The sequence below is a fragment of the Symphalangus syndactylus genome, chromosome 13 (genome assembly GCF_028878055.3).
Source record: "Symphalangus syndactylus isolate Jambi chromosome 13, NHGRI_mSymSyn1-v2.1_pri, whole genome shotgun sequence".
Taxonomy (NCBI): domain Eukaryota; kingdom Metazoa; phylum Chordata; class Mammalia; order Primates; family Hylobatidae; genus Symphalangus; species Symphalangus syndactylus.
The window spans coordinates 117,034,315-117,106,403 of NC_072435.2; the positions used below are offsets into that span (position 1 = coordinate 117,034,315).

General features: G+C 44.0%; 1 protein-coding gene across 3 annotated transcripts; it reads right to left on the reverse strand.

Moving 5' to 3' along the window:
* Positions 1 to 7,296: 7,296 nt before the first annotated feature.
* Positions 7,297 to 53,265, reverse strand: ANAPC5 (anaphase promoting complex subunit 5). 3 transcript variants are annotated; one of them, XM_055237754.2, is made up of 17 exons: positions 52,901 to 53,265; positions 47,904 to 47,983; positions 46,999 to 47,108; positions 45,938 to 46,130; positions 42,160 to 42,226; positions 36,130 to 36,231; positions 34,377 to 34,567; positions 30,217 to 30,298; positions 29,422 to 29,511; positions 27,164 to 27,306; positions 25,935 to 26,070; positions 19,521 to 19,595; positions 18,836 to 18,957; positions 17,673 to 17,780; positions 17,449 to 17,596; positions 8,648 to 8,810; positions 7,297 to 7,631 (listed from the first exon to the last, which is right to left on the reverse strand). In XM_055237754.2, the coding sequence occupies exons 1-17, from the start codon at positions 53,105 to 53,107 to the stop codon at positions 7,420 to 7,422; spliced, it is 2,229 nt and encodes a 742-aa protein (XP_055093729.1). In that variant the 5' UTR covers positions 53,108 to 53,265; the 3' UTR covers positions 7,297 to 7,419. The 3 variants fall into 3 exon arrangements, with proteins under 3 accessions (XP_055093729.1, XP_055093728.1, XP_055093732.1); XM_055237753.2 differs by having other exon boundaries at positions 27,164 to 27,345; XM_055237757.2 differs by lacking the exon at positions 7,297 to 7,631 and adding an exon at positions 10,617 to 10,714 and having other exon boundaries at positions 8,764 to 8,810; positions 27,164 to 27,345; positions 52,901 to 53,205.
* Between the last annotated feature and the right edge of the window lie 18,824 nt (positions 53,266 to 72,089).

Below are 72,089 nucleotides of genomic sequence, written 5' to 3' on the forward strand. Positions count from 1 at the left end.
ACTCTTGTGTTTTGACTTGCCAGTAGACCTATATCTTCCTGGCGTCTAGGCAGGTACCACATCTGAAACCTTTGTATACTCTCCGCATTGTGGGTGACAGCAATGACCCTGAAGCCAGATAGATTTTGTTCACATCCCAGTTTCACTAGTTACCAGCTCTGTGGCCTCGGGCAAATGACTTGATCTCTCCCAATTTGGTTTCGTCAGCTGTCAAATGGGGATAATAATAGTAACTAGCTCACAGGTTTCCCATGAGGTTTAAATCTAACGATGTATATATGTAAAGATGCTAGCTCTGTGCTTGGTACATAAGTCTTCAATGATGCTAACTAATTAAAATTAGCACAGAGCTAAAACTCCCATCAATGTATGTGCCTTCCTTATGAAAGTGAATTAGAACAAGACAGAAACATCACAGTTGCAATTCTTCTTTTTTTTTTTTTTTTTTTGAGACGGAGTTTTGCTCTTGTTGCCTGGTCTCACAGTTGCGATTCTTCTAAGAATCATCCCACTGCCAGGCGCAGTGGCTCACACCTGTAATCCCAGCACTTTGGGAGACTGAGGTGGGTGGATCACCTGAGGTCAGGAGTTTGAGACCAGCCTGACCAACATGGAGAAACCCCGTCTCTCCTAAAAATACAAAATTAGCCAGGCATGGTGGCGCATGCCTGTAATCCCAGCTACTTGGGAGGCTGAGGCAGGAGAATCGCTTGAACCTAGGAGGCAGGGGTTGCAGTGAGCCGAGATCACGTCATTGCACTCCAGCCTGGGCGACAAGAGCTAAACTCCGTCTCAAAAAAAAAAAAAAAAATCCCACTTAAGGAAACCATTTTCTTCTTAGAAATATGAAAATAAGAATTTGCTTTGTTTTTTGGATTTTTCTCCTCCAAGAACACCAGAAAATTCTATTCTAGGCAAACAGATCTTGTTGTCCTGACAACAGATTGCCAAGAAAATAAGTAAACAAAGCATCTGAATCATATTTTTACAGAAAACTTGAAGAGTACAGGGGAGGGGCTGGAAGCAAGAGTGTAAAATTACCTCACCCCCCAGGACAGCACTGTAATTTCCTGCGGGGGTTTCATCCTTCCTTTCTGAACCGTGTGCCACTCATGTTGCTCACTGGAATGTTCCACCTCCCAAACCTTGAACATCCAGATGCAGACAGCAGGATTCATCACACCAATGTACTGGGAAAGGAAAAGAAATCTGGGGACCCCAAACTCACTAAGCCAAAGGGAAAAGTCAAGCTGGGAATTGGGTCATGCAAACCATTTTGGTTCCTAAATAAGGTGGCTACAAAGATGAAAAGCGACACACCTCCCTCACATTTTGCCCACAAGGAAATTCCTGGTGGTCCCCAAGATCTTTACCCTAAAGCAGTTCTGTTGAAGTTCTCCAAGGCAATGCAAATGGATAGCTTATCTTCACAGGTGCGGGGGACATAGGACAGAACTCAAAGTCATCCCTCTACTCACCTGAGACAAATGCATATCTGATTGCTTCCTCCGCCCTATCTTCTGTGTTATCTTATATAAAAATTCAGATTCACCAAGCCAGGCAAAGGGATGAATGACTATTTTTCCCCTACCCACTCTCACATGAAAATTGTGTATTTCTCAATATCCTGCCCTTTCCCCTTTAAATACTGAAGCCCTCAAAATCATTTTCGGAGAAAGGCATACACCTATCTCCCAGGCAGTTCCTTAACTTTGGCAAGTAAGCCTCCTAAAATGATTGAGACTTGCCTCGGTCATTTTCTTTGATTTACAGCACTTGTTGAACTTTTTTTTCCCATTCACCAGGACAGTAGAAAAACATTGTCACTAGCTAGGCGTGGTGGCGGGCACCTGTAATCCCAGCTACTTAGGAGGCTGAGTCAGGAGAATCACTTGAACCCAGGAGGCGTAGGTTGCAATGAGCTGAGATCGCGCCACTGCATTCTAGCCTGAGGGACAGAGCCAGATTCTGTCTCAAAAAAAAGAAAGAAAAATGCTGTGGGGCTGGGCACAGTGGCTCATGCCTGTAATCCCAGCACTTTGGGAGGCCAAGGCAGGGGATCACTTGAGGTCAGGAGTCCGAGACCAGCCTGGCCAACATGGTGAAACCTTGTCTCTGCTAAAAAATTCAAAAATTAGCCAGGTATGTTAGTGCGTGCCTGTTATCCCAGCTACTCAGAAGCCGAGGCACAAGAATCGCTTGGACCCCGGAGGAGGAGGTTGCAGTGAGCCGAGATCGCGCCACTGCACTCCAGCCTGGGCCACAGAGCGAGACTCCGTCTCAGAAAAAAAAAAAAAAGAAAAGAAAAAGAAAAGGAGAAAAATGCTGTCAAGTCAGGCTCAGAGGCACGGGCATGCAGTCCCAGCTACTTGGGAGGCTGAGGTGAGAGGATCACTTGAGCCTCAGATTTCAAGGCCAACCTGGGCAACATTGCGAAACTATCTCTAAAACGAAAAGAAAAATGCTGTCAGAAAGAAGAAGAAGATCTTGAGAAGTTTCCCTTCAACAGGCAGTGAGATTACTAGTCCCAAACATAAACAACATCACAGAAGGAGAAGTGATGGGGGCACAGGTGAGGAAGCTTTTCATTTGTCTCAGCATACATCTTCAAGGAAAAAAAAAATGGCCGGGCATGGTGGCTCACACCTGTAATCCCAGCACTTTGGGAGGCCAACACGGGCGGATCACCTGAGGTCAGGAGTTCTAGACCAGCCTGACCAACATGGAAAAACCCCGTCTCTACTAAAAATGCAAAATTAGCCAGGCGTGGTGGCACATGCCTGTAATCCTAGGCTGAGGCAGGAGAATCACTTGAACCTGGGAGGCGGAGGTTGCAGTGAACCAAGATCACGCCATGGCACTCCAGCCTGGGCAACAAGAGCAAAACTCAGTCTCAAAAAAAAAAAAAAGAAACAGGAAAAAAAAAAAGCCAGTGTAACCACCCAAAAATATTAGGACCAAATTTAAAACACTTTGAACAAGTAGAAATATTCAGAGTATGGAGGTGAATACGAAGGCAGCCTGGTGATGAGAGAAAGAGCCTGGGCTGTGGAGCCCGTCACACCTGGGGCTGAATCCTGATTCTGGTCCTCACCAAGGTAGGGGCTGGGTCAGGCTCAACCTCCAGGGCCCGCTTTCCTGCCTGTAAAAAAGGGGTGATGTTTAGCTCACAAGTATTAGAGATGGTATGTGTGAAAGTATGTAGCAGTGTCTGGCCCATATTGGGCACTACATAAATAACAACTAATATTATTGTTTATGTGTTCAACAAACTGAAAAACAATGTTCACAAAAACAGGACAGTACTTTTCAAAATTCTAAGGGTAGGCCCAGCTCTGGAACCTATCAGCTGTGTGGCCTTGAGCAAGTGACTTAACCCCCTTATGCCTCCATCCTACCCTGTTCAATGGAATTCATGCTATTGCTAACTCTTGGAATTACTGTGAAGATTAAATGTGTTAATATAGCTAAGAACTTAAAACAGGGCATTCGGCTGCTGGGTAGAGTTCCCACCGTGCCACCAAGTCAGAACACCTTTTTCCTTCTCTCCCTTAGAGGATATATCCTGAAGATCTCTGGTATAGACCTGAATGCTGCTGCTTAAAAAGCTTCAATTCCGGCCAGGTGCGGTGGCTCATGCCTGTAATCCCAGCACTTTGGGAGGCCGAGGTGGGTAGATCATGAGGTCAGGAGTTCAAGACCAGCCTGGCCAATATGGTGAAACCCTATCTCTACTAAAAATACAAAAATTAGCCAGGCATGGTGGCAGGTGCCTGTAGTCCCATCTACTCGGGAGGCCGAGGCAGGAGAATCGCTTAAACCTGGGAGGCAGAGGTTGAAGTAAGCCAAGATTGTGCCATTGCACTCCAGCCTGGGCAATAGAGTGAGACTCCATGTCAAGAAAAAGAAAAAAAAGAAAAAGTTTCAATTCCCTCTTCATTTAACCCTTTCCCCATTTAACCAGATGATCAATTCTTATACCCTTAAACCACTGATCATCACATCATTATGAAATTATTGATTCCTTTTTTTCCCCCCACCAAATGCTCTATCAGGAGAAAAGCCAGTTAGCTGTCACCCCAACAGTTCTGAGTTTTGGGATCACAAATGTCTCTACTTTTCATTCAACCCACTCTTCCATCAGGGAGGAGACAAGCCCCTCAGTCAATAAATCTAAGTCACAGATAGCAGGAGACCCCAGATCCCTTCTATTAGCTTTGGATTTAGGCCCTGTCTCCCTGCTAGGGTGAAGTTGCCATCAGCTGAGAGCCACTCTGGGCAGGCTGACTTTTCAGGTGTGCAAACTGTGTAGGGCTGTAGGCTCAGAAGGGCCCTATATTTGTTTAAGGCTCTGCCGTTGCCGTTTTGAAATTATTTTATGTATTTTTAATTTTTTTATTTTGTTTTTTTTTGAGACGAAGTCTTGTCCTGTCGCCCAGGCTGGAGTGCAGTGGTGCAATCTCACTCACTGCAACCTCCACCTCCTGGGTTCAAGCGATTCTCCTGCCCCAGCCTCCCGAGTAGTTGGGATTACAGGTGCGTACCTCCATGCCCAGATAATTTTTGCATTTTTATTAGAGACGGGGTTTCACCATGTTGGTCAGGCTGGTCTCGAACTTCTGACCTCGTGATCCACCCACCTCAGCCTCCCAAAGTGCTGGGATTACAGGCATGAGCCACCACGCCCAGCCTGTATTTATTTTTTTTGAGACAGGATCTCACTCTATCGCCCCAGGCTGGAGTGCAGTGGTGCAATCTCAGCTCACTGCAACCTCTGCCTCCTGGGTTCAAGCGATTCTCCTGCCTCAGCCTCCCAAGTAGCTGGGATTACAGGTGCCCACCACCATGCCCAGCTAATTTTTGTGTTTTTAGTAGAGATGGGATTTCACCATGTTGCAAAGGCTGGTCTTGAAACCCTAACCTCAGGAGATCTGCCCACCTCAGCCTCCCAAAGTGCTGGGATTACAGGTGTGACACACACTCGGCCTTTGAAATTTTTACTTTTTAATAGAGGCCTCACATTTTTAGTTTGCACTGGATTCCATGAGTTGCATAGCTGGTCCTGGTCAGGCGTGATGACATCAAGCTTTTATGTTGGTATCTGTGGGGTCACCTGACCCCATTTCTTCAACCTTCTGCTGAGGCAGAGTAGCTAAGGCCACTTCTTAAATTGAAAGGCTCTTACTTTAAATACATTAATCAAAAATGACATCAGATGAAAAAATATACTTGAAAGAATAAAAAAGGAACTGATAATAGTTATCTCCTAAGAGGAAGTAGTACTTTTTTTCTTTTTCTTGAGATGGAGTTAAGCTCTCGTCACCCAGGCTGGAGTGCAATGGCGTGATCTCGGCTTACTGCAAACTCTGCATCCTAGGTTCAAGTGATTCTCCTGCCCCAGCCTCCTGAGTAGTTGGGACTACAGGCGCCCGCCACCACACCCAGCTAATTTTTTTATTTTTAGTAGAGACGGGTTTCACCACATTAGACAGGCTGGTCTCAAACTCCTAACCTCAGGTGATCCACCCGTCTTGGCCTCCCAAAGCGCTGGGATTACAGGTGGAAGAATTACTTTTTACTACATAGCCTTTAATATTACTCAATGTTTACCATCTCTATATATAACCTTTCAAATGAATTTAAGGAAAGATTTTCAACCAACATACCAATTAGTCTCTATCTCTCCGCCAAGTCTCTTGTTTCCAGAGCAGCTGTCTTTGGCCAGCAAATGTACCGTAATGGATACAACTGTTTTACACTGCTTCAAAGAGCCCTGAAGAGAAATTACAGAAAGTTTTTCTGATGGGAAATTTAACAGAGAAAGAACCAATAACAGGAGCTGCAAAATTTAGTTGGTTCCCTGTTGCTTTATTAAGACTATTTGGGACGGGCACGGTGGCTCAGGCCTGTAATTCCAGCACTTTGGGAGGCCGAGGCAGGTGAATCACCTGAGGTCAGGAGTTTGAGACCAACTTGGTCAACATGGTGAAACCCCATCTCTACTAAAAATACAAAAATTAGCCAGGCGTGGTGGTGCATGCCTGTAGTCTCAGCTACTCGGGAGGCTGAGGCAGGAGACTCCCTTGACCCAGGTGGATGTTGCAGTGAGTGAAGATCACGCCACTGCACTCCAGCCTGGGCAACAGAGCAAGTCTCCATCTAAAAAAAAAAAAAACAAAAAACAAAAAAACAACTATTTGGATATAGCTGCTGCTTTGGACTTGAAACAATGGCATTTTACTGTGAACACTCAAGAATAAGAAATTCATGAACAGAAAAAGCAATTAACTGGCTCCTGCTTACTTGCAGGGTTAAGAAATGTAAACTATAATACATTGTATATTTGGTGATAGCATCTCACACCTCTGAGCTTTGGACCCTTTCTTATTTTTTTTATTTTTTTTTTTATTTGAGACAGTCTTGCTCTGTCGCCAGGCTGGAGTGCAGTGGCGTGATCTCGGCTCACTGCAACTTCCACCTCCCAGGTTCAAGTGATGCTCCTGCCCCAGCCTCCCGAGTAGCTGGGATTACAGGCATGCACCACTGTGCCCAGCTAATTTTTGTATTTTTTTTTTTAGTAGAGACAGGGTTTCACCATGTTGGCCACGCTGGTCTCCATCTCCTGACCTCGTGATCTGCCCGCCTCGGCCTCCCAAACTGCTGGAATTATAGGAGTGAGCCACCGCAGCCGGCCCCCTTAATTTATAATCACCTTACTCATGATGAATTACTGGACTTAATTTATCATCATCCCTCATTTATAGAGTTAAATATAGAAAAAAACAAAAACAAAAAAACAAAAAAAAAAAAGTGCCCGTGCAGAATATGTAAGAAAGCCAACACCTAGAAAGGGACTGAAAAATGCTCCTGGTCATTGGTCCAAAAACCATGAAAAAATCTTTTCCTTCTTAATCTCCAGCCGGGGGCCAAAAAGTACTCGTGAGCAGCCATGGGAACCACAAGCGCTGGTTCAGTCCAACAAGGCAGGGAGGCCTCAGAAGAAAGTCCAAGCCTCATCCAGACCTGCACTGGCCACCCTGGAGAGATCCACCAATTCCAGGAAGAGCTCTTGTCTGAGAATAGGAGCTAAATGAATTTACATAATGATGGAGTGTGTACAATTTCTAATCAAGATATTGGCAATTTTGCCCAGAGAGAACATAATCTGAGATGCCTGCACTAACTTGTTAGGAAAATACCCACTTATTAACAAAAAGTTGGTGTCCTTTGCTACCAAAAGGGAAGAAAAGGGGAATAAAACAAATACGTAGTTACTAGCAACAAAATAAGACAAACTAATCAGAATGCTGTTTATTGACAAGATAGGGTGTCACAAATACATCATTTATAGGGAGAGAGGGGACATGAACAAGTCCAAAATCTTATACTCTGCACAGCAGCCCAGCAGGGATGTCCTCTCTAGAGATGGTTTATCAAGGGTACCCCGTGAGAGGGCAGCTCCTGATGCAGCTGCCGGAAGAGCATCGCACACCGGTTCCTCTCCTGGGTCTTCCCCAGGGTATGGTAGAGTCTGGCCTGGAAGTAAACGACGTCCCTGATTCGCTCTTTGCAGTCAACCTTTGCAAAATAGTTCTTGGCTTCATTGAGGTTCTCAATGGCGGCCTCCAGAGCTGATGGAAAGGGGAAAATAACACACACATTTAACTCAACACTTCACATATAGTTTTCAAAACTTGGTATTTAGTTTTATTTGTTCAACAAGTACCAGAAGATTCTTTTATATTCTCCATTCTTTGAGAGAAAAAAAACAAACCACTAGGGTGAGGTTTTCAAAAAGGTCTTTAAGACTGGGTGCAGTGGCTCATGCCTGTAAACCCAGCACTTTGGGAGGCCGAGGCGGGTGGATCACCTGAGGTCAGGAGTTCGACACCAGCCTGGCCAACATGGTGAAACCTCATCTCTACTAAAAATACAAAAATTAGCCAGGTGTGGTGGTGGGCACCTGTAATCCCAGCTACTTGGGAGGCTGAGGCAGGAGAGTCACTTGAACCCGGGAGGCAGAGGTTGCGGTGAGCCGAGATTATGCCACTGCACTCCAGCCTGGGCGACAGAGTGAGACGCTATCTCAAAAAAAAAAAAAAAAAAAAGGCCGGGCGCAGTGGCTCACACCTATAATCCCAGCACTTTGGGAGGCTGAGGTGGGCAGATCACAAGGTCAGGAGTTCAAGATCAGCCTGACCAACATGGAGAAAGCCCTACTAAAAATACAAAAATTAGCCAGTCATGGTGGTGTGCACCTGTATATATTCAGGAGGCTGAGGCAGGAGAATTGCTTGAACCCGGAAGGAGAAGGTTGCAGTAAGCCGAGATCGCGCCACCGCACTCCAGCCTGAGCTACAGAGTGACATTTTGTCTCAAAAAAAAAAAAAAAAAAGGTCTTTAACTGCCGACTTCTAGCCTGGTACTTGGCTCTATAAGGTTAAAATAACCATTCACTTGTCCTCAATCTTTCTGCCAAGCATGCATGTGAAAGCACTTTAAATGCTGCATGAAATTTTAATATATATTTGTGAACACTCAGAACTTAAATGCTGTCCCAAATTTAATGTCTTTTCTTCTTCTGGGTCCTAAACTTTCAGTGCTTTCTGGAATAGCATTGCCTAACAGTCTTTGTACAGCTTCCTACCTTCTGCTTTCTTCGGCTGATCATAGGAGGCTGCTGAAGCCACCTGGCACTTGGCCACTAAGAACATGGCACGACCTTTGTCCAGGATAGCCCCATCAGCCAAGATGGGCTCGATGGCCATGTGGAGAAGACTTAAGGCCTGTTCTGGGATTCCAAGAATGAGCTGAAAAAGAAACATCATGGCATTGTACATACCCAAACCCACTGCCCTTCACCAGGAAGGGTTTCGTTTCTGGCAGTTCTCTCCTGAATGGCTATCTCTGGCTTACCTTTTACCTGACATGTACTACATTAAAACAGGAACCACATTCCTAGAAAACACATGTGACAATCTGATTTCAGACTATGACAAATATAGCAGGGGGTGGTTATTCACACTATGGAAAGGTTCCTGTCTTTACAAAAAGATCCAGCATTAATATCCTTTAGCTTGGTGATTCTGAGGGGTTGAACTAGGTGGGAGAAAGGTAACAATTCAGAAAATAACTCAAAAGAATAGAGCAAAAGAAACAAGAGATTCCGGTTGGTGTTAGTATGTTAAAAAAAAAAAAAGAGAGAGAGAGAATTAAAATGGTACACTAGAGCTGGGCACAGTGGCTCATGCCTATAATCCCAACACTTTGGGAGCATGAGGCAGGAAGATCACTTGAGGCCATGAGTTCAAGACCAGCCTGGGCAACACAGCAAGACCCTGTCTCAAAAAACAAATTTAAAACAATTAGCTGGGCATGGTTGCACGTGCCTGTAGTCCCAGTTACTCAGGAGGCTGAGACAGGAGAATCACTTGAGCCCAGGAGGTCAAGGTTGCAGTGAGCCACAATCATGCCACTGCACTCCAGCCTGGGCAACAGAGCAAGACCTTGTCTCAAAATAAAATAAAACTAGGAAACATCTACTTAACACACAAGAAAGCAGTAATGGAGGAACTGAGGGACAAAAAAGATATGACATATAGGAAACAAGGCAGGCGCAGTGGCTCATGTCTGTAATCCCAGCACTTTGGGAGGTGCAGGCAGGCAGATCACTTGAGATCAGGGGTTCGAGACCAGCCTGGCCAACGTGGTGAAACCCTGTCTTTACTAAAAATATGAAAATTAGCCAGGCATAGTGGCATGCACCTGTAATCTCAGCTACTTGGATGGCTGAGACAGGAGGTAATGGATGCAGTGAGCAGAGATCACACCACTGCACTCCAGCCTGGGTGACAGAGACAGACTCCGTCTCAAAAAAAAAAAAAAATCAAATTAGAAGTAATGACATTAAATGTAAATGAGTTAAACTCTCTAATTAAAAGGCAGAAATTGTCAGAATAAACTTTTTAAAAAAGTGTCCACTGTATGCTGTCTATAAGAGACTCACTTTAGATTAAAAGACACAAATCGTATTTTAAAAATTAGTCAGGCATGATGGTGCTCTCCTGTAGTCCGAGCTACTTGGGAGACTGAGGTGGGAGGATCCCATCAGCCCAGGAGTTCAAGGTTACAGTGAGCTATGATTGCAGCACTGCACTCCAGCCTGGACGACTGAGACTCTGTCTCTAAAAAAATAAAATAAAGACACAAATAAGCTGAAAGTAAAAGGATAGAAAAATACTCCATGCAAACAATAACCAAAAGAAAGCTGGAGTGCCTATATGAGCATCATACAATATAGAGTTTAAGTTAAAAACCGTTACAAGAGACAAGGAAAAAGGAGGACATTATATACTCATGAAACAGTCGATTCATCAAGATACAACAATTATAAACAAACCAAACAACAGTGCTCCAAAGCATATGAAGCAAAAACTGACAGAATTGAAGGGAGAAATAGACAATTCAACAATAATAGGCCAGGCACAGTATCTCACGCCTGTAATCCCTGCACTTTGGGAAGCTGAGGCAGGTGGATCTCTTGAGACCAGGAGTTTGGGACCGGCCTGGGTAACATGGCAAAATACAAAAAATCAGCTGGTTATGGTAAGGCACACCTGTAATCCCAGATGCTCAGAAGAGTGAGGTGGGAGGATCACTTGAGTTCGGGCAGTTGAGGGTGCAGTAAGCCATGACTGTGCCATGGTATTCTAGCCTGGGCAACAGAGTGAGACTCAGTCTCAAACAAAATAAAACAAAAACCACAATAATAGTTGGGGAGCTCAATATCCCACCTTTCAATCACGGATAGCAAAATTAGAAGATCAGCAAGGAAAGAGAAGACTTGAATGACACTACAAATGAACTGGCCCTAACATATATATATAAAGCATGCCACCCAATGATACATCAGAATACAAATTATTCTCAAGTGCATATGGAACATTTTCCAGGACAGACTGTGTTGGGCCACAAAATAACACTCAATAATTTTAAGAAGAATGAAATCATACAAAGAATCTCCTCTGATCACATGAAATCAAAAATCAGTAACAGAAGGAAACTAGAAAATTCACAAATATGTGGAAATTAACATACTCTTAAATAACCAATGTGTCAAAGAATAAATCACAAGAGAAATTAGAAATGCAATGAGGTGTATAAAAATACCACAGACTGGCTGGGCGCGGTGGCTCATGCCTGTAATCCTAGCACTCTGGGAGGCCAAGGCGGGTGGATCACCTGAGGGCAGGAGTTCGAGACCAGCCTGGCCAACATGATGAAAGCCCATCTCTACTAAAAATACAAATATTACCCGGGTAGCCAGCCAGAGCGGCTCACACCTGTAATCCCAGCACTTTGGGAGGCCGAGGCAGGCGGATCACGAGGTCAGGAGATTGAGACCATCCTAACACGATGAAACCCCATCTCTACTAAAAATACAAAAAAAAAAAAAAAAATTAGCCCGGTGTGGTGGCACATGCCTGTAGTTCCAGCTACTCAGGAGGCTGAGGCAGAAGAATTGCTTGAGCCCAGGAGGCAGAGGATGCAGTGAGCTGAGATCGCGCCACCGCACTCCAGCCTAGGCGACAGAGCGAGACTCCGTCTCAAAAAAAATTACCCTAGTGTGGTGGTGTGCGTCTGTAATCCCAGCTACTTGGGAGGCTGAGGCAGGAGAATTGCTTGAACTCAGGAGGCGGAGGTTGCAGTGAGCCAAGATTGTGCCACTGCACTCCAACGTGGGTGACAGAGTAAGCCTCTGTCTCAAAAAAAAAGAAAAAAAAAATACACAGACTCTCGTTTATGAAATTTGTGGGATAAAGTACAAATTTATGAAATATAGTTCTCAAGGAAATTTATAACTATAAAGGCCTACATTACAAAAGAAGGAAGATCTCAAATCAATAAGCAAATCTTCCACCTTAAGAAACTAGAAAAAGAGGCTGGGCGTGGTGGTTCACGCCTGTAATCCTAGCACTTTGGGAGGCTGAGGCGGGTGAATCACCTGAGGTCAGGAGTTCGAGGCCAGCCTGGCCAACATGGCGAAACCCCATCTCTATTAAAATTACAAAAATCAGCCAGGCATGGTAGCATGCGCCTGCAATCCCAGCTACAAGGGAGGCTGAGGTAGAATTGCTTGAACCTGGGAGGCGGAGGTTGCAGAGAGCTAAGATTGCACCATTGCACTCCAGTCTCGGTGACAAGAGCTAAACTCCATTTCAAAAAAAAAAAAAAAGAAAGAAACTAGAAAATGAAAAGGAAACTAGACCTAAAGCTAACTAATAGAACCAAGGAAAAAATAAGGATTAAAGTGGAGATAAACAAAATGGAGACTAAGAGAACAACACAGAGAATCAATAAAACCAAAAGTTGATTCTTTGAAGAGATCAATAAAATTGATAAACTGTTAGACTGACCAAGAAAAAAAAGAGAGAAGACTCAAATGACTGAAGTCAGGGATGACAGTGGGGACTTTACTAACAACCTTACAAAAGTAAAATGGATTATACAAGAATACCATGAACAATTCTATGCAAGAAATTAGATAAACTACGTAAAGTGAACAAATTCCTAGAAAGACCAAACTACTAAAATTGACTCAAGAAACAGGAAATCTGAATAGACCTGTAACAACTAAAGAGACTGAATTAGTAACCAAAAAAACTTCCAACAAAGAAAAGCCCAGGGCCAGACTGCTTCACTGGTGAATTTTACCAAACTTTTAAAGAATTAACACCAATCCTTCTCAAATTCTTCCCAAAAAAAGGAGAGGAGAGAATACTTTCTAACTCATTTTGTGAGGCCACTATTACCCTAATACTAAAGCCAAAGAAAGATATCACAAGAAAACTACAGATCAACATCCTTTATGAATACAGATGCAAAAATTCTCAACAAAATACTTGCAAACCAAATCCAACAGCACGTTAAAAGGCACGTACACTATGACCATGTGAAATTTATTCCAGGAATGCAAGGTAGTTCAATACACAAATATATAAATAAAATGAAAGAAAAAATCGGGGCTGGGCGCAGTGGCTCACGCCTGTAATCCCAGTACCTTGCGAGGCAGAGGTGGGTGGATCACGAGGCCAGGAGTTCGAGACCAGCCTGGCCAACATGGCAAAATCCTGTCTCTACTAAAATACAAAAATTAGCCGGGTGTGGTGGTGCACACCTGTGATCCCAGCTACTTGGGAGGCTGAGGCACAAGAACTGCTTGAATCTGGGAGACAGAAGTTGCAGTGAGCCAAGACTGCACCACTGTACTCCAGCCTGGGCAACAGTGACACCCTGTCTCAAAAACAAACAAACAAAAACCCATATGATCAAATCAATCAATGCAGAAAAAATATTTGACAAAATCCAATAACTTTTCATGAAAAAAAACACTAAATAAACTAGGAACAGAGGGAACTTCCTCAACCTCTATAAAAAACCCACAGTTAGCATGATATTTGATGATGAAAGACTGAAAGCTTTCCCCCTACAGGAACAAAATAAGGACATACACTTTTTTTTTTTTTTTTTGAGAGGGAGTCTCGCTGTTGCCCAACCGGTAGTGCAGTGGCATGATCTCGGTTCACTGCAACCTCCACCTCCTGGGTTCAAGTGATTCTCAGTCCTCAGCCTACCTAGTAGCTGGGATTACAGGTATGAACCACCACTACCCTCAGCTAATTTTTCTATTTTTAGTAGAGACGGGGTTTCACCATGTTGTCCAGGCTGGTCTCGAACTCCTGGCCTTAAGTAATCTGCCTCGGCCTCAAAAAGTGCTGGGATTACAGGTGTGAGATACCGAGCCAAGACACACACTTTTGCCACATTTATTCATCATGTATTGGAAGTTTTACTCAAAGCATTTAAGCAAGAAAAAGAAATGCAGGGCATCTAAGTGGGAATGGATAAGGCAAAACTGTCTCTATTTGCAGATGACATGATCTTATACATACAAAACCATAAAAAAATCCCCAAAACCTGTTACAGGTAATAAGTTTGGCAAAGTTACAGGATATAAGATCAATAAAAGCTAGCAATGAGCAATCCAAAAATAAATGTTTAAAAAAATTTCATTTAAATTACCATCAAAAAGAATAAAATACTTAGGAATAAATTTAACCAAGGAAGTGAAAGACTTATATACAGAAAGCTACAAAACATTGTTGAAGTAAGTTAAAGATCCAAATAAAAGGAAAGACATCCTGTGTTCATGGGTTGGAAGAGAATAGCATTAAGATGGCAATGTTCTCCAAACTGACCTACAGATTCAAATACAAGCCCTATCAAAATTACAACTACCGCCGGGCACGGTGGCTCACGCTTGTAATCCCAGCACTTTGGGAGGCCAAGGCGGGCGGATCACGAGGTCAGATCGAGACCACGGTGAAACTCCGTCTCTACTAAAAGTACAAAAAAATTAGCCGGGCGTGGTGGCGGGCGCCTGTAGTCCCAGCTACGTGGAGAGGCTGAGGCAGGAGAATGGTGTGAACCCGGGAGGCGGAGCTTGCAGCGAGCCGAGATCGCGCCACTGCACTCCAGCCTGGATGAGAGAATGAGACTCCGTCTCAAAAAAAAAAAAAAATCAAAATTACAACTACCGTTTTTGCAGAAATGAAATAGCTAATTCTAAAATCAACATATAATTGCAAGGGATGCTGAATAGCCAAAACAATCCTGAAAAAGAACAAAGAAGACTCCCACTTCCTGATTTCAAAACTTACTACAAAGCTATAGTAATCAAAACAATGTGGTACTGGCATAAGCGTAACATATAGATCAAGGGCATAGAATTGAGAGTCCAAAAATAAACCTACATATCTACGATCAATTGTTTTCTTTTTTTCTTTGATCAACTGGTTTTTAACAGGGGTGCCAAAACCATTAAAAGGGGAAAGAGGAGTCTTCAACAAATGGTGCTAGAATAACCTATATCTGCATGCAGAAGAATAAGAGTGGAGGCCTATCTCATAGTATATACAAAAATTAACTCAAAATTATTCAGACTTAAACATAAGCATTAAAACTATAATACTGTGAGAAGAAAACATAGAAGAAAATCATCATGACATTAGATTTGTCAATATCTTAGATACGATACCAAAAACACAAGCAACAAAAGAAAAATAAATTGGACTTCATAAAAAGTTTAAACTTTTATATATCAAAAGACACTATCAAGAAAGTGAAAAGACCAAACACAGAAGAGGAGAAAATATTTGTAAATTATATATCTGATAAGGGTCTAGTATCCACAATATATAAACAATTTTTACAAGTGAACATCAAAAAGATAAACAACTCAGTTAAAAAACAGTAAAGGATCTGAATAGATGTTTCTCCAAAGAACATATGCAAATGGCCAATAAGCACATGAAGAGATACTCAACATCATTAGAGAAATGCATATCAAAATCACAATGAGACACCACTTCATACCCACTAGGAAGGATATAATAATAAAAAATGGAAGATAACAAGGGTTGCCAAGATTGTGGAGAAATTGGAACCCTCATACATTGCAGGTGGAAACAAAATGGTGCAGCCACTGTGGCATTTCCTTAAGAAGTTAAACACAAAATTATCATGTCTCAGCAATTCCATTCACAGGCATCAAATGAAAACAGGTATTCAAGGCCGGGCACAGTGGCTCATGCCTGTAATCCCAGCACTTTGGGAGGCCAAGATGGGTGGATCACGAGGTCAGGAGATCGAGACTATCCTGGCTAACACAGTGAAACCCCATCTCTACTAAAAATACAAAAAATTAGCTGGGCGTGGTGATGGGCGCCTGTAGTCCCAGCTACTCGGAAGGCTGAGGCAGGAGAATGGCGTGAACCCGGGAGGCGGAGCTTGCAGTGAGCCGAGATTGCACCACTGCACTCCAGCCTGGGTGACAGAGCCAGACTCCGTCGCAAAAAAAAAAAAAAAAAAAAAAGAAAACAGGTATTCAAACAAAAACTGTACAGAAATGTAAAGAGCCGCTATTCATAATAGCCAAAAGGTGGAAACGACTCAAATGTCCATCAGCTGATGAATGGATAAGCAAAATGTCATCTAACCATACAGTGAAATATTCTTCAGCCATGAAAAAGAATGAAGCACTGATACCTATTGCTACATGGATAAAACCTAAAAACATCAAGCTAAGTAAAATAAGCCAATCAAAAAAGGCCACATTTATATGAGTCCAATTATGCAAACTGTTCAGAATAGGCAAACTCATAGAGATAGAAACCGGTGAGAGGTTACCAGAGGCTGGGGGAAGGGAGGACTGGGGAAGGACTGCTTAATGGGTACAGTTTCCTTTTTTGTGTAATGAAAATAGTCTGAAATTAGACAGCAGTAATGGTTGCACAATGTTGTCAATATTCTCAAAACCACTGAAATGTACACTTTAAAATGGTTAAAGTGGTAAATCTTGTGTTATGTACTTTTTTTTTTTTTTGAGATGGAGTCTTGCTCTGTTGCCCAGGCTGGGAGTACGGTGGCATGATCCCAGCTCACTGCAACCTCCGCCTCCCAGGGTCAAGCGATTCTCCTGCCTCAGCCTCCCGAGTGGCTGGGATTACAGGCATGCGCCATCATGCCCGGCTAATTTTTGTATTTTTAATAGAGATGGGGTTTCACCATGCTGGCCAGGCTGGTCTCGAACTCCTGACTTTGTGATCTGCCCACCTCGGCCTCCCAAAGTGCTAGGATTACAGGCATGAGCCACCACGCCTGGCCATGTACATTTTATCTCAAGAAAAAAAAAAAGAATCACTAAGGAAGGTGGTAAGAAACAGATCCCTTAGCTCCACCCCTAGAGATTCTGACTCCGCAGGTCTGAGGCAAGGCCTCAGGTATGAAGATATTTTTTAAATCTCCACAATAATTCTAATGTACAGCCAGTGTGGAGAACCTCCGCTTTAATTAATAAATTCTTCCAGTGAGTTTGACCTTCACTCATTCATTGATTAATATTTATTGAAAGCCTTCTATGTGTAGGGCCTATAAGGTACCAGGGAATATAGATGAAAATGAAGAGTCAATTCCTTTGTGGCCTTTACTGGGGGAAAAAGAAAACAAACATAAAATACAATTTGATTTCCAAAAGCTTTCAGTGAACATCTGTGTTCCTCATTTCTTTATTCACATCCCCTTGTTGCTAAATCAAGCATCACTCTGTCAGCTAATCATTAATATGATGCAGGTGTTCTCACTGAAGAGGCGAGTCCTCCTTACTGAATACACAGCTCAGGAAAGCCAATGCCACTGGAAGGTGTCAGTTTGTCACCAGGTTCACACCTCCACAGGCTTCCTTGGAGGGCTTGCACATGAAGACTACCTTTCCAGACTTCAATACGAACAAATGAAAACTCATTATTATCCTTTCAATACTCAAACGTAGTCACAGACTCACCAGCTCTTGAGCACAAATATGTGCTATAAAAACAGAGATCGGCTTACCTGCGCAAAAGCCAAGTTCAGCACTGTTTCAGAGGCCAAGTACTGTAACCGGTACTCCTTGGAGAGGGCCAGAGCCTGCAGGAGCATGGGCAGCGCGATGGTAGGGGAGGAAGATCGCCAGTACAGCTCTGCCACGGACAGTAGGACACTGACCGTAAAGAGGAAAACACAGGATGAGAAGATCCACCACCACATCTCCGTGAGATGCACAAGAGACCCCTTACCTGATCACCATTTCTGTGTTCTTCAGTTTCTGACAATGAACCAACAATTTTTGTAAAAGCTTATGTGCCTCTGACATTTGGTTCTGAGCTTGTAATACAACTGCTTTCCTGAAACAGAATCAAAATGAACACAAGTGTTTTAACTAGTCACTTTGAGGGTAAGAATCTCAATTTATTCAACTGCGCTATAAACCTCCCAAGGGAAAAAACTGTGCCTGATTTAATTTTTGTTGAAAGAGGCTGAGCGCGGTGGCTCACACCTGTAATCCCAGCACTTTGAGAGGCCAAGGTGGGCGAATCACAAGGTTAGGAGCTCGAGACAAGCCTGGCCAACATGGTGAAACCCTGCCTCTACTAAAAATACAAAAAATTAGCTGGGCGTAGTGGCAGGCACCTGTAATCCCAGCTACTCGGAAGGCTGAGGCAGGAGAATCACTTGAACCCAGGAGGCAGAGATTGCAGTGAGCTGAGATCGTGCCACTGCACTCCAGCCTGGGCGACAGAGTGAGACTATGCCTCAAAAAAAAAATTTTTTTGTTGTTGAAAGAATAAATTGTATGTGTGTATGAATGTGTGTGTGAGCATGTATGTGAGCATGCTGTGTATACACACACACACACACACACACGCATGCAGGAAAAATTCTGGAATTATAGATAAGAGCATGTTAATGATTATCTCTGGGAGATACTTATTTTCTTCATTTTGCTTATCTGTATTTTCTTTTTTTTTTTTTGGAGATGGAGTCTCACTCTGTTGCCTGGGCTGGAGGCAATGGTGCGATCTTGGCTCACTGCAACCTCCGCCTCATGGGTTCAAGCAATTCTCCTCCCTCAGCCTCCCAAGTAGCTGGGATTACAGGCATCCACCACCACGCCAGCTAATTTTTTGTACTTTTAATAGAGAGAGGGTTTCACCATGTTGGCCAGGCTGGTCTCAAACTCCTGACTTCAAGTGATGTGCCCGCCTCAGCCTCCCAAAGTGCTTGGATTACAGGTGTGAGCCACCACACCCAGCTGCTTACCTGTATTTTCTTATTCCCAGTAATAAATAGGAAAAAAAGTTTTTTTCTAAGCTAAAATAAATTAATACACATATAGAACAAAAACAAAACCATTTAACAATTATTTTATTCTGGGGTTAGAGTTTTCAAGGTTTCTTACCGATAAACACCCTCTATGCTATTGAGAGCTGTGATTCCTGTAACAAGTGAATCAGCCAAATGATATTTGCCATCATTCATTGCTCTGTCAAACTGTATTTTCTGATCACATAGCATCCATAACTAGTAAGAAAAAAACACAATTAAGTACAAAATGGTAAATGTTCATCTTACTTAATGGGTATATGAAAGTATTTTGGATTGCTTAGCAAATATCCTTACAATAATTCACACACATTCTTTTTTGGGGGATTTAAAATTTTTTTTAAATATCTCAAGTATGTGAAAAAGCACAGAGAATAAAATAGCAGATACATGTGTGCCAACCATCAACTTTGTCAACTCACATTTTGCTTTATCTGCTTCATATACTATTAGATACCAATGAAGTCCTTTGCAAATTCTACTTCTTTCTCTTTTTTCAAAGCAGGCACTCAATTTGGTATTTATCATTCTCATTCATGTTTTTTATACTTTTACAACATATACCCTTGTCTCTAAACAACACAGAGTATGAGCCTGTTTTTAAACTTTATATAAATAATATCATACTTATAAGCATCCTTTGACAAGTTCCTTTTTAGCTCAATATTATTTTTCTGAGGGGAGATTATGTCCCACTTTATATTATAATAAAAGCTATTCTTATCAGAAATAAATCTATTGCCATGCAAAAGGCAGATTACCTGGGCATGCTGACTATTAGGCGGAAATCGTTCCTTCAAGTGCTTTAACACTTCAGAAGCTGCAGCAAAACAGCCCTAAAGTGGAAAGACACAATTTGATCAGCATAACCTGTGTTGAAGCCACATCTGCTGTACCATGCACAGATGGTGACAGATTCACCTGTTCCTGTTCTTGATGCAGCAACCTGAGAGATACTGGTCAGAGACTCAAATTTCTTTTCTTTTTTTTTTTGAGACAGAGTCTCGCTCTGTCGCCCTGCTGGAGTGCAGTGGCACGATCTTGGCTCATTGCAAGCTCCACCTCCCGGGTTCACGCCATTCTCCTGCCTCAGCCTCCTGAGTAGCTGGGACCACAGGTGCCTGCCACCATGCCCGGCTAATTTTTTTGTATTTTTAGTAGAGACGGGGTTTCACTGTGTTAGCCAGGATGGTCTCGATCTCCTGACCTCGTGATCCGCCCGCCTCAGCCTCCCAAAGTGCTGGAATTACAGGCGTGAGCCACCGCGCCCGGCCAGAGACTCAAATTTCTAAGGGCCATTTTTTAAAGCTAATACATTTTATTTTAAAAAAAATTTTAAGGCCAGGCATGGTGGCTAACTCCTGTAATCCCAGCACTTTGGGAGGCCAAGACAGGTGGATCACCTGAGGTTGGGAGTTTGAGACCAGCCTGACCAACATGGAGAAACCCCATCTCTACTAATAATACAAAATTAGCTGGGCATGGTGGCTCATGCCTGTAATCCCAGCTACTTGGGAGGCTGAGGCAGGAGAATTGCTTGAACCCAGGAGGCGGAGGTTGCGGTGAACTGAGATCGTGCCATTGCACTCCAGCTTAGGCAACAAGAGCAAAACTCCGTCTCAAAAAAAAAAAAAAAAATTTTTTTAATTACACACGTAAGACATATCCATTCTAGAAAAACACTTACAAAATACATGTAAACAAGAACAGACAAATTACTTTTTTTTTTTTTTTTTTTTATGAGAGAGGGTCTTGCTCTGTTTCCCAGGCTAGAGTGCAGCAATGGCTTGATCTCAGCTCACTGCAGCCTCAACTTCCTAGGCTCAATCAATCCTCTCATCTCAGCCTCCCGATAGCGGGGAATACAGGTGCATGCCACCACACCTGGCTACACAAAATCCTTTTTTTTTTTTTTTTTTTTGAGACAGAGTCTTGCTCTGTCACCCAGGCTGGAGTGCAGTGGCGTTATCTTGACTCACTGCAACCTCCTCCTCCTCCTGGGTTCTAGCAATTCTGATGCCTTAGCCCCCACCTCCCGAGTAGCTGGAATTACAGGCGCATGCCACCATGCTCAGCTAATTTTTGTATTTTTAATAGAGGCAGAGTTTTGCCTTGTTGGCCAGGCTGGTCTCAAACTCCTGGCCTCAAGCAATCCACCCACCTCAACCTCCTCAAGTGCTGGGATTACAGGCATAAGCCAATGTGCCCGGCTGACAAATTACTTTTGGGTTTTGTTGTTGTTGTTGCTCTTTTTTTTTTTTTTTTTGAGACAGAGTCTCACTCTGTCACCAGGCTGGAGTGCAGTGGCATGATCTCAGCTCACTGCAACCTCTGCCTCCCAGGTTCAAGCGATTCTCCTGCCTCAGCCTCCCGAGTAGCTGGGATTACAGGTGCATGCCACCACGCCCAGCTAATTTTTGTATTTTTAGTAGAGACGGGGTTTCACCATGTTGGTCAGGCTGGTCTCGATCTCGTGACCTCATGATCCACCCGCCTCGGTGTCCCAAAGTGCTGGGATTACAGGCGTGAGCCACTGTGCCCGGCTTACATATATTTTTATAAATTACTTATAACACTGTTTACCACACGGTAAGCATCCAATGAATATTTGTTGAATTAATAAATCTTTCAATGTCAATAAATACAAATCTATATCATCATAGTATTTTATCGGGAAAATCAATTATGGTACATGAAAATAATCTAGTTTTTGATATTTTGGTTATTTCTAATATTTTCCATTTTAAAAATGCTACAACGAATATCTTGGTGCATAGAGCTTTGCATACTTGTCCAATTATTTCCTTAGCATAAAACCTTAGAAGTAGGCTGGGTGCGGTAGCTCATGCCTGTAATCCCAGCACTCTGGGAGGCCAAGGAGGGCAGATCACTTGAGGCCAGGAGTTTGAGACCAGCCTGGCCAACATGGTGAAACCCCGTCTCGACTAAAAGTACAAAAAAATAAGCCGGGCACGGTGGCGGGCGCCTGTAATCCCATCTACTCAAGAGGCAAAGGCAGGAGAATTGCTTGAACCCAGGAGGCAGAGGTTGCAGTGAGCTGAGATCATGCCACTGCACTCCAGCCTTGGCCCCAGAGTGAAACTCCATCTCAAAAACAAAAACAAACAACAAACAAACAAAAAACCTTAGAAGTAAAAATGACAGGCACTTTTAAGTTCTTTGAGATATATTACCCTATAGAAATGTACCAAGTACTTTCATACAAGAACTCTATGTGCTTTTCCTCCTCTGATACTGAAGTATCTTTGCTTATGTAATTGGTGAAAGTAGTAACTTAACTGCTTTAAATTTAATTTCAATAACTAGATTGAAATGTTTTCATGTTTTTGGGCCATGCTTTTTCTCTGAATGTACATTCATGACTTTTTATACTCTTATATTGTCGGGATGTTTATCTTTTTTTCTGAGACAAGGTTTTGCTCTACTGCCCAGGCTGGAGTGTAGTGGTGCAATCTCAGCTCATTGCAACCTCTGCCTCCTAGGCTCAAGCAATCCTCCCACCTCAGCCTCCCTAGTAGCTGGAACTACAGGCGTGCACCACCACACACCACACCCAGCTAATTTTTGTATATTTTGTAGAGACAGGGTTTCGCCATGTTGCACAGGCTGGTCTCAAACTCCTGAGCTCAAGTGATCCGCCTGCTTCAGCATCCCAAAGTGCTGGGATTACAAGTATAAAGATAAACAGCGCCCAGCTGGGAGTTTTATCTTATTGATCCTGAAATCTTTTCAATTTGTCTCAATCCTTTCATGAGGTAATGCACTTTTTGTCTACATAGAAGCTCAGACCACAAGTGGAATTTTATTTGAAGTGAATAAGCAGAAATTACAGAGAATTACAATAAAAGATCATTATTCCCGTGATTTTAACTGGCCAGTCTCGCCAATTATTTTCATGACTGCCACAGGGAGTCGGGCATGGGGATATAGATCCTGCAGTATCCCCCAAAAATATTCCCATCGTGGCCTGCAATTCCTGAGACAGAGAGGAGTGATATAATATGAGCTAGAATTACACAGAAAGAGCAAAGGAGAATGATTATATTAGAAAAAGAATTCACTCTACCTCCTCTGGGTTGCAAGAGGAGGCTCAGAAAGCAGTTCTGAGCCCCATAACTTATTTATAGGTTTACCAAAACCCCAATCACTCCCATACCACAAAACAAAGTGCACCATCCAATTTACTTGGAGGAAGTTTCAGAAGCAGATACAAAAGAAAGAAAAGAGTAACTGGAGACTCATGATAAAGCTGTCTTCTCTGCAGCTGGCCAAACTTAATTTCACAAGTATGAGTCTAACTTGTCTAATTAAAAATGTGACAGTCATCAGCCCAGTAAGGATATATATCCACATGGTTGATGTTCTAAAACTAGAAAGATCTAAGGCAAGATGAAGAAAGGGGTAAAGGACTGACTTTAAAAAAAAAGGCAGCTACCTTCTAGTTGTGTACTAAAAGGCTTCCTAACACACCCTGGCTGTTGAAGCCAAACAATGATTGGGTCAGCAGGTTTTTCACATAAGCCTAGAGGTGAAAGGGAGATGAAGATGGCATTATTAATATAGACCCAAAGAGCATGGTTACTTTTTAGGGTCTTACTCCCAGAAAAAAAAAAGACACAAAATTCTAACAAATGGCCTTGAACAAAGTTACAAGGCTAAAGAATTGAGCCACAAGGCACTGCGACTCACACCTGTAATTCCAACACTTTGAGAGGCCAAGGCACGAAGATCACTTGAGGCCAGGAGTTCAAGACCAGCCTGGGCAACACAACATAGAAAGATTCCATCTCTAAGAAACAAGAATTAAAATAATTAGCTGGGTGAGGTGGTGTGCACCTGTAGTACCAGCTACTAGGCAGGTTGAGGTGGAGTTCAAGGCTGCAGTGAGCTATGATCGTGCCACCGCACTCCATCCTGGGCAACAGTGAGACCGCATCTCTTAAAAAAATAAAAAATACGCTGGGTGTCGTAATCCCAACACTGTGACACTCAAGTGGGAGGAATGCTTGAGCCCAGAAGTTTGAGACTGGCCTGGGCAACACAGTGAGATTCCATCTCTACAAAAAGATATTTTAATTAGCTGTGTGGTAGCACGCTCCTGTAGTCTTAGCTACTCAGGAGGCTGAAGTGGGAGGATCACTTGGGCTCAAACCCAGAAGGTTGAGGCTGCAGTTTGCTGTGATTGCACCACTACATTCCAGCCCTGGTGATAGAGCGAGACCCTGTCTCCAAAAAAATTAAAAATTGGCTGGGCGCGGTGGCTAATGCCTATAATCCCAACACTTTGGGAGGCCGAGGCAGGTGGATTATTTGAGGTCAGGAGTTTGAGACCAGCTTGGCCAACATGGTAAGACCCCATCTCTACAAAAAATACAAAAATTAGCTGGGAGTAGTGGCACACACCTGTAATCCCAGCTACTTGGGAGGCTGAGGTAAGAGAATCGCTTGAACCTAGGAGGCGGAGGTAGCAGTGAGCTGAGATCACACCATTGCACTCCAGCCTGGGTGACAAGAGTGAGACTCCCTCTCAAAAAAATAAAATAAAATTTAAAATAAATTAAAAATTAAAAAAAAAGAATTGAACCAAGACTAAGGTTTTTGAAAAGTAGTTTTCTATTCTAATAGTAAAAAAAAATAATTTCGCCAGGCACGGTGGCTCACATCTATAATCCTAGCACTTTGGGAGGCTGAGGCAGGCGGATCACCTGAGGCCAGGAGTTCGAGACTATCCTGGCCAACATGGTGAAACCTCATCTCTATTAAAAATACAAAAATTAGCTGGGCATGGTGGTGTACACCTATAGTCCCAGCTATTCAGGAGGCTGAGAAACAAGAATTGCTTGAACCCCAGAGGCGGAGGTTGCAGTGAGCTGAGATCGTGCCACTGCACTCCAGACTGGGCAACAGAGCGAGACTCTGTCTCAAAAAAAACTAAATACTTCAGTATGTTCACCGACTCATTCATTACCAGATGCTTCTCTTATCCAAGGCACCAGGAAAGGAAGAGAAGTGATGTTAAGGAGGTGCCAGTGCCACGAAGAGAGAAGAAACAAGCGAGAGACAGACCTGCAACATTCCCAGGGAAAGGCAACCAGCCAGCCCTTTCGACCTCAGAAAACATGGGCAGTGCTTCCTAGACATGGGAAGAAATCAGCTGGCAAAGGCGCCATGGAACCCATCAGTCAGGGTCCATCCACCCCTCAGTTTACACAGCCATGTAAGAGACTGTAAAATGCTAACATGTTTGCTATAGGGAAGTATTTCTAGACTTCTGAAAGGAGTGGAAACCACCCAAAAATCTTTAGGCTGCAATTAGGGAATGTTGAGTGTTATGATGCAATCTAACAGTAACAGGTATCACAAAGAGTAAGAGAAAAATATGATCGAGGAAACATCTGGATTGCCATGGCAGTGTTTACTGAGATGGAGGGCTTTAGATAAAATAGCTTTCCCTGACTCTTTCCCATGAAAGAAGATATTTTGAATAAAGGGAAGATAAAGCCTACAGTAGCAGAAGAGATACTTTAATTGATCCCTTATAAAGAGAATCTCGTCAAATTACTTGGGCTGTAAGTCATCAAGATTATGTCCCATTCCCACTGCTCTTCTTCGGAGTCAACCAGGTATCGGTTGGAGACCTGCCTCTGACATTTACGGGTGTTGGATACAGGATTTAGCTCCCAGGACCTCAGTCTTTAGTTCTGTGAAATAGGGATAACAAGAAACCTGAGCCCATGAAGTGGATTCTATGAGACAGTACCCATAAAATAGGCACAGGGACTGGCACAGAACAAATTTACAACCAACATTAGTTATTATGATCTCATCTGTACTTCCATTATACTCTCCTCTCTCCTAAAACACACAAACCTCTACTACCTTAAATGTCAAAGAATCCTATTTATTTCCTTAGTTACATGAAACTGGCTGACCTCTTACGATTCTCTTCACTGATGCCAAAAAAAGACCCCAAATTCAACCAACTTTGCAGACTCCATGCTTGGTCCCCTTCCACTGGTGGGATTTCACTCTTTCAGCCAGAGTGTCGAGCAGACCTGTCCAAGACGTGTCCAGTGCTTTCCTCAAGCACTAGAGGAAAGAAATGGTAGAGCCTCCATTGCCCCAGAAGCACGTGGGCTCGGCCACCTGCCTACCTGCTCCGCGTGTAGCTCTGCGAGGTGGCAGAGTGCGACAGCAAAGGACTCCGTGTTGTTCTGCTGCACGCCCGCATTCACCGCCTCCAGGCTGTTCATGCTCAGCAACATCTGGGCCTGTTGCAGTGCCATGGTGCTGGGTGGGGAGAGGGAACAGGATTTCCTTTCAGCAGCAGACCTGGCTGCGCTTTGGCCATGCCCGTCAGCTATCTTGAGTGGAGGTGTAAAGTCAAACACCTCATAGGCTCTGGCTTTCTTGGGAGCAGCTGCCTCCCAGTGCCAGCAACCTTGCCCTCAGGATAAGAAAAGCAGAAAAGCATCCTGGATGTGCAGCGCGAGGAGACACGTAGTGGTTAGGGCACAGCTGGGAGTGCGTGCTCCCAGATCCCCCCGCCCCCACCCCATGTTCCCTGCAGTCATAGTATGTTAATTAGTTTTCACGGGTGAATTCAGACCCGATGCCATCCTGGCACAGGCTGCTCTGGCAATGTAAGCAGTGGCCAGTGTCTGCAGCTGTTTCAGAGCACACCGTGCCAAAAAATTATCTGAAATACAAAAACAAGACTGGTAAAAAAGGCACTTCCTTTCATTACTGAATTCCTAGAAACAGATTGTCTAAGTGAGGGGTGAGGTAGCGACAGAACTCCAGGATTAAAATGCGGCAACAAAGTTTACTTCCAGGCTAAAAGTGGCTAAATGTGAAAGTACACAAGAAGCTGAAAATATTCCACAGAAAACACTTCAGTTAACAGAAAAGCAACTTTCTTTGCACAATAGCTTTGGGGTTCAGGTGACACTCAACTAGAGCAACCATGGATCATGCCTCCTATAAATAGGAAGAAAGGTTCCTGTCACAGAGCAGAGGAGCCCGGTGCTTGGAGTCAGATGACGTGGGTTTGAGTCCTTTCTCTGTCACTTGTTAACTGCATTTGTGATCTCGGGTAGCTCAGATGTGTGAACCTTGGTTTACTCTCCCAGCATGGAGATCACCCACCCATTACCTCACAAAGTGGTTGGGAGGAGTAAGAAGGAACATGCATGGGAAAAACTTTTCAGTCTGTGCAAAATACAAAATGTTTTAGACTATAAAACATTTTGTCTAATCCCCTGCAGGAACAACGTCTATCCAAGGCAGGTAAATCTCGTATGTATGGCCTTTCACAGAACCAGCTTGCTAGCTCCTGCTTCTCTCTAAAGAATTCACACCCCCAGGGCCTTGGGAGACCTACCTGCGGCCATACAGCCTCCAGATGGCCGTTTTCTGTGCGATGCTGATATCGATGAGCTCTGACAGGCTGTGTTTCCAGTGCAGGAGGTCAGAGTCCTTTAGGGCATCCATCAGCTTGTTTGCCGTCTTCCCAGCAAAAGCTCTCTGTTGAACAAGGGACTGTATTCCCAGGGAGGCGAGGTACTAAGGGGACAGATATACCCACGACCCAAGATAGAGATTACATGACAGAATTTGTTTTGCTCTTCAGAAATGTGGTGGATTTCACATTTCAGCACATGCACAGTGACAGCACTATTTAAAAGGAAAGTACCTATAACCTGGCCTTAACCCTGATCCATACGAGATGTGTTCCTGAAAAACTGGGTCTGGGAGAGAGGCAGAGGGTACACGGGAAAGAGCCAGCAGGGCTTTAGCATTAGATGGACCTGGACTTAAACACTGCCTCTGCTACTTACTGTGTGACTTAGGGCCAGTCACTTAGCTTCTTAGCTAAGCCTCAGCTTCCTCATCTGTAAAATGGGCATCAAACCTATCATAAAGAATTATCGTAAGGATTACAATGAAATAATAGATGTCAAACAGTGCTGTGCACATATGTAATTGGAGATCAAAACAGGATGCTTATCATGAGCAACAAAATTATCTTGTCATTAACTTTTGGTGTCATCTTCAAGGATGAAAGCTCAACTAAAAAATGCCAGCTTAAATTCATGGCAAAAATTGTAGTTAAGCCTACATTTACTTCAAGGAGCCACTTTTGTCATTGTAATCAATTCTGTACGTATAAATATCTTTCCCAAGTGTGAATCAATGGACAAGCTACAGATTTGTTTTTTGGTTTTAGGGTTGTTTTTGAGACGGAGTCTTGCTCTGTCGCCCAGGCTGGAGTGCAGTGCTGCAATCTCGGCTCACTGCAACCTCTGCTTCCCAGGTTCAAGCAATTCTTCTGCCTCAGCCTCCGGAGTAGCTGGGATGGGACTACAGGCACCCACCACCACGCCCAGCTAATTTTTGTATTTTTAGTAGAGACGAGCTTTCACCATACTGGTCAGGCTGGTCTCAAACTCCTGACCTCATGATCCACCCGCCTCGGCCTCCCAAAGTGCTGGGATTATGGGCGTGAGCCACCAAGCCAGGCCGATTTTAAAGTGTATACATTAAATTACTGCATGTAACTACTTTCCCTTTTACTGAAGTCTGTCACAAACTTCATAAGACAGAATGCTTAAGCAGTCCCACTGCCTATGGTCTAGTTTTCAACAGGTGTTTCTGAGAGAGAATAAGGTTCTCCAAGCTTGTGCTTTTTTTTTTTTTTTTGAGATGGAATTTCATTCTTGTCCAGGCTAGAGTGCAATGGCGCAATCTCAGCTCACTGCAATCTCCGCCTCCCAGGTTCAAGTGATTCTCCTGCCTCAGCCTCCTAAGTAGCTGGGATCACAGGCATGTCCCACCACACCCAGCTAATTTTGTATTTTTAGTAGAGAGGTGGTTTCACCATGTTGGCCAGGCTAGTCTCGAACTCCTGACCTCAGGTGATCCACCCACCTCAGCCTCCCAAAGTGCTGGGATTACAGGTGTGAGCCACCACGCCTGGCTAGATAAGCCTTTCCAATGCCCCTCTGTGTATGTCATTGAGGACTATAATTCACGGCCTTCCCTATCAAAATGAGAAAGGACAAATTTGCCTGTCAGGTTTACTGGTTCCTGGCTTTGTTTATTGTTTAAAACAAGGATCAGCAAACTTGCTCTATAAAGGGCCAGAGAGTAAATAATTTCGATTTTTCAGGCCACATTGGTTTCTGTCACATATTTTTTCTCTGTTGTTGATTTTTTTCCCGCAATCACTTAAAAATGTAAAATCCACTCAGCCTGAAGTCCCTAAGTAGGCAGAAAGCCAGATTTGGCCCAAGGGCTGGGAAAGTTCACCAATCCCTGGTTTAAAAATAAGCCTTTGCTAAAATTTTTCTAAGTGACTGTGCTAAATTAATGTTGCTCAATAAACTAAACAATGGTCTCTTATCAAATTGGTAAAGGGAATTTCCACAGATGTTATTAGGATACAGGGAACAGAGAGAAACCTACCACACAGAATTTAGTGGTCTGATTAATAATTAAAGTCATACGAAACTGCCAAGAATAAAACCACACTTTGAAACCCATTCTAAATCTATCGCTGGTTAATGACAGAGGTGGGCAGAAAAAGAGACAAAGGCTCGACCATTTATGGAAACAATCTCACAGAAAGATGAGCCTTACCGGTAACCCAAAATGTACTGCCTTCTTCACAGAATGCTCCAGCAGAACATAGCTATCGGATCTCTTCTGCCCCAGCACATAAAGCCAGCTCTGGCAAGAGAAATCATCAAAATATATCATAACAGTGGCAATGGCTGATGTTCTAGTGAAATATCAATGTGGTCATAAGAAAGAATTTAAAAGAGACAAAATGAATCCTCTCAAATACTCTTTCAAGAAATATCGTATAATAATAATAAAAAAAAGAAATATCAAGAATCTCAATGAGACCTATCAAACATATCAACATCATTAAAACCAGGCTGAAATAAATGAGTCATTGTTCTGCTTCACCTGACAGCCACTGAGTGGCAGGTGTTTCAGAAAAAAAGCATGAAGCTCCTATATGGCCTTTAATTGAGAAATAAGATTCTCAGGTGCTTGTCAAGTAGCTTCTGTGTTCCACTTGCGCTGGTGATTTTGCTATTACAGGACAACATCTCACCCAGTTACTAAGTGTAGCATACACCTTTTGTTAATGCCAGTGCTAAATGTGATAAAGGTTTCTCTTCTTTCATGCCAAGTTGCATTAAACTTTGTAGACCAGATATATGCCAAAAGCAAAACAGATGTCATGAATTAAGAAAAATGAGTAAAGATAGGTTGCCCTTTCTGAATTCCCACGACCACCTAACTTGTTTCCTTTTGCTGCTGAAGATCTCTGCTCCAACTGCAAAACAACCCAATTCAAATGGGGCCTTGTGAAGGCCAATTCAACCCGTGAACAAAACTCCCAAGACCAGAGGATGGCCTCACCAAACAGTGCTGGAGACACACGTGATCGTTGGACTCCTGGGCAATCCTAATTGCCTCCTGCAGGGCGAGCTCTGCCTGTTGACTAATGACAGACTAAACATTAATATCCCATTAATAATCACAAACATGCATAAGCAACCATAGCAGGAAGTCATCTGTACACAGTCATCCAAATGCAGGTCTCTGGGTTGGAAGCTGTAACTATTTCTGGGCTTATTCTCTCAGAGGCGTGCCCCAACCCTAGCAGCAGAAAACACTGACAGTGGAAATGTAGGACATGTCTCTTCTAAGGGGAATTGCTACGAAAAGGGCATAAAGCAAAGGCTTTTATCTCTGCTCCTAAGATGTTTATTTTAAAGGTCCACTGCTGAGGGGAAGGGCAAGGAGAGGACATAATATTTTACTTTTCATGGCATTCCTTCCTACGTTATTTGACCTTTTTTCTTACTATGTGCATTTGTTACTTTTATCATTTTTTCAAAATCACTTTTTTGTTTGTTTGTTTTTTAGAGACAGGGTCTCCCTCTGTCACCCAGGCTGGCGTACAGTGGCACAATCCTAGCTCACTGCAGTCTTGAATTCCTGGACTCAGGAGATGGACCTCAGCCTCCTGAGTAGCTGGGACTAAGGCACTCACCACCATGCTTGGTTGGCTAATCTTTTAAAAAATAATCTCACTATGTTCCCCAGGCTGGTAACTCCTGGCCTCAGGCGATCCTCCCACCTCAGCCTCCCAAGTAACTGGGACTACAGGCTCATATCACCATGCCCAGCTAATTTTTTTAAGGAGATAAAGTCTCACTGTGTTCCCCAGGCTGGTCTCCAACTCCTGGCCTCAAGCGATCCTCCTTCTTTGGCCTCCCAAAGTGCTGGGATTATAGACACGAGCTATGGTGCCCAGCCCAAAGCTAGTTTTAGAAAATATTTTGAGGATTCCCACTTCTGTTATATTTTTTCCTGTAAATCTCTGTCCAAATATTAAGTTGGCAGAGATCAAGGAGGGCTGATCTGCTACCTTTCTATTTAACCAGAGATTTACAAATTGAAGGAGTTGAGTGACCTATGCATGTATCTGGAGTAAGAGTGTTACTCAGGAAAACAAGAGCACTTCACCTTCACTTTCTAACCTCTTATCCTGGTCTATCACTATCTGAGATATTACAACTATGCTTAGCATTGTTTATTCCCTATTTCCCCTGATATAAGCTCTATAACAGGGTTTTTTTTCTTTGTCACTGCTGTATCCCTAGTACCTATAACAGTGCCTAGTACACAGTAAATGCTCAATAAACAACTACAAGGATTTTCAAGAAATCCTTTTAGCTAAGTGACAAAGATTTACACAGGCCCATAGATCCAGGACCAGAAACAAAGAAGCCTGGGCCTGAGTAAATCAGGAATTAAGGAAAATGTACACATTAATAAAAATCTACCTCTCCTCGTTTATATTGTGGCAATTAGCTGTCTACCCATTGATAATATTGTAAACATAGACAAATTCTGAGATGGGTGCAGTAGCTTATGCCTATAATCCCAGCACTTTGGGAGGCCAAGGTGGGAGGATCACTTGAGACCAGGCATTCAAGAACTACCTGGGCAACATAGCGAAACCTTGTCTCTATATTTCTAAAAATAAAAAGAAGAAATTCTGTTCATCAAAATATTATTTGTGGCCAGGCGCAGTGACTCATGCCTGTAATCCCAGCACTTTGGGAGGCTGAGGCAGGTGGATCACCTGAGGTCAGGAGTTCGAGACCATCCTGACCAATATGGTGAAACCCTATCTCTACTAAAAATACAAAAATTAGCTGGGTGTGGTGGCATGCACCTGTAGTCCCAGCTACTCCGGATGCTGAAACAGGAGAATTACTTGAACCTGGGTGGCGAGGTTGCAGTGAGTCGAGATCGAACCACTGCACTCCAGCCTGGGCAACAGAGCAAGACTCCATCTCAAAAAACAAATAAATTAATTAATTAAATAAAGATTATTTGTATCCAGAAGGCTGTGTACAAATTTCTAACCCCCAGGGGAAGCAGTTCCTTACTAAGTTAAATAGGTTATTGGTAAATATTAAAAATGGCATTTCTATTATTTTTGAGTACATAAAAAAATGAAAGGCTCTGATCAAGAGGTTATTAAATGTGGGAAGACCAAAAGAAGTTAGTTATTACAAGATATCATGGAATGTTGCAAAAATCATGGAGTTTTGAGGAGCCTTAAACATATTTGGGTATAACCATCAATCCGATGTTTGAATACCCTTAATAACATCTTTGGTCTAGGCCTCAGCACCCCACTGACACCTTCCTCAGAGGGTTCAATAAGGGGAAACTGTTTCCTTATAATGAGCAGAAATATTTTTTCCTTTAACCTACACTCACTTACCAGCTCTCAATCTTCTCCTGTGGCCATACCCTCGATCAATCTAAGCTCTTTTCACATGACTTTTTACTACATGAAGATGTCAAACACATGCTTGGATAAGTCATTTTTTTCCAGGCTAAACATCTCACATCCCTCCCACATTACTTATATGATATGGCTTTGAATGTCTCAACACCCTGAGACTGTTCCCCACACAAGCTTCAGCTTGTCTACATCCCTTTTAAAACCTCACAACTGGGTGGGCCCAGTGGCTCATGCTTATAATCCCAGCACTTTGGAAGGCCAAGGTGGGAGGATTGCTTGAAGCCAGGAGTTTGAGACCAGCCTGGTTAACATAGCAAGATCCTATCTCTACAAAAACTAATTTTTAAAAAAATTAGCTGGGCATTGTGGTGCATGCCTGTAGTCACAGCTAGGAGGCTGAGATGGACTGCTTGCTTGAGCCCATGAGTTTGAGGTTACAGTTAGCTATGATCACACCACTGTACTCCAGCCTGGGTGACTGGGTGAGACTTTGTCTCTTAAAAACAAAAACAAAAACCTGACAACCAGAAATAAAAAGAATTCCCTAGGTGCTGCCTGACACACAGAGAAAGGGATAGAAGTCTCCATTATTGAAGTGTGAACACTATGCTCCCATTAATACACGCTATAGTCTGTACAGAAGGATGCCTATAGCAAAGACCACACTTGTCTCAACTGGTAAAAAGCCACAGGGCAGGTGGGGGGGTGAAGGGATCTTTGAATTAGTAATTTCCCACCTTTCACCATTATTTACATTATTTCATTATTTCCAAGATCGTCTCCATGTTTTGAAAGTTGTTTTATCTACTTAATTCTATTTACTAAAAAATAATTGATCGATTTTCCTATTTCTATTCATTAAAAACAGAGGCATACTGAGGCAACAGTATAAACCAGTGTCACCTGACTGAGCAGCCTGAATTCCACCTGAAAGCAAACGTGACTTTTAGTAAGCCTATGTAGTCTTTCATCCAGTAAAGGTACAACTGCCTTCTGGCTTTTTGAAATACTAAAAATAGCTTCTGCATCCCCATTTTTATCTCCAAAAAATCCTTTAGGGACTCTCTGGCCTAATGACCTAATTTCCTTTTCACTGAACGGCCTGTTGTACTTAGAAGTAATGAAAGAGGCTAGGCACTAAGACGGCAATGTTACATAGTGACACTAGGGGGCAGACTATTTAGGCAGAAGGTTTTCATTAACTCTTCCAGTGCCAAAAAGGTTCCTCTATGGAAGTTACTGACTAGTCCAGGTTGATGAGCTTCTTTCTTTTCTTGTTTTTAAAAAATACATTTTTTAAAAATGCATCACGATTAACATTTGAGAATTCATTTCTTCCATTTCTTTTCCCTTTTCTTTTCTCCACAAAATAGCAAATCTTTATTTTTTCTTTTTTTTTTGAGACGGAGTTTCACTCTTATTGCCCAGGCTGGAGTGCAATGGCGTGGTCTCAGCTCACTGCAACCTCCACCTCCCAGGTTCAAGCTATTCTCCTGCCTCAGCCTCCTGAGTAGCTGGGACTACAGGCACCTGCCACCACACCTGGCTAATTTTTGTATTTTTAGTAGAGATGGGGTTTCACCATGTTGGCCAGGCTGGTCTTGAACTCCTGACCTCACGTGATCCACCCGCCTTGGCCTCCCAAAGTGCTGGGATTACAGGCGTGAGCCACCACACCCGGCCAAATAGCAGATTTTTTATTGTCATCAGTTTCTTCAATTTGCGCAAGGACGAAAGTCTATAAACTTACTAGTGACCGAAGCGGCAGTGCAGGGCGGCAAGATTCAGAGCGGCGTATCTCAAGCTCCGGCCATAGCCCTCTTCCCCATTACTTTTGCTTTCAGCTCCGGTAAGAATCAGACGATCAAAATAATGAAGGAGACTGTGTGTTGAACTGAAAACATCTTGGACACGGAGGTTGTTTAAGTAGCTGAGATAATGCTAAAACAAGAAATAATCAATGTATTTTAAATGTTGTAAATATCTCTGGTGTAAGACAACTGCAGAGAGTCCCACTGGCTACAAACACTAGTGTATCCCATACCCTTCTAATAAGATGGTCATAGTTTAGCGTCATCTTCTCCCTAGAGGCAGAATAAAACAGCTTCAAGACACATTCCCCCTAGAGGGAGTCCACAAATTAAAAATGGGAGTTCCATTAGTATTTGCGTCAGTTTTATCTCAAATATACTCCACTATGCCACTGGTTACATGAGTGATAGATGAGAATACTGGGCCTTACCTAGTTCAAATATTGAGGAAAACTGAGAGTTCAGAATTAAAGATCCTAAAACCTGAATTCATATACAAATTATAAAATTAAGTTTTATTAATGTACAAGTTAAAACACACTGAGACTTACTAGTTTACTAATTATTTTCATTTTTTTTTTAATGACTGAAACTTCCCTAACAGGCAGATCTCAGTTACTAGGAAGCAAAATAGATATATTTCTACACACAAAGTCAGATGGAAAATCCAAATACTATTTAAGAAAATTTTCCGAGTAAAAAATCCATTAAGGAATGGAATTATTAGAACTTTAAAAATAAACACTGACAAAAGAAGAGAAAGGAAAAGAGTTTTTCAGCCTCAAAACTGTCATTTAGGCTGAGCGCAATGGCTCATGCCTGTAATCCCAGCACTTTGGGAGGCCAAGGAGGGTAGATCACCTGAGGTCAGGAGTTCGAGACCAGCCTGGCCAACATGGTGAAACCCCATCTCTACTAAAAATACAAAAAATTAGCTGAGCATGGTGGCACGTGCCTGTAATCCCAGCTACTCGAGAGGCTGAGGCAGGACAATCACTGAGAACCCGGGCGGCGGAGGTTGCAGTGAGCCAAGATTGCACCACTGCACTCCAGCCTGGGCAACAAGAGCGAAACTCAGTCTCCAAAACAAACAAACAAACAAACACTGTTTTTTGCATCACTCTAGTATATTATCTCCAGTCCGAACTTTACAACATCAGGGAGATGATGACTGAAAGAGAACATCAAGAGTTTGAAGAAATCGCCTATGGCCTGGGGAGGGAGGGAGGAGCTTTGCAACCTATACGGAGTTGTTCGCCCGCCAAGAACATGATTTCCTTCAAGAAACTGGGCCAATGGGCTGATTCTCATTTGCACAGCTACTCAATATAAAAAGTAGTCTTGGCCAGGCGCAGTGGCTCACGCCTGTAATCCCAACACTTTGGGAGGCCGAGGCGGGCAGATCATGAGGTCAGGAGATCAAGACCATCCTGGCCAACATGGTGAAACCCTGTCTCTACTAAAAATACAAAAATTAGCTGGGCGCGGTGGCATGTGCCTGTAATTCCAGCTACTCGGGAGGCTGAGGCAGGAGAATCACTTGAACCAGGGAGTCGGAGGTTGCAGTGAGCCAAGATCGTGCCACTGCACTCCAGCCTGGCAACAGAGTAAGACTCTGTTTCCAAAAACAAACAAAAAAAGTAACCTTGTCATTCCTTTCCAACACAGCAACAAATTCTGGGAAAGACTTACCGCTTCAGCAAAATCAGGATTAAATTTCAACAAATTGTTTAATTCCTTCTGCAAGGAAGCTGGAGTGAGGGCCTTAGTCTCATCATTCTTTAGCAAAGAAGCCTGAAATTTAAAAATGGTAACTAAGTAGAAAGACAGGGTCAATAAACATATGAAAAGATATACTAACTAGCATCACCTGATTATTTTCTTTTCTACAGGGGTCCCCTTCAGGCTCTGGCCCCTCATCTTGCCAGCCTTGGCTGGCCTTCCCTCACTCTAGGTACACTGAAGGTGGACCCTGCCACATGCTCTCCTCTTGACCATATACAACACTGTTTCCTCTTCCAGAAACACGAAGTCTCCCACCCATCGCTCCCCAGCCATATACTACCCAAAGCTGAGCAAACCCACACCCACGCCTAGCTCATCCTCTGGGCCACCTGCTTCTGTCACCTTCTAGATGAAGGTGAGATCCTATAAGCCCCTCCATGCTCCCATAAGCCCTCTGCACTTACCCTTCCTGTAGCACTATCAAACTATAGTAAAATTGCCAATCTGACCCCACCCCAGACTGTAAGCTCCTTCCAGGCAGGTAACGTGTTTGCTTCCTGTATCTCCAGTGTCTGTATGGGGCCTTACGGAAGCCAGGTGCCTTGCCCCAGCCCTGCTTATTTGTTTCATATGGGTGATATCAGCAACAATTATATAAAATATGTAGAAAGTTGGCTACAAATTAAATGTTCACATTTAACTGGGTTATAGACACTTAACTCCAATTTTCCCTAGACGAGTTTTTCTATAAGTAAAGTAATTTCTAAGGGCAGGGTATGGTGGTTGATGCCTGTAATCCCAACACTTTGGGAGGCAGAGGCTGAGGCAGGAGTATCGCTTGAGCCCAGGAATTCAAGAACAACCTGGGCAATATACTGAGACCTCATCTCTATTTAAAAATAATAATTTCTTTAAAAAAAATTTTTTAAGTAAAAATAATTTCTAATTCCATTGTTAATTTATGTCATTATAGAAAATTATTGGCCAGATGTGGTGGCTCACACCTGTAATCCCAGCACTTTGGGAGGCCTAGGCGGGCAGATCATGAGGTCAGGAGTTGGAGACCAGCCTGGCCAACATAATGAAACCCTGTCTCTACTAAAGATACAAAACATTAGCCTTTCCTTTCTTTCTTTTCTTTTTTTTCTTTTCTTTTCTTCCCTCTGTGGCCCAGGATGGAATCTAGTCGGCTCGCTGCAGACTCTCTGCCTCCGGCTCCTATGATTCTCCTGCCCCGGCCTGCGGGCTGCCTCGGATTGCCGGCGCGTGCCACCACCGCTGCCTGCTTTTTCTCCTTTGGCTGGAGGCGCGGTTTCGCCATGTTGGCCAGGCTGGTCTCCAGCTCCTGACCCCGAGTGCTCTGCCGGCCTCGGCCTCCCGAGGTGCTGGGACTGCAGACGGAGTCTCGCTCACTCGGTGCTCGGTGTTGCCCGGGCTGGAGTGCGGTGGCGTGGTCTTGGCTCGCTGCAGCCTCTGCCTCCCAGCCGCCTGCCTTGGCCTCCCAGTGTGCTGGGATTGCAGCCTCTGCCCTGCCGCCGCCTCGTCTGGGAGGTGGGGAGCATCTCTGCGTGGCCGCCGCCCCGTCTGGGAGGTGGGGAGCATCTCTGCCTGGCCGCCCATTGTCTGGGATGTGAGGAGCGCCTCTGCCCGGCCGCCCTGTCTGGGAAGAAGTGAGGAGCGCCTCTGCCCGGCCACCCCGTCTGGGAAGTGAGGAGCTCCTCTGCCCGGCCGCCCATTGTCTGGGATGTGAGGAGCGCCTCTGCCTGGCCGCCCCTTCCGGGAAGTGAAGAGCCCCTCTGCCCGGTCACCACCCCGTCTAGGAAGTGAGGAGCGTCTCTGCCCGGCCGCCCCATCTGGGAATTGAGGAGCGCCTCTGCCCAGCCGCCCCGTCTGGGATGTGGGGAGCGCCTCTGCCCGACCGCCCCGTCTGGGAGGTCTACCACGGAGGCCAGAAGCAATGTGGGGGCTGGACGTGGTGGCTCACGCCTGTAGTCCCGGCACTCTGGGAGGCCGAGGCGGGTTGATCACTTCAGGCTAGGAGTTCGAGACCAGCCTGGCCAACATGGCGAAACATATGAAAAATACAACAGACAAACCAACCAACCAACCAACCAACCAACCAACCAACCCAGCGGCAACAAAACAGGTCTACCCTGGAGTCATACTCTAATTTTTTCTATTTTCCTCCCTTTCTGATCCTTTATCCCACTTTCTTTTTCTTCCTCTTCCTTCTCCTTCTTCTTTGTCAAATAGAGGATTGAGTTATTATCATTGATCCATACAAAGTCCCTCTCTCATTTATTTTCTTTAATTCCCACTCCCCATTTCTATTCCCCGTCTTCCCATGTGCAACCTTCCTAATGTTTGATATGCATCTTTTTGTTTGTATGTATTTTTAGAAAATGTTTATTGTTTTGTGTGCAAAAAATTAATAAAAAAAAAAATGTAAAAAAAAAAAAAAAAAAAACATTAGCCGGATGTGGTGGCACACACCTGTAATCCTAGCTACTCGGGAGGCTGAGGCAGGAGAATCACTTGAACCCAGGAGGCAGAGGTTATAGTGAGCCGAAATCACACCACTGCACTCTAGCCTGGGCGACAGGGCAAGACTCAGTCTCAAAAAAAAAAAAAAAGAAAAGAAAAAATTATTATGTAGGTGTAGTATGGGGAAAAATTATTCCAACAATATAGAAAACCTACAGAAGAAAACAAAAATCTTCTGCAATCTCACTACCCAGAAATAACACTATTAATACTTCAGTGTATATTATCCTAGTCTTTGTTCTGTATGTGTGTATATGTTACATATCATATGCTGATTTTGTTAAAAATATGTGCGTATACACATTATATAAATTTACAATATACCCTGTATTGTAAACATATATTGTGCATACACATTTTTAACAAAATCACAATATATGTTTATAATACAGGGTGTATTCCAAATGTATATGTGTATATACACATTATATTTTTAACAAAATCAGAATATGATAGGTAACTTTATTTCCTGTTCTTTTCATTTTATATTGTAAAATTTGTCTCATCATCAAATATGATTTCTTTTTTTTTTTTTTTAAGACAGAGTCTTGCTCTGTCACCAAGGCTGGAGTGCAGTGGCACAATCTTGGCTCACTGCAACCTCCACCTCTCAGGTTCAAGCGATTCTCCTGCCTCAGCATCCCAAGTAGCTGGGATTACAAGCATCCACCATCACATCTGGCTAACTTTTTGTATTTTCAGTAGAGACAGTACTTCTCCATGCTGGCCAGCATGGTGATCCACCTGCCTCTGCCTCCCAAAGTGCTGGGATTATAGGCATGAGCCACCGTGCCCGGCCCAAAAATATGATTTCTAAACCAAAACCAAAATCTAAACTTTAACTGTCATATTTATTGTAAATACTTTTTCCCAAAGTATTGGAGCCCAAGAACACCTTTGTTATTTGCCTTTTAATTTTTGAATTTTAATTTTATTTCTTTTTGAGAAGGAGTCTCGTTCTGTTGCCCAGGCTGAAGTGCAGTGGCGAAATCTTGGCTCACCACAAACTCTGCCTCATGGGTTCAAGCGATTCTTCTGCTTCAGCCTCCCAAGTAGCTGGGACTACAGGCACACGCCACCACATCAGCTAATTTTTGTGTTTTAATAGAGACGGGGTTTCACCATGTTGGTCAGGCTGGTCTCGAACTTCTGACCTCAAATGATCCACCCGCCTTGGCCTTCCAAATTGCTGGGATTACAGGCGTGAGCTGCCACGCCCATCCTGTTTGCCTGTTAATTATGTTAAAACAAGTCCTGACATGGAGATGCTTTCAATTTTTATTCTGAAAATCAAATTATCTTCTCCTACATGTTTTCTTCCACAGTTTTTTTTTTTTCCCCAGATGGAGTGTCGTTCTTGTGGCCCAGGCTGGAGTGCAGTGGTGTGATCTCGACTCACTGCAACCTCCGCTTCCCAGGTTCAAGTGATTCTCCTGCCTCAGCCTCTTAAGTATTCCACAGCTTTTATGTTAGAAAGCTCTGGCAAGGCACAGTGGCTCACACCTATAATCCCAGCACTTTGGGACACCGAGGTGGGCAGATCACCTGAGGTCAGGTGTTTGAGACCAGCCTGCCCATCATGGCAAAACCCCGTCTCTACTAAAAATACAAAAAATTAGGCAGGTGTGGTGGCAGGCGCCTCTAATCCCAGCTACTCAGGAGGCTGAGGCAGGAGAATCGCTTGAACCGAGGAGGCGGAGGTTGCAGTGAGCTGAGATCACTACCGCACTCCAGCCTGGGCAACAAAAGCAAAACTCCGTCTCAAAAAAAAAAAAAAAAAAAAAAAAAACCAACAATGTGTAGCTCATTCTAGCCTAATTACCTAATTAAAGCTGTAAATATTTACGTTTAACCCTGTAATCCATCTGTAATATACTGAGGTACAAGGTAAGGTAAGGAAGGATCCAGCTGTACTTTTTCCTTACAGTTAACCAATCATGTAGACAGGTTTTTCTAATCTGTTTGAAATTCATCTGCAGAGGTAATTCTGTAAATTTTTTTTTTTTTTTTACACGGAGTCTCACTTCATCACCCAGGCCAGAGTGCAGTAGCGCAATCTTGGCTCACTGCAACCTCCGCTCACTGCAACCTCCACCTCCTGGGTTCAAGCGATTCTCCTGCCTCAGCCTCCCGAGTAGCTGGGATTACAGGTGGGCGTCACCACACCCGGCTAATTTTTGTGTTTTTTTTTTTTTAGCAGAAACAGGGTTTCACCATGTTGGTCAGGCTGCTCTCAAACACCTGACCTTGTGATCCACCTGCCTCAGCCTCCCAAAGTGCTGGGATTACAGGCGTGAGCCACCATGCCCAGCCTCTATCACTTTTGTCTAGATATAAACATTACATCTTTCTGCAGAAAGCTCATAACAAAATTAGGGAAAACTAGAAAAATAGAGCAAAAACTAAAAATTGTATGCTGAAAATAACACAGAAAAATGTTCAGATTATGTTTCCAAGAAAATGAAAAAATATGGCTGAAAAGCATCCATAAGAAATGTTTGGGCTGGGCACGGTGGCTCACACCTGTAATCCCAGCACTTTGGGAGGCAGAGGTGGCAGTGAGCTGAGATTGTGCCACTGCACTCCAGCCTCAGTGACAGAGTGAGACTCCATCTCAAAAAAAAGAAACAAAAAAGAAGTATTTGGGGCACGGTGGTTCATGTCTGTAATCCCAGCACTTTGGGAAGCCAAGGCAGGTGGATCACCTTAGATCGAGAGTTGAAGACCAGCCTGGCCAATGTGGTGAAACCCCATCTCTACTAAAAATACAAAAATTAGCCGAGTGTGGTGGTGCACGCCTGTAATCCCAGCTACTTGGGAGTCTGATGCATGAGAATAGCTTTAACCCAGGAGGCAGAGGTTGCAGGGACCCAAGATCATGCCACTGCACTCCAGCCTGGGCAACACTCTAGCCTGGGCAACAGAGTGAGACTCTGTCTCAAAGACAACAAAAAAAGAGAGAAGTGTTTGGAGCAAAGTGTATTAATATCTGCAACTGGAAATATATATCAAAAAATAAGATGAAATGGCTGGACAGAGAGTGGTTAGATAAGTAATAAATAGAACAAAAATATTAATTGTAGAATCGAGGTAATAGGTATGAGTAATTACTATACACTGCTTTTCAGGCTCTCTTTATGTTTGCAAATGTCTATAATAAAATGTTGAGAGAAGGGTTAAATCACAGGGTTTTAGGCTGTTAGTCACATACCATTACTAAATGAAACCTGGATTATAACTTTAATAGAAAAATAAAATCACACACAAAATAGGAAGGGGCACAGAGCTACAAGCGCTTCGTTAGTGAGGCAGAGGGGACCAAGAGTAAAGGCTGACACAGACTGACTAATAAATCTATGCACATAATGGGCCTATGCCACGACACACATCACAGAACTAGACACATCACAGGACTAGAAGAGAAGTTCATGATAAATTACAGAATTCACATACCTGTTGAGAAAGAAAAAATTCTGCTTGTTTTTGGGACAGAGGCCCACTGCAAGATACCTCCTCTTCTCTGGAAAAAATAAAAAAACAAAAATAGTAAAGAATTACACAAAAGTGAAAATGATAACATTTAAAATCAAATGGATTCTTATATCGAAAGAGTTCAAAAAATTTAATTCTCTCCTCAGAACTAGGAAAGAAAAACATAAAAAGTGATGTTGAGATCAATGCACAGAGCCCAGAAAGAAGCCCTGTCATGCACGGTGAAATGGTTTTTGGCAACAGTGCCAAGACCATTTGATAAGGAAAGGACAGCCTTTCCAACCAATGATGCTGGGAAAACTGCACATCCACATGCAAAAGCATGAAGGTGGATCCTTATCTAATACCATCTTCAAAAATTAACTCACAAGGACTCAAAGACCTCAATGTGAGGCCAAAAACTGTAAAACTCTTAGAAGATCTTCCTTCCACTTGCTAGTAATAAAAAATAAATAATACATTTTTAAATAAAAAAATTAAAAACTCTTAGAAGAAAACATCAAGGAGGCCAAGCACGGTGGCTCACACCTGTAATCCCAGCACTTTGGGAGGCCAAGGCAGGTGGATCACAGGGTCAAGTGATCAAGACCATCCTGACCAACATGGTGAAAACCTGTCTCTACTAAAATACAAAAAATTAGCCAGGCGTGGTGGTGCGTGCTTGTAGTCCCAGCTACTCAGGAGGCTGAGGCAGGAAAATTGTTTGAACCCGGGAGGCAGAGGTTGCAGTGAGCCGAGATCACGCCTGCACTCCAGCCTGGTGGCAGAGCAAGACTCCATCTCAAAAAGAAAAGATCACAAAAAGAAAAAAATTGAAATTTTCCTTTAAAAAAGAACTAAGAAATATATGTAAGTACATCCTATAAAATAAAAAGGTTCTCTAACAAAGTAATTTCTTTTAGACAAAGAATTATAATCATTAGTTAGATTTAAATTTAAAGAATACATTTCTTCAATTTTCATGATGAAATTCAGTTTACTAAATATGCACGATTTTCTGAAACCATATACCTTTATAGAAAATATATTGGATTATACATAAATGACTTCTTAGAATAAGATAAAAACAAAAAGACGGAGTTAGACCTAAATCAATCAAGTTAATTTAAGAGAAAACCAACCCAAATAAGAAAAGTCTGAATTTTAACATTTCTGCAGAAGTGACACTTTGCTACTTTAAGCATATAAAGTAGCTAGAAAAAGGATTACACTGTAGCCTAGAAGCATTTCTGAGGGGAACTAACTAAAAGAGAAAGTAGAGAATAATAATAGTTAACATTTCTAGGCACAGTTCTGAACACTTTATATGAATTTATCATTTAATTCTGACAACCCTCTGGGGAAGTGGTATGAGCCCCATTTTGCAGATAAAGAGCTCAAAGCACAGAAAGGGTGAGTAACTTGCCCAAGGTCTCACAGACCAAAGGCAGAGGAGCAGCAGGCAAACCTGGGGATCTGACTGCAGAGCCAGACTCTTAACCCCACACTGTGTTGTCTTTCCACCAGACAAGAAGCATTTGTAAGGAAATGAGTTTTGGGGAGCAGTTAATGGTACTATTATCCTCTTGCTCTCAATATGTGCTGAACAAATCATTTAGCAGTTCAAAAACTACTCATAGAAAGTGCGATAAGCATTCCCCATTTATAAACAATGTCACCCCCTGCCACCCTGGGCATTACAGTAGCCTAACAGCCTGCAATGCAGTAAATAATAAGCTCCCAGGAAATGATAAGGGCCCTTGACCACCTCCTTAGGGCAGGTGGGGCTTACTTCTCTCAGAGCTCTGGACAGCCTATCTGTTTACTTGTCAGCCTTCCTCACCAGATCACAGGCTCTTTGACACCAGGGAATACGAAATACATACATATCTTTTTGCCTGCAAGTACAAGTAGTTTATTTGGAAGCAATCCCAGATAACAGTAGTTGGGGAAGGGGAAGTAAAACAGCAAAAGGAAGGACAGTTAATACAAAGTGTGTTACTGGGCCAGTTACCAGTATGGGTGATGGACTATATATTGATTCATCCAACATTCAGGTACAGAACACATTCTATGAGTCAGGCACTCTACTAAACACTGGGGAAATGTGATGAAACAAGACAGAGAAGGGTCTCAGTTCTCAAGGGGTGAAGAGGCAGGGGAAACAGATAAGCAAGCAAGCAAGTAAATTAAGGTTACTTAGTGATGAGAGGTATGGAGGAATAAAGAAATAGAAAGTATTTGGGGCCGAGTGGGTGGCTCATGCCTGTAATCCCAGCACTTTGGGAGGCCAAGGCGGGTGGATCACCTGAGGTCAGGAGTTTGAGACCAGCCTGGCCAACACAGTGAAACGCTATCTCTACTAAAAATACAAAAATATTAGCGGGTGTGGTGGTGGGTGCCTGTAATCCCAGCTATTTGGGGGGTGGAGGCAGGAGAATCGCTTGAACCCAGGAGGTGGAAGTTGCATTGAGTCAAGATCGTGCCATTGCACTCCAGGCTGGGTGACAGTGAGATTCGATCTCAAAAAAAAAGAAAAAGAAAGTATTTGGGATAGGGGCTACCTCATCGTCAGGGAGGCCTGTCTGAGGAAAGTTGAGCTGCGATCTGAATGGTGAAAGGGAGCACACGAGGTGAAAAGCCAGGGAACAGCATTCTAGGCAACCTGAGGCAGAAACTGACTGGAGTAGTCAAGAAACTGAAGGATAAAGTCAGAGCAGTCACTATGCTGAGAGTGAAGGAGAAAGTAAAGAGAAAGGGGTCAGGGAAGTTCATCGGGCCAGGTTATACAGGCACTGAGGCCATGGTAAGCTCAGACTCCTCTCTAAGTTCCAAAGGGTTTAGGCAGAAAAGTGCTGGGGTCTGATTAATATTCTTAGGGGCTTCCCCGGATGCTGCCTGAAGAACAGATGTAGGGAGACGGGAGTTAAGTCAAGGAGAAAAGTGATGCTAGTGCAGGTTTGGTGAGCAGATTTGGTGCTTAGACTCCAGGGACAGCAGTGGCCATGAGATACGTGAACAAGTTCCAGACATAGCAGGGAGGAAGTACTGACCGGATCTGCTGAGGGACTGGGGTGAAGGACAGGGAGGAATCAAGGATACTACTGCATTTTGGGCTTGACCAACTAAGTGAGTAACTTCCTTACAACAGCTTCCTTAGAGGCTAGACCTTAGAAGGCATTCAATAAATTTTCACTGAATTAATCAAGTGTTACTTCACTCTGATGTAACAAACAATACCAGTCAGGGACCCAGCAGAAAACAAAGAACACATTCGAATTGAGTAGTCTGAGAAGAGTTTAACAAAGGATCAATTTACAAAAGTAGGGGAAAGGACAGAGAAGTCATAAGAGACAATACAGTCCCCAGGACTGATAATAGTGGGGTACCTTTCACCTGGGGCCTGCAAACACTTGCTCCTAGTTACCGAACCCCCTGAAGGAGTGCAGAAAGAGCGACCTGACAGAAGCTGTGACCCTACAGCCAGCCCCCCAGGACCCCCAAGAAAGGGAGCCAATGAATCCACACTCCACCTCATTCTCCCTGGCCATTGGGATTTCCTGCCAGTGCCTCCCATTGGCCAATCACAAGTCAGAGGGCAAGGGACCCACTGGTGCAGCCCTTATCAGTTAACTTCCCAGATCTGGAAGGGTAAAAGGGGCATAAGCCAGCACGTGAACTCTAAATCAACAAGGACTTATTGCACTTGAAATTATACTATTTCACAGGAAAAGGATCCCTGTCAGAAAAGCCAAATTACCTTACAGATACATCAAGTTCTTCTTTTTCCATTTTTCTTTCACCCTCATCTCTACTGGTCAGTTCCATATCAGCATCCTCCACTGTCTTTTTCTCACCATTCTGGAAGTACTGCTGAAGGGCAGTGTACAGTTTAAACACTTGGCTGAAAGAAAGCTTACTGTAGGCCAAGATCATGTGACGCAGAAACAAACCTACAAAATAAGACCAGAGACAAGGGGAAAGCATTAACTGACATCCAGGCTACACAATGGCAACTCCACAATGGCAATGACTGTTTGCTGCAATTCTTCCTTCAGAAGAATAAAAAAGAGACACTTGCAGTTGCCATTCCCTCCTCCTGGAATGTTCTTCCCCAGTCCTTTACAAAGCTTGTTTCTTCTTATACAGGGCTCAATCTACCCACCCCACCTCCACCTGAAGGCTTCCATTTTACTTTCTTCATGGCAGTTACACTATCTGAAATGATATTTATGTGTTTACTTTTACCAACTGGCTCCCCCAACCAGAGGTAATCTCCGTAAGAGGAAATTCCATGTCTATCTTACACGTCCAGAGCCTGGCACATAGGAAGAGATAGAGAAATAGCTCACGCTGAATAACATAAAAATTACCATGCAAAAAAGCCAGAGGGATAGAGCATGGGATAAAGATAATAGAAAAGCATCAAAGAAACACCACGCACGTATGCCCTCATTTTGCATACTATACCAATAATGTATTTTTACTTACCTCTCTTCATAAGTCTGGGCTGGTGACCCTCACTTACAGATGGACCATGCAGGCAAGTGATCCAGAGGACTGTGAGAAAGAGCTGGGAACCCCTAAAAACCCCAGGACCAGGCTCTGACTCTTACTATTGTAGACAAAACAGAAGGTGCTTTTCCACAGTTAATGACTTAAATATAGATCAAAACAGTAAGGCAATAAATACAAACTGCAACACCTCCAACATCCCCACTGTGTCTGTTCACAGATATAGCAGAGCAATGATAGACATGACTTAGAAAGCTGCTCACTTCAATGAAAATACTCTCTGCTCTTCTTAGAAGAGTTTCATACCTACTACACTTGTTTTGTGAACCTCTGGTTCAGTTCCAGAGAAAGAATCTGAAAGGTCATCAAAAAACTGTTCCATATCCTTCAACTCGCCTTCAGCCATCAGTTTGATTCTGAATGAGAAAATCGAGGTGCATATTTTAGAAAGGCCCTTTGAACAACTTCTCATGTTTCATATTCCTCAATTATCTCAAATAATGTATTTTACAGGCAATTCAAAGATTTGTATAAAATGGTGGCTCATAAAACAAACTTCATAATTCAAAATGTTACTCCCGTATTTCTGAAAAGTATCATTGTTGTTTTCTTGATCATAAAATTTGTCAAACTATCGCATCAACCAATAAACATTCAATTATCTGCAATGACTAAAAAGAATAAGATGGATCCATAAAGAATAATACAATTTGGGGGAAAAAGCTATGAAACAGTATGTTTAATGTTACCCATTTTTCAGCCAGGTGCGGTTGCTCGCACTTGTAATCCCAGCACTTTGCGAGGTGGAAGCGGATGGATTGCTTGAGCCCAGGAGTTCAAGACCAGCCTAGGCAACACAGCAAAATCCCATCTCTACTAAAAATACAAAAAATTACCCAGGTTTGGTGGCGTATGCTTGTAGTCCCAGCTACTTGGGAGTCTGAGGTGGGAAGATCACCTGAGCTCGGGAAGTCCAGGCTGTGGTGAGCCCTGATTGCGCCACTGTACTCCAGCCTGGGCAACAGAGTGAGACCCTGTCTCCAAAAAAAAGCTATCCATTTTTCAACAAAAAAGAATTAAGTAAAGATTCTTGGGAAAACAACCTAGAATAATAAAGGTATCTTTTTAAAAGAATTAACTACCACATACCCTTTTGTGATTTTCATCTACCTTGACACCTTTTCATATATAAAGAAGAAAATGAAGTTTACCTGATCTGCACTGAATTCGCCAGCTGTGGACAAGATTCTTCAATTAACTTGTAAAGTTTTGACAGTGTAATATCTGGGCCCTGTGTAAAGGAGAGATAGGGAGGTATGGATTTTAAAGAGCTGGAGACTGATAAAGAATTGCAAACGCCGGGCGCAGTGGTTCACACCTGTAATCCCAGCTCTCAGGGACGCAAGAGGCGGGAGGATAGCTTGAGCCCAGGAGTTCGAGACCTGCCTGGGCAATATAGCGAGACCCCATTCCCCAGAAAAAGAAAAAAAAAAAGACAAAAAAAAAAATAAGCGTAAGAATTGCAAACATAAATTCATTTATCAACCCCTCTGCTTTAATAATCACTCCAAATATGCAAATAAGGATTTTTCTATCTACCTAAAACACTAAAGTAATACTTCACATTTGCATACCATTTTTGTCTAGTCAGTGGAATGGTCTAAAATAGAAAAAAAGCATAGGATTTATAGTCTGAAGGATCCACTGTTCCTTCCTTCTTAGCTTTGTAATCATGGCAAAATTGTGACCTCTGAGTCCTAGTTTCCTTCATCAGTAAAATGGAGATAATAATATCTCCCTTGTTTTTGGCAAAGATTAAATAAGATAATACAAAGTGCTTTGTAAACTGGAAAACACTATATGAACACTATTTTTCACAAACACAATCTCATTTGATCTTCTCCCAAACCTTGTAAGGTAGGCAGACATACTATGTGCTGAAGTCTATAAAGAGTACCACGAGAGGCCGGGCACAGTGGCTCATGCCTATAATCCCAACATTTTGGGAGGCCAAGGTGGGCACATCACCTGAGGCCAGGAGTTCAAGACCAGCCTGGCTGACATGGCAAAACCCCGTCTCTACTAAAAACACAAAAATTAGCCAGGCATGGTGGCACACACCTGTAGTCCCAGCTACTCGGGAGGCTGAGGCGGGAGAATGGCTTGAACCCGGGAGGTGGGGGTTGCAGAGAGCCAAGATCATTCCATTGCACTCCAGCCTGGGTGACAGAGCAAGACTCCGTCTCCAATAAAAAAAAAAAAAAAGAGTACCACAAGGAACAAAGAGTATGCAACCTCAGCTACCAAGAAGATTACAGTCTACTTGAGATTTAAAACTAAATATAGAAACTTTTTCAGAGAATAAGATGACTGCATATATGCCAACTTTACATGTGGATAACCCAGCAATTGTACTTCTAGGGAAGTTATTTTGGCATACATTGTTTGAAATGAAGAAAAACTGAAAAGAGCCTGTAAGTCCAATAAAGACTTAATTTATAATACAGAGTTGAATTACGTTGCTTTTCTTACTGTGAAATATAACGCGGCCATTAAAAAGACCATTCGGGGCCTGGCGCAGTGGCTCATGCCTGTAATACTAGCGCCTTGGGAGGCTGAAGCAGGCAGATTACTTGAGGTCAGGAGTTCGAGACCAGCCTGGGCAACATGGTGAAATCCCATGCCCAGGCTGCTCTTGAACTCCTAGGCTCAAGTGATCCTCCCACCTTGGCCTCCCAAAGTCTAGGCACCCAGCCAAAAATTAACTAATTTAAGAAATCAGTTAGTAAAGGAGTTGAGGTCTGGCTGGGATGCTACTAGATGAACTCTCCATACATTTTGATTAAAACTATACAGTAGGGGGCCAGGTGTGGTGGCTCATGCCTATAATCCCAGCACTTTGGGAAGCTGAGGCAGGTGGATCCCTTGAGCCCAGGAGTTCAAGACTAGCCTGAGCAACAAAGGGAGACCACATCTCTACCAAAATTTAAAAATTAGCCAGGCATGGTGGCAGGTGCCTATAGTCCCAGCTACTTAGGAGACTGAGGTAGGAGTACAGCTTGAGCCAGGGAGGTGGAGGCTATGGTAAGCTATGATCACACCACGGCACTCCAGTCCAGGTGACTGAGGGAGTGAGATCCCACCACTCTAAAAAATTTTAAAAATAAATAAATTTAAAAATAAGAAATTAAATAAAATAACTATATAGTAGTTAGCCAGGTTAAAAACCAGAAAGAATTCCAAACAGCAAAAAACAACATAAGCAGGAAGGTGAGAGTTAAGAGACCAGAATCGCTGTTTCTTTTTTTTTTTTGGAGACGGATGCCCAGGCTGGAGTGCAGTGATGTGATCTCAGCTCACTGCAACCTCCGCCTCCTGGGTTCAAATGATTCTCCTGCCTCAGCCTCCCGAGTAGCTGGGACTACAGGCGCACATCACAATGCCCAGCTAATTTTTTTGTATTTTTAGTAGAGATGGGGTTTCACCATGTTGGCCAGGCTGGTCTCGAACTCCTGACCTCAAGTGATCCACCCACCTCAACCTCCCAAAGTGCGGGGATCACAGGTGTAATCCCACCCGGCCTTTTATTTACCAAAATTTTAGTATTGTAACTTTAATAATGGAGGGAAATGCATTTATAATAATAGCAAACGTGGCTAGCTCTGGGAGCTACAAATTACAAAGACATCCCTTTTATGTAACTAGGTAAGTCTCTTAACCATGGTGTCCTCAGTTCTCCCCTCTTCCCATTCCCCTCACCCACAAATACAAGTGATACATTTTTTAAAAAATCCTTTATAAACTATACTAAGGAATATAAATGCAACTCTAGATACTAATTTTATTAGGTTTATCTTTTAAGATCCCACAATATGGAGGCCCAGGAACCCAGATCTGTTTCTGCCATCGCTGTTACTCAACAGACAATGCTTATCCATCAAGGCATAGCTTCACACTTTCTGTAAGAAATCCTCAGGCCGGGTTCGGTGGCTCACGCCTATAATCCCAGCACTTTGGGAGGCCGAGGCGGACGGATCACGAGGTCCGGAGATCAAGACCATCCTGGCTAACACGGTGAAACCCCATCTCTACTAAAAATCCAAAAAATTAGCCGGGCGTGGTGGCGGGAGCCTATAGTCCCAGCTACTCGGGAGGCTGAGGCAGGAGAATGGCATGAACCCGGAAGATGGAGCCTGCAGTGAGCCGAGATTGTGCCACTGCACTCCGGCCTAGGCGACAGAGCGAGACTCCGTCTCAAATAAAAAACAAAAAAATCCTCTCCATTCACCTGAGTGCACTCATCCACCTCTATCGCATTTCATTCATTTTACAAAAAACTACTCAAGCATTTTAGGAGGCTTTGGGGATGTACCAGTAAACAAAAACAGGACTAAGTACTGAGCTCTTGGAGGTTACCGTCTAATGGGGGAGAAGGCCATCAATCACGTAACCATGAATATAAATGGAAAAACCACAACTGATATACGGGAAGGTATATGCCCTATGTGAACACACTAAAATGAAAATACTAGTAATATTGAGCATTTACTACATGCTAATAACAGTTTCTAGGCCGGGCGCGGTGGCTCACGCTTGTAATCCCAGCGCTTTGGGAGGCCAAGGCGGGCGGATCACGAGGTCAGGAGATCGAGACCACGGTGAAACCCCGTCTCTACTAAAAATACAAAAAATTAGCCGGGCGTGGTGGCGGGCGCCTGTAGTCCTAGCTACTCAGAGAGGCTGAGGCAGGAGAATGGCGTGAACCCGGGAGGCGGAGCTTGCAGTGAGCCAAGATCGCGCCACTGCACTCCAGCCTGGGCGACAGAGCGAGACTCCATCTCAAAAAAAATAAAAAAAAAAAAAAAAAAATTAGCCGGGCGTGGTGGCGGGCGCCTGTAGTCCCAGCTACTCGGAGAGGCTGAGGCAGGAGAATGGCGTGAACCCAGGAGGCGGAGCTTGCAGTGAGCCGAGATCGTGCCACTGCACTCCAGCCCGGGGGGCAGAGCGAGACTCCGTTTCAAAAAAAAAAAAAAAAAAAAAAAAACAGTTTCTACTATTGTTCCCATTTTACAGAGAGAAAACTGAGACCCAAATGAATTAAGGAACTTAATTATCTGAGCTAGACCTGTATCTGCAAAATGAAGTAACACATGACCGCCGGGCGCAGTGGCTCACGCCTGTAATCCCAATACTCTGGGAGACCAGGCGGGAGGATCTCTTGAGTCCAGGAGTTCAAGACCAGCCTGAATAACATGGCAAAATCCCGTCTCTACAAAAAATACAAAAAAATTAGCTGGGCGTAGTGACCCGCGCCTGTACTCCCAGCTACTTGGGAGGCTGAGGTGGGAGGATCATTTGAGCCTGAGTGATCGAGGCTGCAGTGGGCCGCAATCACACTACTGCACTCCAGTCTGGGTGACAAAGCGAGACCCTGTCTCAAAAAAATAGTAATAATTTAAAACAAATTTTAAGTGAAGTGCTTAGCACACAGTTAAGTATTCAATCAGTGCTCGTCCTTGGATTTATGCCTTTTTTTTTTTTTTTTTTGGAAACGGAGTCTTGCACTGTCGCCCAAGCTGGAGTGCAGTGGCGCAATCTCGGCTCACTGCAACCTCCGCCTCTCAGGTTCTAGCGATTCTCCTGCCTCAGCCTCCCGAGTAGCTGAAATTTCAGGTGCCCGCCACCACATCCAGCTAATTTTTTGTGTTTTTAGTAGAGACGGGGTTGCACTACGTTGGTCAGGCTGGTCTCGAACTCCTGACCTCGTGATCCACCCGCCTTGCCCTCCCAAAGTGCTGAGATTATAGGCGTAAGCCACCGCGCCCGGCCCGGTTTTATGGCATTTTTACTGTTTATTACGGTCCTCTAGGATAGGGAGACTGTATGACTTATCCCTGTGTCTCCAACGCTCTATTGTATAGCCCCATTCTAAAGAAGATACAGGATCTGAGACTCTAACTCTCAGCTAATAAATACTGGAGCCAGACATGAACTTGCAAAAAAAAAAAAAATGCATGTAAAGCGCCTGGCCCACCGTAAATGCTCAGTACGTGTTAGCTACCGGTAGTAGCTTTCTTAATTTCTTCACGTTCTTCCAGGCAGGGAGAGTATCTGATGGACACGCGTGTCCCCAAGCCCAGGGTTCCGCACAGAGCAGATGCTCAGGAAAAGTTTGCTGCACCAGCAGGAGCCAGCAGGCGCCTCTCACCTGCAGCAGGGGCAGGAGCAGCTGGTTAAGCCTCCGCCGCTCCATGAGGCTGACGGCGCCCTCGCCTGTGCGGCTCATCTCGTTCAGGAGCACCAGCACCGCGATCTTGTACGGCGTCACCCAGTCCTTGATGCCGAACACATTGGCGTGCACCACCCCATTGGTCATCATGGGATTGAAGTAGAGGCTCTCGTGGACGCTGGCCATGGCGGCCCGAGACTAAGTCTCGGGCCCGCAGCGCGCTGCTGCCAGTTTTCACCACAAGGAACACACTACCGGGTCTACATCTCCGCCCGCCCTCACAGTATCCCAGGAAACAGACATCTGCGTGCTCGCGGCATGTTGTTAACCAATCAGAGCAGTCTGTCAGAGCACATGGGAGGGCGACAGCCAGTCAGAATGTACAAGACTGCGTGGAGGGGTGCACCAAAAGACTGATTCCCTACAGAAATTTTTGCCGAGTGGGAGCAGGTTCCCAGGCTACGTGGACAGGGACCGGATGGGAGGGGAAGTTGATGCTTGGGGTCAGGGCTGAAGGGACTGAGGAGCTCCCAATGTGGTTTTGTTGTTGTTGTTGGTTGGTGGTGGTGGTGGTGGTGGTTGTTGTCGTTGTTGTTTGAGACGATATCTCGCTGTGTTACCAAGACTGGAGGGCAGTGGTTATTCGTAGGCGCCCTCAAAGACCTGGGCTTGAGCGATCCTCCCGCCTCACCTTCCCGAGAAGCTAGGACTACAGGCAGCGCGCCTGACTTGTTCATAGAATTTGAAAATAGTTCAAATTGAATGTTTAAATGATTGTGTTTAAAAGTAACGAATTAAATTTGCACCCTTAAAGTATGTATTTAATTCATTATGTTACTTTTAAACTCAAATGTTTAGGAGTTTCATTTAACTCTGTCTTTTTAAAGATAGGAACATGAGATTTTTCTTCAGCGTTTCACAAATGCCATTTGCAGACAGCCAGATCAGGATGCCAGTGGTCATGTATCCTTACGTGAAATAGATTAGCAATATCACCTCCCTGTGCTGAGTCAGTTTTCTACCTAATAAACCACAAAATCTATACTCTGCATTTCAAAACCCTCCAAAAGCAATCCCCAGCCAATGTTTTGAACCTGATTTTTCACAATTCCCCTTCCGTTCATCTGTACCTCTCCCAAGACACTTAGTTCTCTATACCCTGAGTTATTATTAATGATCTGGTATCCCTATTAGTCTTTATGTCCCTTGAAAGAAAAACCACATACCATTCAACTTTGGCTACCCACACGCACACACTGTGCCTTGTGCCTTTTGTTTTATTTTGAGACGCAGTCTCCTCTGTCGCCCAGGCTGGAGTGCAGTGGCACGATCTCTGCTCACTGCAAGCTCCACCTCCCTGGTTCACGCCATTCTCCTGCTTCAGCCTCCCGAGTAGCTGGGACTACAGGCACCCGCCACCACACCTGGCTAATTTTTTGTGTTTTTAGTAGAGACGGGGTTTCACCGTGTTAGCCAGGATGGTCTCGATCTCCTGACCTCGTGATCCGCCCGCCTTGGCCTCCCAAAGTGCTGGGATTACAGGTGTGAGCCACCGCGCCCGGCCTGCCTTTTGCCCATGTTTATGTTCGTTTAAATTATACTTTCTCTCTCTCTCATTCTGCCACCCAGGCTGGACTGCAGTGGCACGCTCACGGCTCACTGCAACCTCAGCCTCCAGTTAAAGTAGGTAATTAGACATGAGCAGGGCAGGAGACCCCCTCACCCTCAGGAATGCCAGGCTCAAGCAATCCTCCCGCCTCAGCCTCACGAGTAGTTGAGATTACAGGCTTGCGCCACCATGCATGGCTAATTTTTTTTCCCCGAGACGCAGTCTTGCTCTGTCGCCCAGTCTGGAGTACAGTGGCTTGATCTCGGCTCACTACAACCTCTGCCTCCCGGGTTCAAGCAATTCTCCTGCCTCAGCCTCCGGAGTAGCTGGAACTACAGGCACACACCACCACGCCCGGCTAATTTTTGTATTGTTTGTAGAGATGGGGTTTCACCATGTTGGCCAGGCTGGTCTTGAACTGGTTGAACTCCTGACCTCAGGTGATCTGCCCACCTCGGCCTCCAAAAGTGCTGGGATTACAGGCATGAGCCACTGTGCCTGGCTGCATGGCTAATTTTTTTATTTTTTGTAGACATGAGGTCTCGCTGTGTTGTCCAGGCTGGTCTCCAACTCCTGGACTCAAGTGATCCTCCTGCCTCAGCCTCCCAAATTGCTAGGATTAAAGGCATGGGCCACTGCATTCAGCCTCATGCCTGGTTTTTGTTTTCTCAATCGCTATTTGTTTAATGAATAATGAATGAATATGCATTATTAGTTCACAAAAACAAAAAAGAAGGCAGATGCGTGTAAGCTAAATGATGCTATCAAAAAAGAGACATTGATATCTTGAAATACAAGCTTTCCTATCTTGAGAACTCTGTATGTTTTAGTTACCATACATAATTATTATATAACTATCTTTTATTTGTGAAAGGAGAAGCTGGCTTTTGCCAGGAATTTAATACTTACTTAACCTGTTTCTTTGCCTTGGTTTATTTTTATGCCTCACTCCATTAATGAAAAAGCACACTTACAATCTCCCAGCTCTTTAGGATATTTTCGCATATGTGTATACCATAAATAAGGTTTGACAAAGGGTCTGTGTGGAATAAACTAGTATTCAACCTTAAAATCCTGAGTAGGAACACTTAATGAATGGAAAGAGGAAAGTAATTTTACAAAATCCTAAATCACAATTTTACTCTAAATTGGTAAGACTTTCAAGCCATTGATTCATTTATTCAGTAATTCTGTGCTAAGCTCCTGCTATATTTAAGGCACTGTTCTAGGTAATGGGGACCAAAAGGGATGAATTCCTAAACCAGAAGTTGCAATCTAAACTAAATGTGGCTCATTAGATATATTGTATTTGCTTTGTATGGTGTTTGCCAACACTTAAAAATTAGGATATTTCTGCCAACAAAGAACTACATTTCCAGCTTCACTTGAAAAATTAGAAAATTTGGTAATGTGATTTATTCCTAGATGGTAACAACTGACTGGATATGCACAGCATAAGCTGCCTTTGGCCAGGCGCAGTGGCTCATGCCTGTAATCCCAACATTTTGGGAGGCCAAGGCAGGCAGATCACTTGAGGTCAGGACCTCGAGACCAGCCTGGCCAACATGGTGAAAACCTGTCTCTACTAAAAATATAAGAATTAGCCAGGCATGGTGGCAGGTGCCTGTAATCCCAGCTATTCGGGAGGCTTCGAGATAGGAGGATCGGTTGAACCCAGGAGGCAGAGGTTGTAGTGAGCCGAGATCATGCCACTGCACTCCAGCCTGGGCAACAAGGCAAAAACTCCTTCTCAAAAATAAATACATAAATAGGCTGGAGGTGGTGGCTCATGCCTATAATCCCAGCACTTTGGGAGGCCGAGGTGGGTGGATCACTTTGAGGCCAGGAGTTCAACACATGCCTGATCAACATGGTGAAACCCCGTCTCTACTAAAAATACAAAAATTAGCCAGGCATGCTGGGATGCACCTGTAATCCTAGCTACTTGGGAGGCTGAGGCCGGAGGATGCCTTGAGCCCAGGAGTTCAAGGCTGCAGTGACCTATGATTACCACTGCACTCTAGCCTGAGTGACAGAGTGAGACTCTGTCTCATAAACAAATAAATAAATAAGCCACCTTTATTTAGGGCATGCCATTTCCAACTCGCTACAATCCTCATCAATCGTTATTGGGTTTTTTTGTTTTGTTTTGTTTTGTTTTTTGGAGCCAGGGTCTCACTCTGTGGCCCAGGCTGGAGTGCAGTGGCATGGTCACAGCTTACTGCAGCCTCCACCTCCTGTGCTCAAGCGATCTTCCCACCTCAGCCTCTCGAGTAGCTGGGACCACAGGCATGCACCACCACATGTGGCTAATTTTTAATTTTTTTGTAGAGATAGAGTCTCACTGTGTTGCCCAGGCTGGTCTGTTAACTCCTGGGCACACAAAATACTCCCACCTCAGTCTCCTAAAATGCTGGGATTACAGGTGCCAGCCATCACACCCAGCCTAGACTTTTCTATTTGTATATATCTGATTTTAAGAACATGGCTAGGCCAGGTGCCGTGGCTCACGCCTATAATCACAGCACTTTGGGAGGCCGAGTCAGGTGGATCACCTGAGGTCAGGAGTTCGAGACCATCCTGACCAACATGGTGAAACCTTTCTACTAAAAATAAAAAATTAGCCAGGCATGGTGGCACATGCCTGTAATCCCAGCTACTTGGGAGGCTGAGGCAGGAGAATGATTTGAACCCAGTAGGCAGAGGATTCAGTGAACCAAGATCATGCCATTGCACTCCAGCCTAGGCAACAAGAGCGAAACTTCTTCTAAAAAAAAAAAAAAACAAACATGGCTAAATGTCAAAACCCTGAAAACATTTGAACTCTTTTGGACTTACTCCATCATCTTAGAGATCATGTGACCATTTTCGTAGCACTTTGTTCAAGCTTCATTTATTATGTGTATGATTTTATATCTATGACTTAAGTAACTGCCTCCTCTGATGGACTGTCATAGGCAGGGAGCAGGTTTGCTTTTTTTAAAAAATCTTTGCATCCTTAGTTTCTGACACATTTAGTATATGCTCAGTTATTGTCAATATGCCTTTGAGTCAACTGTGCTGCAAATCCTTACATTCACTCAACAAATATTTTTGAGTACGTACTATATGCCAGACATTGTGCTAAGTCCATGCGGGTACAGCAGTGAATATACAAACTAGGTGCTTGACCTCATGGAGGAAAACAATTGTCATAAGAAACTACCCAAGGCTGGGCACAGTGGCTTATGCTTGTAGTCCCAGCACTTGGGAGGCCGAGGGTGGGAGGATTGCTTGAGCCCAGGACTTTAAGACCAGCCTGGACAACATGATAAGACCCTGTGTCTACAAGAAATTTTAAAAAAAGTAGCCAGGCATGGTGGTGTGTGCTTGTAGTCCTAGTTACTTAGGAGGCTGAGGTGGGAGAATCACTTGAGTCCAGGAGGTCAAGGCTGCAGTGAGCTGTGAGCATGCCACTGTACTCCAGCCTGGGTGACGGTGAGACATTGTATCAAAATGAAAGAAAGGGAGAGAGAGAGAGAGAAAGAGAGAGAAGGAGGGAAGGAAGGAAGGGAGGGAAGGAAGGAGGGGAAAGAAAGAGAGAGAGAGAAAGAGAGAAGGAGAGAAGAAAGAGAAAAAAGAGAGAGAGAGAGGGAGGGAAGGAAGGAAAGAGAGAAAGAAAGAATGGAGGGAGGGAGGGGAAAGAAAGAAAGAAGAAAGAAAGAGAGAAGAAAGAAAGAGAGAGGGAGGGAGGGAAGGAAGGAAAGAGAGAGAGAGAGAGAGAGAAAGAACGGAGGGAGGGAGGGAGGGAAGAAAAGAAAGAGGCCTGGACGCAGTGGTTCACGCCTGTAATCCCTACACTTTGGGAGGCCAAGGCGGGTGGATCACCTGAGGTTAGGAGTTCGAGACCAGTGTGGCCAACATGATGAAACCCTATCTCTACTAAAAATACAAAAAATTAGCTGGGTGTGGTGGCGCATGCCTGTAATCCCAGCTACTCAGGAGGCTGAGGCAGGAGAATTGCTTGAACCGAGGAGGCAGAGGTTGCAGTGAGCCAAGATCACTCCACTGCACTCCAGCCTGGGCAACAGAGTGAGACTCCGTCTCAAAAAAAAAAAAAAAAAAAAAAGAAAAAAAGAAAAAGAAAAGAAAGAGAAAATGAAGGGAAGGAAAGGAAGAAAGTAAAGAAAGAAACTAGCCAGAAGTCCCTTTGATAAACCAGTCTCTGTCTCCAGGAGACTAAGGAGGACCTGCCTTTATAGATGGGTGATTGGCTGCTATAAATGCTGTTCCTTACACCAACATTTCAAAGCAGCACTCCGAGGTAATAAAGGAAGCAGGGCTTTGTAACCTGCAGTGGACTTCGGTTTATTTATTTTGATTTATTTAGTTTGCCCAGCATGCTCTACTGTCCTCCCCACAGATGTGTTATTTTTAATTTGCACGAAGTTGTAGAACATGTCCCTCTGGATACAGGGATGGGCGTGGAGCCCTGGCAGAGCTAATCAGTGCTTCTCTGGGATCGCACTGTGGACTCTAGAGAAAGAAGAGCCCTCTTTCTCCTGAGGTTGCTAAGCAAAGCTGTAGATGGCATATTCTTTGCTGCCTGTAGAGAAAGAGAAGAAGGCCAATCTGCAAAGAGAAACAGAATCAAGCATAATGAGAAAAACCATGATTCGAGAATATTTGTGATTGATGAGACAAAAGAGCTACCCTGGGAATCAGAACCCCCAGGTTCTAGTGTTGGCCTTGAAACCAGCTCTGTAATTCAAGCAACAACCTAGTTTTTTCTCTTGGGTTAATCGCCTTCGCAATGAAAGGTCTGTATTAGACGATGTGTTAAGTCATCTGCAGTGCTAAAATTCTGACTTGTTACTCTTTATTTTTATTTTAAAACAATTTTTGTTTGTTTGCTTATTTGTTTTGAGATGGCGTCTCGCTCTGTCGCCCAGGCTGGAGTGCAGTGGCGCGATGTCGGCTCACTGCAAGCTCTGCCTCCCGGGTTCACACCATTCTCCTGCCTCAGTCTCCAGAGTAGCTGGGACTACAGGCGCCCAGCTAATTTCTTTTTGTATTTTTAGGAGAGACGGGGTTTCACCGTGTAAGCCAGGATGGTCTCGATCTCCTGACCTCGTGATCCACCCGCCTTGGCCTCCCAAAGTGCTGGGATTCCAGGCGTAATCCCAGTAGCCTATAATCCTAGCTACTGGGGAGGCTGGGGCATGAGAATCACTTGAACCCGGGAGGCAGAGGTTGCAATAAGCTGAGATTGGACCACTCCACTCCAGACTGGGTGACAGAGAGAGACTCCATCTCAAAAACAAACAAACAAACAAACAAAAATGTTTTAAAAATAAAAAGTCAGCCAGTGGCCAGACGCAGTGGCTCACGCCTGTAATCCCAACAATTTGGGAGGCCGAGGCAGGTAGATCACTTGAGCTCAGGAGTTAGAGACCAGCCTGGGCAACATGGTGAGACCCCATCTCTACTAAAATTAGTCAGGCATGGTGGTGCCTGCCTGTAGCCCCAGCTACTCAGGAGGCTGAGGTGGGAGGATTACTTGAGCCCAGGAGGCGCAAGTTGCAGGGAGCCAAGATCGCACCACTGCACTCCACAGCCTGGGTGACAGACTGAGACCTCATCTCAAAAAAAAAAAAAAAAATTAATGTCAGCCAAGCACAGTGGCTCATACCAGTAATCCTAACACTTTGGGAGGCCAAGGCAAGAGGATCACTTTAAGCTAGGAGTTCGAGACCAGCCTGGGCAACATAGTGAGACCCCATCTCTACAAAAATAAGTACAAAAATTAGCTGGGCATGGTGGCGTACACCTGTAGTCTTAGCTACATGGCAGGCTGCGGCAGGAGGATGGCTTGAGCCCAGAAATTTGAAGCTGCAGTGAGCTATGATCATACCATTGCACTCTAGCCTGGATAACAGAAGGAGACCCTGTCTCTAATAATTACAGTAATAATAACAATTTAAAGATCAAACATAAACGTTACTATTTTAGGGCCAGGAGCAGTGGCTCACACCTATAATCTCAGCACTTTGGGAGGACAAAGTAGCAGGATTGCTTGAGCCCAAGAGTTTGAGAGCAACTTAGGCAACACAGTGAGACCATGTCTTTTTTTTTTTTTTTTTGAGACAGAGTCTCGCTCTGTCGCCCAGACTGGAGTGCAGTGGCGCAATCTCGGCTCACTGCAAGCTCCGCCTCCCGGGTTCACGCCATTCTCCTGCCTCAGCCTCTCCGAGTAGCTGGGACTACAGGCGCCCGCCACCACACCCGGCTAATTTTTTGTATTTTTAGTAGAGACAGGGTTTCACCGTGGTCTCGATCTCCTGACCTCGTGATCCGCCTGCCTCGGCCTCCCAAAGTGCTGGGATTACGAGCGTGAGCCACCACGCCCGGCCTGAGACCATGTCTTTCCAAAAAAAAAAATTACCATTTTAAGCCAGGCGCAGTGACTCATGCCTGTAATCCCAGCACTTTGGGAGGGTGAGGTGGGTGAATCACTTGAGATCAGGAGTTCGAGACCAGCCTGGCCAACACAGCAAAACCCTATCTCTACTAAAAACACAAAAATTAGCCGGGCATGGTGGCACGCACCTGTAATCCCAGCTACTCAGGAGGCTGAGGCACGATAATCGCTTGAACCCGGGAGGTGGAGGTTGCAATGAGCCGAGATCGGACCACTCCACTCCAGACTGGGTGACAGAGGAGACTCTATCTCAAAAAAAAAACAAAAAACCTACCATTTTAATCACATACACAATTCAGTGTCATTTAGTACATTCACAGTGATATGCAACCTTCACTATTATTCAGTACCAGAACTTTTTCATCATCCCCAAAAAGAAAATCCACGCACTTCAGCAGTGACTCCCCATTCTCCCATCCCCTCTCCCCAGCCTCCGGAAATCACTAGGCTGCTTCTTGTCTCTATGGTTTGCCTTTTCAGGATATTTACTATAAATAGAATCATACAATATGCAGCCTTTGGGATCTGACTTCTTTCACTTAGCATAACGTTTCAAGGTTCATGCATGTTGTAGTGTGTGTCAGTAATTCATTCCTTTTTTTTTTTTTTTTTTTTGAGACGGAGTCTCGCTCTGTTGCCCAGGCTGGAGTGCAGTGGTGCGATCTCGGCTCACTGCAACCTCCGCCTCCCGGGTTCACGCCATTCTCCTGCCTCAGGCTCCAGAGTAGCTGGGATTACAGGTGCCAGCCACAACGCCCAGCTAATTTTTTTTTTTTGTATTTTTAGCAGAGACGAGGTTTCATGTGTTAGCCAGGATGGTCTCGATCTCCTGACCTTGTGATCCATCTGCTTTGGCCTTCCAAAGGGCTGGGATTACAGGCATGAACCACCGTACCCGGCCGCTCTATTCCTTTTAATGGCTGAATCATATTCCATTGTATGGAGAGACCACATTTTGTTTACCCATTTGCCCATGGATGGACATTTGGGTGGTTTCCACCTTTTGGCTATTGTGAGTAATGCTGCAATGAACCTGTGTCTAGAAATTTCAGAGTATTTAATCTTCTCACAGGGCCACAGAAGAAAATAGTGCTTAACAAAAAATAACTTAGGCCGGTTGCAATGGCTCACACCTGTAATCCCAGCACTTTGGGAGGCTGAGGCAGGTGAATCACCTGAGGTTGGGAGTTCAAGACCAGCCTGACCAACATGAAGAAACCCCATCTCTACTAAAAATACAAAATTAGCTGGGCGTGGTGGTGCATGCCTATAATCCCAGCTACTCAGGAGGCTGAGGCAGGAGAATTGCTTGAACCTGGGAGGCAGAGATTACGGTGAGCTGAGATCACGCCATTGCACCCCAGCCTGGGCAACAAAAGCGAAACTCCACCTCAAAAAAAAAAAAAAAAAAAAAACTTGTGAGGCTGGGCGTGGTAGCCCACACCTTTAATACCAGCACTTTGGGAGGCTAAGGCAGATGAATCACTTAAGGCCAGGAGTTCGAGATGAGGCAGGCCAACATGGCGAAACCCCATCTTTACAAAATATACAAAAAACAAACAAAAAAGTTGGGCGTGGTGATGAGCGTCTGTAGTCCCAGCTACTCGGGAGGCTGAGGTGAGAGGATCACTTGAGCCCCCAAAGGTGGAGGCTGCAGTGAGCTGAGATCGTGCCACTGCACTCCAGGCTCAGCAACAGAGCAAGACCTTATCTCAAAAAAATAAATAAATAAATAACATTTGAGCCACTGAATTTCAGCAAGCTTGGGCAGGGACCTCTGGGTGCCCCTCAGACCACCCTGCTTCTGGCATGACAATCAGTCCATGGTTTTGGGTTGTTTTGGGTTTTTTTTTGTTTTTTGAGATGGTGGTCTCACTCTGTCACCCAGGCTGCAGTGTAGTGGTACAATCACAGTTCACTGCAGCCTCCATCTCCCAGGCTCAAGTGATCCTCCTACCTCAGTCTCCCACGTAGCTGGAACTACAGCCACATGCCACTATGCCCGGCTAATTTTCTTGATTTTTAGTAGAGACAGGGTCTCACTATGTTGCCCAGGCTGGTCTCAAACTCCTGAGCTCAAACGACCCTCCTGCCTCAGCCTTTCCAAAGTCCTGGGTTTACTGGTGTGAGCCACCACTCCCGGCCTTCAATACATGTTAGTTAAATGGAGGGACATTACAGACAGGCTGCCACCTAATTAGTTTTTATTTGCTTACCTCTATATTTGCCTGTGTTTTTTTTTTTTTTTTAGATGTGGTCTCGCTCTGTCACCCAGGCTGGAGTGTGCAGCAGCGCAATCTTGGCTCACTGCAACCTCTGCCTCCTGGGTTCACGCGATTCTTCTGTCTCACCCTCCCAAGTAGCTGGGATTACAGGCATGTGCTACCAAGCCCAGCAATTTTTTGTATTTTTAGTAGAGACGAGGGTTCACCATGTTGGCCAGGCTGGTGTCGAACTCCTGACCTCAGGTAATCCACCCATCTCGGCCTCCCAAAATGCTGGGATTACAGGCATGAGCCACCGCGCCCAACCTCCTCTTTGTTAAAGACTCCCCACTTCAGTCTTCTTTCTTGCTTTCTTCCCCATAGACTCCAGCACCTGTATCTCCCTGTTATTTCCTTGATCTGTCATAAAACATCCCTTTTTGTCTTTATTTTTTATTTTATTTATTTATTTATTTATTTATTTATTTATTTATTTATTTTACAAATGTAGTCTTGCTACGTTTCCCAGGCTGGATTTGAACTCCTGGGCTCAAGCGATCCTCCTGCCTTGACCTCCCTAGAAGCTAGGACTACAGGCAGGTGCTACTGTGCCTGGTTTAAAACATCAATTCTTTTTTGGGCATGAGTGTTTTTAAAAATGCCTAACGAGAAAACAGTATTTATTTGCTATGGCTGCCATAACAAAGCACCACACACTGGGTGGCTTAATCAACAGAAATGTGTTGCCTCACAACTCTGGAGGCTAGAAGTCCAAGATCAAGGTGTGTGCAGGATCAATTCCTTCTGAAGGGTATGAATGAAGGATGCGTTCCAGGTCTCGATCCTTGGCTTGCAGATGGTCATTTTCACATAGCCTCTACGCATACCTGTGTTCATATTTCCACCCCCGCTTTTTTTTTTTTTTTTTTTTTTGAGACAGAGTCTCACTCTGTTGCCCAGGCTGGAGTGCAGCGGTGCAATCTCAGCTCATTGCAACCTCCACCTCCCAGGTTCAAGTGATTCTCCTGCCTCAGCCTCCCGAGTAGCTGGGACTACAGGCTTGTGCCACCACTCCTGGCTGATTTTTTTTTTGTGTGTGTATTTTTAGTAGAGATGGGGTTTCATTGTGTTAGCCAGGATGGTCTCAATCTCCTGACCTCATGTGATCCGCCTGACTCGGCCTCCCAAAGTGCTGGGAGTACAGGTGTGAGCCACCGCGTCCGGTCCATATTTCACCCTTCTATAAGGATACCAGTCATATTGAATTAGAGGCCCACCCTGATTCATAGGATCCCATATTTTAACTAATCTACATCTGCAATGGCCCTATTTCCAAATAAGGTCATCTTCTGAGTTATTCAGGGTTAGGGCTTTAACATATAAATTTGGGCAGGTAGAAGCGGGGGACACAATTTCCCACAATGATAAAATGCACTAAGGTTTGGAGGAAACTGACAGTTTCACACAGTACTGGAAGGAATATGAATTGACACAGCCATTAGAAGGGTTTATCCATTAGAGTGCAGGCAGGAAACAGAAGCTACAAACAAGAAAATGAATACAGAGAATTGGTTCCACAAGTAATGAAAGATCTAAGAACCCAAATGGGACAGAGATTAGCAATAAAGCTGGGTGCAGTGACTCACACCTATAACCCCAGCACTTTGGGAGGACAAGGAGGAAGGATTGCTTGAGCCCAGGAGTTCAAGACCAGCCTGGACAACATAGAAAGACCTCGTCTCTACAAAAAAAAATTTAAAAATTGCTGGGTGTGGGCTGGGCACGGTGGCTCATGCCTGTAATCCCAGCACTCTGGGAGGCCAAGGCGGGCAGATCACATGAGGTCAGGAGTTTGAGACTGGCCTGACCAACATGGCAAAACTCTGTCTACTAAAAATACAAAAATTAGCCAGGTGTGCTGGCATACGCCTGTAATCCCAGCTACTCGGGAGGCTGAGGCAAGAGAATTGCTTGAATCCAGGAGGCAAAGGTTGCAGTAAGCTGGAGATCCCGCCACTATACTCCAGCCTGGGTGACAGAGCAAGACTCTGTCTCAAAAAAAAAAAAAAATTGCTGGGTGTGGTGGCACACACTTGTGTTCCCAAATACTTGGGAGGCTGAGCGGGGAGAATCTCAGGATCCCAAAAGGTCAAGGCTGCAGTGAGCCACAATTGTGCCACTGCACTCCAGCCTGGGCAACAGAGCAAGACCCTGTCTCAGAGAAGAGAGAGAGAGAGAGAGAGGGAGAGAGAGAGAGGGGGGAGAGAGAGGAAGAAGGAGGAGGAGGAGGAGAAGAAGAAGAAGAAGAGGAAGAGGAAGAAGAAGATGAAGAAGAAGAGGAGGAAGAGGAAGAAGAGGAAGAAGAAGAGGAAGAGGAAGAAGGAGAAGGAGAAGGAGGAGAAGGAGAAGAAGAAGAAGAAAGACAAACAGAGAGAGGGAGAATGAATAACAAGATCCTGCCACTCCCAGGTCGAAATGGACAAAGAAAGTGGTGAGCAGCTAGAGCCACTGAGAAGGAGTTGGTGATGCCAAGTAAAATACGGCCACTATTGGAGGATGTTGCCTGAGGCAGAGAGAAAGGGCAAGAAATTCTGAAGCTTCTCCTTTTCCCTTGTCCTCCAGTCTCCCTGTGGGGTCTCCTGTTAGTTCAACCCATCAGGGTGACTCAGGAGCCAGGAAAAGAAGCCTGCGACCATCACCACTATCTAATTCCAGAACATTTCCATCACCCTAAAAAGAAACCCCATACCCAGTAGCAGTCACTCCCCATTCTCCCTCCCGCAACTCCTGGCAAGCACGAACCTACTTTCTGTCTCTATAGATGTACCTATTCTGGAAATTCCATTCCGATGGATTTATACAGTATGTGGTCTTTTGTGTCTGGCTTCTTTTCATTGAGCTTCATGTTTCTGAGGTTCATTCACATCGTAGCATAGATCAAGACTTTATCCCTTTTTATGCCTAATATTCCATTGTATGGATAGACCACGTTTTGTTTATCCATTCATCAGGTCATGGACACTTGGGCTGTTTCCACCTTTTGGCTATTGTGAATAGTGATGGTATAAACATTCACGTACATGTTTTTGCATGAACATATGTTTTCAATTCTTTGGGTTACATACCTAGGAGTGGAATTTCTGGGTCGTATGCTAACTCTACATTTAACTTCTTGAGGAACTGCCAGACTGTTTTCCAAAGTGGCTGCACCATTTTACATCCACCAGCAATGACTCTACATTTTAATGAGCATGAGAAACTCAGCTTGTTATTTAACCATGAATCATGTTCAGCAATGTGATGATTTTGAAAGAACTCAATCATTATCAAAGATTTTAAAGTTATTCTGAGTAATGGATGATTATATTCCTAATTTCATGTATCTCTGAACACTGTACACCCCGAGTAGAATTGTGCCAGCTAGAGCCAATTTTTCTCCATTGTTCATTAGACAGAAGTTCACCAGCAGCTAAGTGCTGACACATCATTCCCAGCATCCACCCCGGATGGGAAAGCCAGCAGTGTCACCGCACGCATGCTGGACCTGCTGCTGCTCAGATCTAAAACTTCTGAAAATAACAAACCCTAACCCTGCAATTCTGAGACATGATGTTAGAGGAAATGGATAATTGCTCTGATTCCTCTGGGCAAGGAAAATGTAATGTGTGAACAGGTTCTCCTGTGTGCATGCATAAACACTGTCTTTTGATAATACAAGAAAATCCAGCTGAAAGGGGGAAAAATGTCTCCTATTGAATAAAATGAGGCCTGACTTTGAGAGAGTCACGCAGAGTCTTAGGACTCAATACAGAAAGTTCTGGGTAATTAACTGAGCTGCTGGGGAAACTCGATCGCTAGCCTGATAAGCATCACTAAGTATTTCCAGATCCGAGGTAGCATTTCAGCTTCTCAAGGCTCATGAACTGAATTGACCTCCCTCCCTGGGGAAAGGAATTCTCATTGTTGTCTCCGGACCGCTTGTTTCATCCAAAGTAGACATCACCATCTGCTGCTGAAGGATCAATGGACAAATTATTTGGGGTTGAGTTTACATTTTTATTGTCAACTCTCATCATTTGCTTGGTTAAACCCACTTCCCATATCTCTTAGTGCTAATCAGAGAAAGATTACATAATTTGACACTCACCTTTTTAATTTCCTTGGGGCCACCCTGACTTACTCTCAATGTCTAACTGGCAGTTGCCAGCAGAACTGGCTACTTTCAGTAATATAAGTAGAAATTACATTTGCTCATTGCTTTTCCTTATCGGATGTTAATTCCTTGGTTTTTAAAAAATGTATACATTTGGCTGGGTGTGGTGGCTCACACCTATAATCCCAGCACTTTGGGACGCCGAGGCAGGTGGATCACTTGAGGCCAGGAGTTCAAGACCAGCCTGGCCAACATGGCGAAATCCCGTCTCTACTAAAAATACAAAAATTAGCTGGGCATGGTGGCACATGCCTGTAATTCCAGCTACTCAGGAGGCTGAGGCAGGAGAATCACTTGAACTGGGAAGGTGGAGGTTGCAGTGAGCCAAGATGGCACCACTGCACTTCAGCCTAGGTGACAGAGTCAGACTCCATTTCAAAAAAAAAAAAGCGCACATTTTAGTGTGAAAGACTTCCAGGACCTGTAATGTTTGATGAATACATATAATGTATTGTGGCAGTAGGGAACTGACGCATTGCCCAATAATGGTATAATGGATTATTTGGCAATGCAATGCCAAATAACGGCAATACATCAGTTCTCTACTGCCACAATAATGCTGTATCACAACTACAAAACCTCAGTGATATAACAAGCATAATTGTTCACACATCTGTGGTTGGCTGGGGAGCCTTGCTGATCTTGTTGGGGATGCTGGATCACAGATGAGAGGGCTGGCTGAGTGGCTGATCTAGAATGGATGTGACCACAGTGTTTCTCTCTGTCTCTTCCCCATCAGGCTACCCCACAGAATGATCTTGCGCTGAAGGTGGAGGTGCAAGAGAGCAAAAGGGGAAACACCTGGGTCTCTTGAGTCCTCAGCTCTGGTGGCACACAATACTTGTGCCACATTTTTTTGGCTAAAGCGTAAGTACAGCCCAGATTCAAGGGTCAGGAAATAAACTCTGCCTGTTTAGCCAGAAGAGCTACAGAGTCACACAGCAAAAAATCCTGAACACAGGGAAAGGCGAAGAATACCCCAAAGGACAACCCACTCGAGGCAGTCCGTTCTCATCCCCTTGGCAGTCCATTTTTTTGTCTAATTTTTATTTATTTATTTTTATTGAGACGGAATCACTCTGTCTGCCAGGCTGGGGTGCAGTGGTGCAATCTCAGCTTACTGCAAACTCTGCCTCCTGGGCTCAAGCCATCCTCCCATCTCAGCCTCCCAAGTAGCTGGTCCTGCAGGTGCCTGCCACCAGGCCTTGTTAATTTTTACATTTTTAGTAGAGACAAGGGTTTCACCATGTGGGTCAGGCTGGTCTCAAACTCCTGAGCTCAAGTGATCCACCTGCCTCAGCCTCCCAAAGTGCTGGGATTAAAGCCATGAGTCATCACGCCCAGCCCATTATATATTTCAAAATAGCCAAAAGGACTTGAAACTTTCCCAACACATAGAAATGATAAATACGTGAGGTGATGAAAACCCTAAATACCCTGAATTGATCATTACACATTGCATGTACATAACAAAATATCACATGTACACCATAAATATGTACAAATACTATGCATCAGCTGGGCGCAGTGGCTCATGCCTGTAATCCCAGCACTTTGGGAGGCTGAGGCGGGTGGATCACCTGAGCTCAGGAGTTTGAGACCAGCCTGGCCAACAGGGTGAAACTCCGTCTCTACTAAAAAAATAAAAAATTAGCCAGTCGTGGTGGTGTACACCTGTAATCCCAGCTACTCAGGAGACGGAGGCATGAGAATCTTTTGAACCTGGGAGGCCGAGGTTGCAGTGAGCCAAGATTGCTTCACTGCACTCCAGCCTGGGTGGCAAAGCGAGACTCCATTTCAAAAATACATTTTAAAAAATTAGTTAAAAAAAAACCTTCCTAATATTAGAATTCAAAGCCAGAACTTTCCAAAGTCTCAGAGATTGATCAGGACAAATTTCTTATCTAGTCCTTAAAAACAGCCCAGGTTAGCCAGGTACAGTGGCTCATGCCTGTAATCCCAGCAGTTTGGGAGGCTGAGGCAGGTGGATCACCTGAGGTTAGGAGTTCAAGACCAGCCTGGCCAACATGGTGAGAACCCCCCCCCACCTATCTCTACTTAACATATCAAATTATCCAGGCATGGTGGCACATACCTGTAATCCTAGCTACTCAGGAGGCAAGACTGGAGAATCACTTGAACCTGGGAGGTGGAGGTTGCAGTGAGCTGAGATTGCACCATTGTACTTCAGCCTAGGTGACAAGAGCGAAAGTACATCTCAAAAAAAAATAAAATAAACAGGCATGGTGGCTCTTGCCTGTAGTCCCAATACTTTGGGAGGGTGAGGCAGAAGGATAGCTTGAGCCCAGGAGTTCGAGAGCAGCCTGGGCAACATCTCTGATATATAAAATAAAATAAATCCCTATTTCTACAAGAGGTCAGGGATATACTCGCTCTAAAGCCTAGCCCAATTTTGAGGGAATGATTAACGAGCCATCGTTAAGCCAGATTTATCGGAAAATTCAAAGTGGTTTCATGTTTCCCAGCCAGAGCATTGGAGCTCATGTTTCCCATAAGCTTCTGGAACTTCTGAGCATTATTCATTCAGTATTAAAAACTAGATGATTCTCTCTCTTTTCAGGCTCTTAATGGTCTTGAACCATAAAAACAATTAAGTTGCCAGAAAACTTCTCTAGTCTTCTGGTCATTGTGAGTTCTTTGAATGAGTATTTTATTCACTGCGTATGTATGGGGTAAAGGAAGGAAACACTTCTTCATGGTCTTAATTTGTGTCAATTAATGAATAAAAGAATGGACATTTTGGTAGAGGACAGAAAGCTTTCAGAGAATGAATCCATTATCCCAAAGAAAAGAAGAGATTAATTTGTTTAGAGAGTACATTAAAGGTGCACTGAGGCCGGGCGCGGTGGCTCACGCCTGTAATCCCAGCACTTTGGGAGGCCAAGGCGGGTGGATCATGAGGTCAGGAGTTCAAGACCAGCCTGGACAACATGGTGAAACCCTGTCGCTACTAAAAATACAAAAAATGAGCTGGGCGTGGTGGCGGGCACCTATAATCCCAGCTACTGGGGAGGCTGAGGCAGAAGAATTGCTTGAACCTGGGAGGCGGAGGTTGCAGTGAGCCAAGATCGAGCCATTGCACTCCAGCCCAGGCAACAGTGCAAGACTCTGTCTCAAAAGAAAAAAAAAATGTAGATAAGGATAATAATTTAACAGTTTTTAAAATTACTATCAGGCCAGGCATGGTGGCTCATACCTTGTAATCCCTGAACTTTGGGAGGCCAAGGTGGGAGAATTGCTTGAGGCCAGGAGTTCAAGACCAGTCTGGGCAACACAGTGAAACCCAATGTCCAACTATATATATATATATATATATATATATAGTTTTATATATATATATAGTTTTATATATATATATACACACACACACATATATATATACACACACTTTCATATATGTATAAAATTATATATAACATATAAACATATAATATATACTATACAGTATATTATATACTTTATATACAATATATTTGTAAATATATAAAAACATATATTTATATATAAATATTTAAATCACTATCCCACATTAAATAAAACTGATAGTGGCCAGGCACAGTGGCTCATGTCTGTAATCCCAGCACTTTGGGAGGCCAAGGTGGGTGGATCACCTGAGGTCAGTAGTTTGAGACCAGCTGGCCAACATGGTGAAACCCTGTCTCTACTAAAAATATAAAAAATGAGCCAGTCGTGGTGGCGGGCACCTTTAATCCCAGCTACTCAGGAGGCTGAGGCAGAAGAATAGCTTGAACCCAGGAGGTGGAAGTTGCATTGAGCCAAGATTGTGCCACTGCACTGCAGCATGGGCAACAAGAGCGAAACTCTGTTTCAAAACAACAACAGCAACAACAACAACAAAAAACTGATAGTGGGCCGGGTGCGGTGGCTCATGCCTATAATCCCAGCACTTTGGGAGGCCAAGGCGGGCAGATCACAAGGTCAGGAGATCGAGACCATCCTGGCTAACACGGTGAAACCCCGTCTCTACTAAAAATACAAAAAAGTAGCTGGGCATGGCGGCATGCGCCTGTAGTCCCAGCTGCTGGGGAGGCTGAGGCAGGAGAATGGCGTGAACCCGGGAGGCGGAGCTTGCAGTGAGCCAAGATCATGCCATTGCACTGCAGCCTGGGCGACAGAGCAAGACTCCGTCTCAAAAAAAAAAAAAAAACAAAAAACAAACAAACAAACAAAAAACTAACATAACACTGGATTTATTTTTAAAACGTTTAAATAATTACATATTTTTTCTTTTTACTTTTCTTTTCTTTTTTTGTCTTTCTTTTTGTTTTGAGACAGTGTGTTGCTCTGTTGCCCAGGCTGGAGTGCAGTGATATATCACGGTTTACTGTAGCCTCCACCTCCCAGGTTCAAGTGGTCCTCCCACCTCAGCCTCCTGAGTAACTAGGACCACAGCTGCACACCACCATGCCCAGCTAATTTTGTTTATTTTTTGTAGAGACAGGTCTCCCTATGTTGTCCAGGCTGGTCTCAAACTCCTGGAATCAAGCGATCCTCCAGCCTCTACCTCCCAAAGTGCTGGGATTATAGGCATGAGCCACTAAGCCAATCCATGTTTTCTCAGGTATTATAAAAAGTGATACATACTGTTTGTAGAAAACATGAAAAATATAGAAAAGGAGAACAAGATAAATCAGAAATAG

Bases quoted from the DNA above. Each gene is read 5' to 3' on its own strand.
- ANAPC5 (XM_055237753.2), bottom strand. From the start codon at position 53,107: ATGGCCAGCGTCCACGAGAGCCTCTACTTCAATCCCATGATGACCAAT. The intron at 17,597-17,672 runs GTAAGGGGTCTC...CTTTACGGTCAG, and splicing joins AACACAGAAATGGTGATCAG to TGTCCTACTGTCCGTGGCAG. The intron at 7,632-8,647 runs GTAGGAAGCTGT...CCTTTCCATCAG, and splicing joins TCAGCCGAAGAAAGCAGAAG to CTCTGGAGGCCGCCATTGAG.